This window comes from Magnolia sinica, chromosome 1, assembly GCF_029962835.1.
Source record: "Magnolia sinica isolate HGM2019 chromosome 1, MsV1, whole genome shotgun sequence".
Taxonomy (NCBI): domain Eukaryota; kingdom Viridiplantae; phylum Streptophyta; class Magnoliopsida; order Magnoliales; family Magnoliaceae; genus Magnolia; species Magnolia sinica.
This window is the reverse complement of record NC_080573.1, coordinates 19,670,466-19,742,554: the sequence shown is the minus strand read 5'-3', so window position 1 is coordinate 19,742,554 and position 72,089 is coordinate 19,670,466. Positions and strand designations below refer to the sequence as shown.

General features: G+C 39.5%; 1 protein-coding gene across 2 annotated transcripts; it reads left to right on the top strand.

Moving 5' to 3' along the window:
• The first annotated feature begins 53,399 nt into the window (after positions 1 to 53,399).
• LOC131242382 (disease resistance RPP13-like protein 4) lies at positions 53,400 to 60,537 on the top strand. Of its 2 annotated transcripts, none has more exons than XR_009169601.1 (3): positions 53,400 to 55,853; positions 59,669 to 59,734; positions 60,176 to 60,537. XR_009169601.1 is itself a non-coding variant. In XM_058240978.1 (3 exons), the coding sequence occupies exons 1-3, from the start codon at positions 53,433 to 53,435 to the stop codon at positions 60,205 to 60,207; spliced, it is 2,508 nt and encodes an 835-aa protein (XP_058096961.1). In that variant the 5' UTR covers positions 53,400 to 53,432; the 3' UTR covers positions 60,208 to 60,537. The 2 variants fall into 2 exon arrangements, 1 of the variants encoding a protein (XP_058096961.1); XM_058240978.1 differs by having other exon boundaries at positions 53,400 to 55,842.
• The last annotated feature ends 11,552 nt before the right edge of the window (positions 60,538 to 72,089 follow it).

The following is a 72,089-nucleotide window of genomic DNA, read 5'->3' as shown; positions in this document are numbered from 1 at the left end:
AAAACAATGCCAATTTTATTTATCAATAATTGATAGAGAAAAAAAATAAACCAGAGAAGATAAATACTTAAACCGCTTATGTGGATAAACAATCAAGGCAAATAGTCAGGAGGATGTGATAAGAGTACTGTTTAATCTTCTAAATACCGACTTAGTTGATTAGTATCTGATAACGTAGTGTTATGAATTTTTATATTATACTAAGCATACTACAGCGATGACACTGGCCAATAGAGATCAAAGCTAACCTAAACTTTAGACATTCTATAGCGTGGTTGGATAGAAGTAAAGAGACTAAAACTAAGTTAAGATAAAGAAAATATAAAAAATAAAAGCAGTGTTGCATTGTATAGACTTATTGGCGTGAGCCTACATGCTCCTTTTATAGCTTTGGGAAGCGTTGAAACCCTAATGTAAGGAGAAGCTACTTTAGCCAACCAACCCAGCTACGTCAAGTTGCCCACGCTAGATTTGAGATATTCCATCAAATCGATGGTCAAAAGTCATTTTTATTATCGTTTTCACTGTAAATAGTAAGTTTTAATTCGATCATAACTTTTGATCCTTTAAGTTTCAAGAGTCGTGCCCAACATGAAAAGGGCTTAGAAAAATTAGGAGAATAATGTGCTTAAGACAAATTGAATATTTATTATTTTTGGCCAAAAACTATGAAATCTAGTAGGAATCATGACAGTGTATAAATAATAAGTTTACTATTTATAGTAAGTCACGTTTTAAGGGAGTTCGATTCTAAAACTTCTAGGATTGAGTTCACTATTTAAAGGATTGTAATTTTTTTTGTTTAATCATTGATCAATTTATTTTAAATTATTAGAAATTATTTCTATTTTCTTTCCTCGTGGATTCGAGGAATATCTGCGAGGAGTCCAGAAAAGCTTCATAGATTCAGAGTAGTTATAACTGAGGAAGACGGTGATGGCGATTGACCTCATCACGTCCTTCCCAACATCAAAACCCGTGGCCTTTATATCCTGTTGTGACCATTTCAATCGGATGTGGATTGGGTGCTACCCCTGCTTATCCTGAGCTTGGCACAGGATAGGGCTCCGAGGGTCCCACTGTGATGTATGGGTTTATCCACACAGTTCATCCATTTGGCCATATCATTTTGAGGTATAAGCCAAAAAAAATGAGCAGAAGGTGGACCACACCATAGGAAGTAGTAGTGACAATGAAGCCCACTGTTCAAATCTATTTATAAAGTCACATAGGATTGAGCACCCATGTACCCAATCCGTGTCATTTCCAATCTCTGAGTATCGTATGACTCCATTAACTCCGATCCGCTTCTTTCAGAGGCTAATTGCAATCGGACCCTTCCAGATACACGTCTATTAGTCAATGCTATGTGGGCTCCACCATGATGACTGTTTTTAATCCACTTGTTCATCTATTTTTCCAGCTCAGGACATGAGCCTAAAAATGAGGCAGAACCAAATCTCAGGTAGACCACACTTCAGGAAAATAGTAGTGATTGAATACCCACCATTAAAAGCTTCTTAAGACCCAACATAATGTTTATTCGCTATCTAATATGAGCTTGATCCAAAACTTTTATGGCTCGCAAGTAGAGCTGGGCATTGGTCCGAGTCGGATCGGATTGGGTCCAACTCGATCTGATCCGAATTCTCAATGGTTTGACCCGAACTCGATCCGATCCAGGACCGAGTCTGGGTCACCTGACTCGGACCGATCCGAAATTTGCATTGCCTGATCCGATCCGAGTCCGACTTGGTCAGGAAAACCGAGTTGGATCGGATTGGGCACGATTCGGATCGGTATACCTTAAACACGCCTTTTGTGACATTCCATTCTAATATGCCATTTCCTCACATAAGTGTGGGCAACATGACTAGCGGGCAAGGCCCCACCTTTAGATAATGTAGGCTGCACGTCTGGCCGGCCCACTACGCATTGGCCATACAACAAAAGATCACCTTTAGGCTTGAAATAAAGAACACAAAAGGAAGGAATAAAAGAAAATGAAAGAAGAAAAACGTTTGGGGGTGAAATTTCACATGGGCTATTTCAATGACATAAGATATATTCATCATGCATGTGTCCTACTTAATGAGCAGATACAATAAAAGGCAAAACCTATTCATCAGAGGCCATGTTATTGGAATCACAGTCTGCCTTGGCACACAGGCTCGACCGTTGGGTTCAGATCGAGCGTTGAAGAAGAAGAAGAGAGGAAAAATTACCCGGTGGGTTCGGATCGAGCGTTGAAGACGAAGAGGAGAGGAAGAAGATCGGGCAGGCGCCAGGCAGCGGTCGTTCGTTCGGGCAGAACAGGGACGGATGGTCGGACGAGCGGGATACGGGCAAGAGGAGAGGAAGATGATCGGGATCTTCAGATCGAGCGTTGAAGAAGAAGAGGAGAGGAAGAAGATCGGGCAAGCAGCGGCATAGTGCTCGTTCATTCGGTAGGGTAAGAAAAGAGCTGAGGGGTAAACGATTTAGGGTAAAAAAAAAAAGTATTTATACTACCCGACTACCCGCTCCGGATCAGGTCGGGTCGGATCGGTCCGGATCCTTTCGGTTCGGGTTTTCGGATCGGATTGGTCCAGATAGACCATTATCCAAACCCGACCCGAAAAACAATCGGATCTGGATGGACGCACTCGATCCGCACCGATCCAGACCGTCGGTTCGGTTCGGAACGGGTCAGATCAGGCCTGATCGGGTTGAATCCACCGGTTCAGACCCGACATGCCCACCTCTACTCTCAAGAGTGGGCATTCAATCACTATTGTTTCTGTGGTGTAGTCAAGTTGAGATTTAGATCTGCCTCACTTTTGGGCCCATGCACTAAAATAGATGGACAACATGGATAAAACACATACATCATAGTGCGACCTACAACACTTAGGAGCAGCAACTGTAAGTACTACCCTCGCATGTCTTAACATAGGAGCGGACAAGGGCTTTAAGGGGTTATTATGAGATATGGATTTTATCCGAGCCATTCATCCTTTTTTCCATATCATTTTGGAGTTACAAGTCTAATAATGAGGCAATTCCAATGCTCAAGTGAACCACCCAATAGGGATTAAACCCTTACCATTGAAAACTTCTTAGGTCGTTTAGAAGTTTTGGGTCAAGCGCTGATATTTGTGTTTTCCCTTCATCAAGGTCTACTTGGCCTTATAATCAGGTTGGATGGAAATTTCCCACCACGATGAGCCTTAAGAAAGCTTTAATGGTGGGTGTCATTATCGTCATGCCTTCATGTGGAGTGGTCCCCTTGAGACTTAGATGTGCCTTAGTTTTGGAACTAAACCCTAAAATGATGAATCTGGATCCTCTGCTTATTGCATGAAGGAAAATCCTACTTGTTGTAATCTAATTGGACCACATCATTACACACTGCATTTAATGCAACAATACTGACAATGTCAGTGATGATATGGACCAATCATGATGCAGGAAAGAGGAATTTTTCTGCCCGTGGAAAGCAGAGGGTCAAGAATGGCATGTCAAAATGAATGGACAATGTGGATGTTCGTTCCTCCTAGGCAGGGACATGGGTTGTACACGATCCTCATTAAAAATGAGTCAGATCCAAGGCTTAAGTGGACCACATGGTGGAGATCAAACTCCTACCATTAGAAACATTTTGTCGGACATTGAAGTTTTGGATCAATTAATTGATATTTGTCTTTTCCCTTCATCCTGGTCTATGAGACCTTATGAACAGGTTGGATGAAAACTAACCATTATGATGGGCCCAAGGGTGGACGTCATTATCACCGCTGCTTCATGTGGTGTGGTCCACTTGAGCCTTGGATACGCCTTTTAATTTTTTTGGGCTAGTGTCCAGTAATGATATGGAAAAATGGATTGAAGGCGTGGATACATAAAACCAATATATTATCGTGGCTCGCAGAGACCGGTCCTAAACTTTATTGGGCACATCGTGAGTATGTGTCCAACTATCCACGCTATCCATCCATTTTACCAGCTCATTTTAAGGGAATTGAATTGGCTGGTGTACCAGGGACCGAATCGAATTGGCTGGTGCACCAGGGACCACCGACTTGGCTAATCCGAAGACGAGGGTTGACACTCCTTGAGCTTTGAGCGGCAAAAAGGTTCAAAGGAGATCAAAGTTACATGGGCCTAGGGCCCAACATGATGTATTTATTATATCCACACCATTCATCAATTTGGCGAGATTATTTTAGAGCATGAGCCAAAAATGAGTCATATCCAAAGCTCAAGTGGACCACACCCAGAAATAGTAGTGGGACAATGATGCTCACTGTTAAAACATTCGTAGGGCCCATAATAACGCTTATTTTCAATCCAATCTGATCATAAGGTTACAGAGACCTGGATGAAGAGGAAAAATGAATATCATATGATCAAAAACTTCTGTGATTCCTTAAAGGGTTTCAATGGTAGACATTCAATCCCCCACTGCTTTTTGTGGTGTGGTTCACCTGATCTTTAGATATATCTTATTTTTGGGCTCAAGCTTTGGACTTGCCATATGGATAAACAGTTTGGATATAACAAATACCTCATGATCGGACTCATAGAACTTGGTGATCTCAACACACCAGCCAGGTAGGTGGTGTGTTGTACACTAGCCAATCTGCTTCCATTTTAATGTATCAACCTAAAATTGAAGCATATCCCAAGCTCGAGTGGACCACCTAATAAGAAATAATGGGAATTGAACACCTATTTTGAAAACTTCTCAGGGCAGAAGACCTTTCAAACTTATATTTATGTTTTTAGTTTTATCCATACCTACAAGACCTTATGAAATTGGATTTATTATTATTATTATTTATCTTTTTTTCTTCTATTGCTAGTCTAGCTTCTGCTAAGCATTCAAGCTGGTATATATCCCATCCGCATCACTGTGGGCCCTATGAAGGTTTCAACGAAGAATGTCATTATCCTTATTGTTTCATATGGTGTGGGTCACTTGAGCTGGTAAATCAGATTTAAGACATGGATAACACAGACATGACGGTGGGCCTCCAGAGTTTCTCATTACGCTAGCTTAGTTACTCAATAGGCAATCTGTGTCCCAAAATTGCAACTAGCTGTATATGAAAAAACTGTACAACTAGCTGCTTGTGGGTGCATGCTTGATTTATTTAAAGAGATGCAACTAGCACGGAAGTGTTATCACACTGAAAATGGGATGCCTCTAAAATCAGCCGTTCCATTCATCAGTGGTTCACACACTACCCTCAAAGGAAACAATGGACAACCACCTATAAATCTCCAAATTCTCATGGTAATGATTTTTGGGCTTTCCCATTTTAACGCTGGGGAAAATCCGATGAACTGGTTAAATGCTGGCCCCACATTCAACTAGTTATGAGGTTTCTTCTTACGGCAACTAGCTGTAGGGGAGACATTCCCTGCAGATGCTATTAGTTGTATTTGTTGGGAAGCGTGGAAGCGTGAGCCCTCAAGATCTGACGGTCTACATGATATGGAACCCTCACGAAGCCGAAGATTAATGCTCCAAATCCAACGGCCCGCCTATGTACTACTGGAGCAGATGAGTCTATTCACCCCTCTAATTCAACGGTATAGATGGCCCCAGATCACGATCTATGGATTAGATCGTCCCGAGGACAAGCCAAATGGACAGATTGTTATGCACGCTATTTCTCTCTTTTTACTCTCGGTATTTCTCTGAATTGATGCTTTTTCACGAGAGAAGCTCATCCCTTTTATAGGAAAAGATGGAGATGGGATGAGACTAGATTATCCGGTCTTCTCTCTATCGCCCATCTAAAATCAAATTCAATTTTGAATTTGAAAAAACAACTACGAGAAAAAGAGGAGGCCGGACGAGGCCTAAAAACATGGGACCCACCCACTAGTGATTGCTCACCAGTGGGCCCCACTGGCCTACGTCCAACATCTCCCACTCAATCACATTGTGGGATAAGCACAAAAATTTGTCCATCTAACTCGCCTAATAACAACCAAAAACCAAACGTCGCGATCAAAAGAATTAGAGGCATGGGATCAGCTGGATCACCGTAATCTTCTCACAGGTGCTTAAGTACTAAGTGATCACCTAATTAGTACTCAATAACCCAAGCTTTGCAATGGTAGTCCTAGTCCACATGACCACACCAGATAGAGTTTACTCTCAATCTGGAGTACTCGGCCAATATATACACTTATCCAACTTATCGAGTTATTCCAAAAACTCGATTTTTCACAAACTTTGACTAAAATCAATTTAAAGCAATACTTATATATATACGCTTTTAAGAAAAAATATTGTTTGCAAAAGTTTAATAAAAAACAACTCGATACTGCCGACGGATAAGTCTTTAAGTGCGCATTTATAATTCTAGAAACTTGGTGTAGCTGTCACGAGATCTTCTTCACGTAGATTTGTAATTTGGAATCAATCAAGCCACTTTCCTAGCATAGTTGACTCTAGCCAATCAAGGACCTTTCGTCATTGTACACTAAAGTAGCGACACTCAATCTCATCCTCCTATACACAAGAGGAGGGTAACTAAGGACACAGAGTCACCTACGGGATTAGTTACTCGTACGTTGCAATGATTAGATGAAAAGGCTGGGGGGGGGGGGGGGGGTGAATAGGACTATGCCAAATTAAAAAATTAACAGCGGAATTTAAACAAATAAATAGAGATAACGCATAAACAATTCTATAATGCTAAAATGAATAACAACCTCAAATGTACAAGTATTGAGAGGTTGATACAGATGTTGTTCTAAGGATAACCTGATACAAAAAACCAAAGGTTTATGGTAGGACAACTTGATTCCTAGAACTGTCTGTGTATCAAAAACTCAAACTGATACAGAGGAATAAAAATAAAATAGCAAGGAAAGAAATTAAGCTATTACAACATTCCCACACATACATAAAAGGATTACAACATTCTCCATAAATGCGTATAGGGAAATTACAACATTCACACAAAGAAATAAATAAACAATCACCACAAGGCCAGAAGTTATAGTGGTTTGTTTGTGTGTACACCAACTGTTTAGAAAAACAGCCACACAACTACTCCACTCCTAATATCCTCACACAGTGGATATTAGCGTTCACTATGAAATAGGTTTTTCAAGGTTCACCTAAAACCCTCACAATTGTGTCTTTTAAGTGGGCTTACACAATTCAAAAACCCCACACTCTGAGTTTTCTGGATCACCTCAGACAAACCAAAAGAAAGAGATTTTTTCTGGCACAATCTCAATGAAACCAAAAGAAAAGAATTTACAAAAATGTAAAATACTTATCTGGATATTCTCCTTTTGATGCAGACTGGTAGAACCAAATCGGAGTAGAAGTTCAATGTCCACACTCACTTCTGAAATGGTTCTAGGTTCTAAATTGATTTTAAATTAAATCACCTTGGGCTAACTTGATTTAGTTTTGATTTCAAGAAATGAGAATACTTCAATTCCTCTTTCAAATAAAATTGGAATGCAGAATACAAAATCAAATGCAAAAAAAGCTAATTAAAGAGAATATAAAATGAACACTAAATAACTTGAGAATATTACTAACTTATCTCTCAGAGCGGCGTATTGATTTTGCTTGAATTGAATATCAAACTCTGAAATTCGTGCTCTATTTATAAGTGCAGAAATCGCACTCTCGACTGGTCCTGAGGTCGGCACGACTGGTCGTAGGGTCAACAAACTTTTGAAAATTTGGGTGCGATAAGATAAGGCCATTCCACGACTGGTCGAAGGACCTGCTCGACCGGTCGAGTGGCCTCCACGTCCGGTTGAGTCTTGTCCACGACTGGTCGTGTGGAACCCATTTTAGTTGCTGGACTTTGAGTCAAGCCTGCAGGACTGGTCGAGCACTGTTCCCATGACCGGTCGAGCAGTGTTCAGGACTGGTCGAGACTTTAACAAAAAATTTCAAAAATAAGTAACAAACTTAGGACTGGTCGAGGATTTCTTGGACTAGTCGAGCCAATGCTAGGACTAGTCGAACATAGTCCAAGACTAGTCGAGAAACAGTCAATGCATTTATAAAGTGACCCAATGTAAATAATGTATTCAAAATGACCTACCCTATGGTCAATCTAGGGTCATTCATACCTTATACATGATGTATGAACATTGAATCCTCTTTTACTTCGGTTGATTATTGTTCTTTGAAGTTCACGAAGCTTGAGATCTTGACATATGTAGAAGCTTGAACTCGAGACTTTTGAAGCTTGAATTTGTAATACATTGAAGCTTGAGCTTAAGGATCAAAGTATAGGAACTTTGTCTTAACTTGGACGAAGCTTTGAAAATGTGAACTATTGAAGCTTGAAAGATTGAATTCACACTTGGTGTTGTAATCTTGCATTTGAAGTTCTTAAAGTAAAGACCTTTGTTCTTGTACATGAGATGCACAGTCTTGAATATGCAGATGTGCTACACAAGACACAGATTCCAAGAGGTTTTGACACTACAAAATTTGACAATCATAGGAGCTAGAAACCATAGCACTTACAATCTCCCCATTTGTCAAATTTGTGACAAAACACACTTCATTAAAATAACATAAGCATTATACACACAATAAAGAATCATGCACCAGTTATAAACAGGTCAAAACAAATCGCATCAACTCCACCAACAATATACTCCCCCTTAAAAAAAAATGGAAGGCTAAGGCTACCTATCCACAATCCACAATCCATCCACAATCCACATGCCACATATCACAAGGATGATAAAATTCTCTCCCTTTTTGTCACAATATGACAAAGGAAGAAACCAATAAATGGAACAGGACGTAGATAAACAAGGAAGAATAAGAAGAGTAATGAGGAATAAATGATCAAGATAGTCAAGATATTAAATCCATAAGCAAGCATTATTCAAGCATGATCAACCATTTTAACCAAGTTCAACCCCATAAAACAAAAGAAAGTCAAGTATCATAAAAGTTATTACAAACCAAGATAAGCAAATACTAATCAGAACCCGATGAAGGAGCAGGTATGGTAGGATCAAGTTGATGAAGTCCCTTGTTAAGGTGCCTAAGATACTTGCGCATATATTTGAACTGCAAATCATGGGACATATTCATGTTTTCTACCTTCTCCTCAAGTGAGCGCAACCACGCATCAAAGTCAGATGGCTGAAAATCAGGATCATCTGTTGAATCGGATTCAATCTCATCAAAAATACCATCCATATTGATGTCATCTGGTGGCAAATCACATTCTTCTTCATTTGCGGCATCAGCTCCAGCAACACCCACATTGACTTGGCCTGCGGCCAACCTCAGATTCATTTTGTTTATATTGGAGTTGTTGAAGATTGGGTGTTGAATGAGAGCTTCTCCAACAGGCATAGCCACTAAAATATGGGTGGCCAAGATAAGCGAAGGGAATGTCACTATGTCCAGGATGGAGACGGAATTGAATGATGCAATGACAAATTAGAGAAGGAAGACATACATTGTTCCAGAAACAATGGAATGAAGAATCCGAACCATGAACGTTGTGAGTTCAGTTTTGTTACCAGAACGAGGATAGACATTCGAAATGAATATCCTATGAAGGACTCTATATTTGGGTAACAAATACTTTCAGGCAAGCGCATTTCCAGTAGTATTCCATTCCGCATCTATATTGCACAAAGCTCTAGTAAGCAAACGCTTCTCAGATTCAGATGGTTTTGCCACTAGAGTGCTAATGGGAATACTTTCATCATTGACAGGTATGTCCATTAGACCAGAGATCAGATGTCGGTCTACTTCAACTAGACATTCTCTAGTCGCAATAGTAAAAAGTCAGATTTTCAGTAGAAAAATCAGTAATACATGCATACATAGCTTGCGCAATGGACCGGTATGCCGGCCCACCCCAATGTAGAATGTTATCCCATCCTACAGACTGAAGGAGAGGAAGGATATCAAACGGAGCTAGATGATTAACATGAACAGGTCGTTCAACTATAACATTGCGCAACCTAATATCCCGTACATAAGAGGGATCATCTTCGAGTGACTGAAGGTGGCGCACTGTTATAGGAGTCGACCGAGAAGTAGAAGGACCACGAGATCCTTTCTTCTTAGCTCTACCATCCATTTGTACCAAAGATAGCAAGGAACAAAAGAGGTAGAAAGGGTTTTCCTCTAGATCAAATTTTTGAGAAGAAAACCCCGAAAACAACTATGAATCAAGAAATAAATCACACAAATGATTAAAAGGGTGTGCTAAGAACTTGAATCTACAAGAAAAATGAAAACAAAGCACTAACCTTGAAAAAATAGATGATGGGTTCGACCGGTCGACCTAGGAGCCGTTGGAGAAGACACTCAAAATGAAGAAAAAGTGATTTTTCCCCCAAATAAAGCACCAACCTGCGCTACACGGCTGGTCGAGTATATGCTTGACCGGTCGTGCCACGACTAGTTGAGTATGTACTCGACTGGTCGTGCACAGCCTAAAATGTGCAATTTCACACAAATTTTAAAAATTTAAAAATTTACCATAACAAATATATACAATATGATACAAAAATACATGAATCAACAATTCATATTACTCATACCAAGATCAAATTTTAATTTAGGAAACCTGCTTTTGTCGAGCGGTTTTGTGAATATGTCTGCAAGTTGAGTCTTGGTTGGTATGTATTCTAAAGAAATTATCTTTTCTTCCACTAATTCACGAATGTAGTGATATCTAATGTCAATGTGCTTGGTTCGTGAATGCTGGATTGGATTTTTAGATATATTAATTGCATTGGAATTATCACAATATAAAACCATAGAATCCTGTGCAATTCCGTAATCGCTTAGCATCCTTTTCATCCATACAAGCTGAGTACATGCATTACCTACCGCAATGTATTCAACCTCAGCAATTGAAAGCGATACGGAACTTTGTTTCTTACTTAACCAAGAAACTAAACAGTTCCCAATATAGAAACAACCACCACTGGTTGATTTCCTATCATCAATGTTACCAGCCTAATCAACATCTGTGTAACCAGCTAATTGCACACTAATATAATGTGGATACCAAAGACCCAAATTTGCTGTACTTGCGACATATCGCATAATCCGCTTAACAACAGTTAAATGTGACTCTTCAGGGTCAGATTGATATCTAGCGCAAATTCCTACGTTGAATGCAATATCAGGTCTACTTGTAGTCAAATAAAGCAAACTTCCAATCATACTGTGATATAGTTTAGGATCCACACTCGTAGAGTCCTTTGAGAGTTTTAACGTAGTACTCATAGGAGTATCAAAATGTTTCCCACTCTCAAATCCGAACTTTTTAACTAAGTTCAAAGCATATTTGGTTCGAGAGATAAAGAAATCATCAAGTTGCTATTTAACTTGCAACCCTAGGAAATAATTTAATTCTCCAACCATACTCATTTCGAACTTAGACTTCATAAGATCTGCAAACTCAGCAGTCATGTTAGCACAGGTAGATCCATAAATAATATCATCAACATAAAATTGCCCTATTAAAATGTTCTCATTATGTTTCTTAACAAACAAAGTTTTATCAATACTTCCCATTAGAAAATTATAACTTAGTAGAAATTTAGTCAACTTTTCGTACCATGCCCTAGGAGCCTATTTTAAACCGTAGAGAGTCTTTTTTAGGCAATAGACATGATCAGCATTCTTAGGGTCTTCAAAACCCGTTGGTTGTTCAACATACACTTCTTCATGCAAATCGCCATTCAAGAAGGCAGTCTTTACATCCATTTAATATATTTTGAATTTTCTAAAGCATACAATGGATATAAATAGTCTGATTGATTCAAGACGAGCTATTGGGGCAAAGGTCTCATCATAATCAATGCCTTCAATTTGAGTGTACCCTTGTACAACTAGCCTAGCCTTGTTTCTAATAATATTACCAAGTTCATCAGACTTATTTTTAAAAATCCATTTTGTTCCAATAATGTGTTTATCTTTACGTCTTGGAACTAAGTACCAAACATCATTTCTAACAAATTAATTGAGCTCTTCTTGCATCGCAACTATCCAGTTTTCGTCAGTAAGAGCTTTTACGTTAGCCGGTTCTATCTGAGATGTAAAGCACATGTAATTACACATATCTTCTAGTTGTTTATGAGTGCACACACCAGTGAGAGGGTTTCCAAGAATCTGATTAGTTGGATGATCTTTAACAGTCCTCAATTCAGAGTTATTTTGACTCCATGAAGTATCTGGTTTATCAATTAGTAGGACTTCATCATTTTTTGAACTTGAGACAGGTGTATTCAAGTGATCGTCAATAACCACAGTAATGGACTCTTGAATTACACCAGTTCTTCTAGTAAGAACCCGATACGCTTGACTATTCAGAGCATACCCTAAAAATATCCCTTCATCACTTTTGGTGTCAAACTTACCCAGATTTTCTCGGTCACGTAAAATGTAGTACTTGCTGTTAAAAATTCGAAAGTATTTGACAGTAGGCTTCTTATCAAACCACATTTCATAAGCCATTTTACTATTTGATTTTCTAGTATAAACGCGGTTAATTATATAACACAGTATTTACGGCTTTGGCCCAAAGATTTTTAGGGAGCTTCATACTATTTAACATTACATTTGTCATTTCTTGAAGCACTCTGTTTTTTCTTTCCACTATACCATTTTGTTGTGGTGTTTTGGGTGCAGAGAATTCATGTGATATTCCCTGATCACTGCAAAATTTCTCAAAACTGCTATTCGCAAATTCTAATCCATGATGACTACGAATCTTACAGACTTGAGAATCTTTTTCTGTTTGGATACGTTTAAGTACCCTTTTTTATTTCATCGAGAGTTTCTGATTTGTCTCTTAAGAAGACTACCCAAGTGAATCTGGTAAAGTCATCAACGATTACCAGTATGTACTTCTTAGTTCTTGCCTCGATTCTCCGTTCTGGTTGGTCCAATAAGATCCATGTGGAGAAGTTCGAGCGGTTTAGATGTGGCATTGGAGTCCACCTTTTTGTGAGTACTCCTAGTTTATTTGTCAATCTGGCATTCGCCACATATTTTATTTATTTTCTATATTTTGGGTAAGCCTCTTACTAACTATCTTTTGCTCAATCTATGCAAGTTACGATAGTGTACATGTCCAAGGCGTTTATGCCATAACTCGGCCTCATCGGTATGGACCATGTAACATGATAGATTAGATGAGCTAGAATCACTTGCAATATAGCAGTTTTCAGAAGTTCTACGACCAGTTAATATTACAGAACCATTTTTATTTAAAATTTCACATCCTTGGTTAGTAAATTTTACACTATGATTATTATCGCATATTTGAGAAATGTTTAATAAGTTGTGCTTTAACCCTTCTACATATAAAACATTCTCAAATAAATGGAGGTTAAAGAGTTGAACCGTACCTTGGCTAACAATCCTGCAGTTGCTATCATCACCGAATGTGACCGAACCATCAGTCATATCTTTAAGATTGGTGAACAGACCTTTGTCACCAGTCATGTGTCTGGAGCATCCACTGTCTAGGTACCACTTTGAATGACTTAAAGCTTTGAAAGCAATGTGGGCAACCAAGCACGTAACCTTAGGAACCCATTTCATTACTGTTTTGGGTTTAGGAGTATAGTTGGTCTTCTTATGTTTGTAGTTGTTATAAGAACGACCTACTGCGTTAGATTTTAAGAGATCCTTAAGTAAATTAACAATTTTCTCAGCTAAAGGATTACGATTTTGATTTTTATAGTTGATATGATTGCTTTTAGGTTTTAAGGTTTGAAAAGTCTTAGCATTTTTAGAATAGTTTTGATTTAGACTTTTCCCTTTTGAGTTTGAAGATTCCGCTTTCACAAATTTGGGTGGAGTATTCTTATGTTTAAGAGGAATACTTTTGTTGTAGCCCAATCCGGATCGATCGCCACATTTTCTAGATCCGGATAATAGTTTTTCTAACTTAGGATCACCTTGGGCATACTTTCATGTGTCCTTTAAACTCAAAAGTGAAGAGACTTCAAGTTTTAGCTTGTCGTTTTCAGATTTTAAGTTTTCAACTTGAGAGGTTTTGAAATCTAAGTTGCACTTAGTTTTTTCAAAACAATCTGAAATGTGAGATTTTTCTAAAACAAGAGAATCAAAGTTTTCTTTAAGTTTTGAAAACTTTTCTTTTTTGAAGTTTTAGTTTTATAACAATTTTACAACTTTCCTTGTATAGGGCATTAAAAGCATCTTGAAGATCTTCTTCATTTTCATGATCACCATTCAGATTTTTTTCACTAGCTGAATCATCATTATCTGAAAAAGTGAACTTGGCTAGAGTCATAAGGGCTTTAACTTCATTATTCGATTCGGTTTCAGAATCTTCTGATTCAGAAGAGGCTTCAGAGCCGGAAGATCCATCCCAAGTAGCTAACATTCTTTTCTTTTTAGGTTTGTCCTTTTTAGGACACTTGTTCGCTAAATGCCCATATTCATGGCAGTTGTAACACTGACAGTCTTTTAAAGATTTCTAAGTTTTAGATTTAAATTTTTTCTTTTCATTAGGTTTTTGCAAATCTACCCTCTTTTTACTTTTGAAAATCTTATAAAACTTTTTAGCTAAAAGGGCCATATCATCTTCAGAATTTTCTAAATCAGAATTATTACTATTTTCTTGAGAAATACATTTAGAAGATTTAAGGACGATAGATTTACTTTTAAGAGCTTTAAAAGTTAACTCATAAGTCTGTAATGAGCCAACTAATTCTTCTACCCTCATATTATCCGTACCACGAAGTTCCTGGATCGCAGTTACCTTTGAATTGAATCGTTCAGGGAGTGAGCGTAGTATCTTTGCACAGACTTTACTTTCTGGGATTCTATCACTGAGACCCCACATAGAGTTCACAATGTCATTCAATCTTGTATAGAAGTCCATGAAAGTTTCATTTTCTTCCATACGTATTTTCTTAAATTTGGTTGTGAGGATTTGAACTTTATATTTCTTGACAATTGTTGTTCCCTCGTGTTTCATTTCTAAAATATTCCAGGCTTGCTTTGCAGTAATTCTCTTGAATTCATCCGGTGATAGTGCGCAAGTGATTGTATGTAGAGCCTTTGCATTGGCACTACTCTCACTTTTCTGAAGAGTGGTCTAAGAAAAATAAGGTGTAACTTTCATAGTTTTGGATCCGTCGGTACCATTTACTTCAGTGGTAGGAGGGGTCCAATTAGTCACTGTGGCTTGCCACATGCTCTCATCCATGGATTTTAAGAAAATCCTCATTGTGGCTTTCCAATAGGCATAATTGGAGCCATCAAATGGTGGAGGCCTAGTAACTGAAAGGCTGTCAAAATTTGACATCTTAAATAGCTCAGATCGATTAGCTCAAGAAATAAATCCAAAAGAAATAATAATTAAAACAAGCTATTACGCTCTGATACCACTTGAAAAGGCCGAGCTAAGAGTCCTAGGGGGGGTGAATAGGACTATGCCAAATTAAAAACTTAGCAACGGAATTTAAACAAATAAATAGAGATAGCGCATAAACAATTCCACAATGCTGAAAAGAATAACAACCTCAATTGTACAAGTATTGAGAGGTTGATACAGATGTTGTTCTAAGGACAACCTTACACCAAAAACCAAAGGTTTATGGTAGGACAACCTGATTCCTAGAACGGTCTGTGTATCAAAAACTCAAACTGATATAGAGGAATAAAAATAAAATAGCAAGGAAAGAAACTAAGCTATTACAACATTCCCACACATACATATAAGGATTACAACATTCTCCACAAATGCGTAAAGGGAAATTACAACATCCACACAAAGAAACAAATAAACAATCACCACAAGGCCAGAAGTTATAGTGGTTCGTTTGTGTGTACACCAACTGTTTAGAAAAACAACCACACAACTACTCCACTCCTAATATCCTCACACAGTGAATATTAGCGTTCACTATGAAATAGGTTTTTCAAGGTTCACCTAAAACCCTCACAGTTGTCTTTCAAGTGGGCTTACACAATTTAAAAACCCCACACTCTGAGTTTTCTGGATCACCTCAGACAAACCAAAAGAAAGAGATTTTTTCTGGCACAATCTCAATGAAACCAAAAGAAAAGAATTTACAAAAATGTAAAATACTTATTTGGATATTCTCCTTTTGATGCAACCCGGTAGAACCAAATCGGAGTAGAAGTTAAACGTAGAAGTTTAATGTCCACACTCACTTATGAAATGGTTGTAGGTTCTAAATTGATTTTAGATTAAATCACCTTGGGCTAACTTGATTTGATTTTGATTCCAAGAAATGAGAATACTTTAATTCCTCTTTTAAAGAGAATATAAAATGAGCACTAAATAGCTTAAGAATATCACTAACTTATCTCTCAGAGCGGCATATTGATTTTGCTCGAATTCAATATCAAACTCTGAAATTCATGCTTTATTTATAAGTGCAGAAATCATACTCTTGACTGGTCCTAAGGTCGGCACGACTGGTTGTAAGACCAACAAACTTTTGAAAATTTGGGCATGATAAGATAAGGCCGTTCCACGACCGGTCGAAGGACCTGCTCGACCGGTCGAGTGACCCCCACGTCCGGTCGAGTCTTATCCACGACTGGTCGTGTGGAACCCATTTTAGTTGCTGGACTTTGAGTCAAGCCTGCAGGACTGGTCAAACATTGTTCACACGACCGGTCGAGCAGTCTCCAGGACTGGTCGAGGCTTTAACAAAAAATTCCGAAAGTAAGTAACAAACTTAAGAATGGTCGAAGATTTCTTAGATTGGTCGAGCCAGTGCTAGGACTAGTCGAACATAGTCCAAGACTAGTCGAGAAATAGTCAATGCACTTATAATGCGACCCAATTTAAATTATGTATTCAAAATGACCTACCCTATGGTCAATATAGGGTCATTCATACCTTATACATGATGTATGAACATTGAATCTTCTTTTGCTTCGGTTGATAATTGTTCTTTAAAGTTCACGAAGCTTTAGATCTTGACATATGTAGAAGCTTGAACTCGAGACTTTTGAAGCTTGAATTTGTAATACATTGAAGCTTGAGCTTGAGGATCAAAGTATAGGAACTTTGTCTTAACTTGGACGAAGCTTTGAAAATGTGAACTATTGAAGCTTGAAAGATTGAATTCACACTTGGTGTTGTAATCTTGCATTTGAAGTTCTTGAAGTAAACACCTTTGTTCTTGTACATGAGATGCACAGTCTTGAATATGCAGATGTGCTACACAAGACACAGATTCCAAGAGGTTTTGGCACTATAAAATTTGACAATCATAGGAGCTAGAAACCATAGCACTTACATTAGATTGAATCAAAACAATCTGTAGGTAAAAGGTCCCAGCACGTGGCTACAATCCACATCGTAAAGTAGACAATACTAGGTGTTTGTCGGGTCTACAATACGCAGGTCATTCTACATGAGGTACGACTCATCTCATAACCTGAATATAAATTCAGGCCATAACATTGATCGCATGAAAAGGAATGGTGCGATTATGTTATTCGACTTAATCAGTCTCATCTTCAATCTTAAAAGATTGTAGGCGGATACGAATCACTCATATCCTTATCCTTTATTATTCACAATAAAGAGAAGTCCAAACCTCAATGTATGAACATGGTCCCAAATGTCCCTCTCTTGTACATTCAAGGTTGGTCAACCCGTGCAAGTGGGTGACCGGCCTGCCGACAAAAATAGAAATCGTACATGATCTCAAGGTAAATGCTGATGATCTACTTACCTAGTTGATATTAGTGTTCAATAGTGAATAAATGGAATGTTTTATTCATTAATGAAAGATCAAATGCATTAAAAACAAGTATATCGCTCAAGTTTTCCTCAATCGCATCTGCCTGACGTGAACCTAAAATAGATATTTGGCTATAGGTTTTGTCACGCCCCGAAATTCGAGTACAGAGTGTGCATCCTCAGACCCGAGTTTCGGCCCATGACACGTACACTGAGTGTACTAGTTTCATTCAATTATACAATTATTCATTTACCTACTAGCTCTACCGTAGATTTACATTCCATTCATACTCAACAACATCTCAAAAATAAGAAACGATCATTTATTCCAATAATTAATCATAAACATAACCAAGGACCCTCTCAATTGGGATCTTATGAAATGAAATAAACATGTCCAACAACTTGAAAGAATTAATTTACAATCTAAGAAAATTAAATATAATTAAAGTAAAAATATCATGACTAGTTTAAGGCTGCAACTTCTTATTTTGTCAAGTAGGGCCACGTGTCCCTTAAGTCCTTTCTGGCTTGACCACATATTCCTATTTTTAAGTCACCGGCCCACCCTCATTCACATCTGTACGGTTTTTCCATCAATAAAAAATATAAGCTGGCCAGGCTTAGTGATATAACCCAGCATGGTTCATAATCATAACAATTAAAATAATGCAAAAATACATGTACAAAGATATGAATGTAAAATGAGGTATGAATGCATCAGATGGGGTGATCGTCCATCTGCTTGGGTTGGAAGTCGTCAACCCGCATCCACCCATTGGGTAGGCTTCCACCTTTCGGTAGGCTTGGGCATAGCCCGCATCTGGTAACGCTCTACCAGGATCGACATTTCTTCCAGGGAGGGCCCCTAGGATCGACCATGCATTATGCAATGTAATGAATGAGGGATGATATGTAAATGCATATTTTTCATATTTGGCATAGTTGTCTCGATTAAAATATTCACATATAAATTTATCGTACAATTATCATATCAAAATATTCAAACCAGTAAATCAATCAAACAATCACAATGATTTATTTTAATTTTAATGAATTATGAGTCAAGTTGGGTTACTCAGTCGAGTTTGGTAGTATTAACTTTGCAATGTAATTAGGTTGATTTGAATTCCGGGGTCCTATTAATTATATCAACGATATTATTATTCATATATTTTTATTACATGGTGGGGCCCACCTCTGATTAACATCCTAGGTGGCTAGATCCAAAATAATCAAATAATTAAAATTTATATTCTATTTTTTTCTCCTTTTTAAGATTATAAAATTGAATGATAATTACTTGATCGGGGTGGTCCATCGGATGGTCAGATCATTCAGATTCTTGAGGTATTATCATGTTTTGCCTCTACACATTAGATGGATGGTGTGGATCTAACCACACATACACCGATGGCCCATCTAGACCTTCTACGCCAAGTGATACCAACACTTGTGCAAAAATCTAAGATTCCTTTATTAAACACTTTTAGATCTGACTAATGTGGCCTATCTGATTGTTAGATTGATCTAAAAATTATGGCCCTTGTATATTTTGGCCTTAAGGATCATATGATCCGTACAGATCTATCTTAGTACAATCAGATTCTATCTATTTAATTTATTCATAAAATATTACTAATTAGACCAAAATCATAAAAACATCACTTTATTAAAATTGACTCTACACACCTATACAATGATGGTGTGGATGATCCACGCCATCCATTGTATAGATCAAGAAGAAATTAACAACATAATAAAAAGTTAAAAAGATCTAACGATTAGAACTTACCTGATCGAGCCTTCTTAGAATTTTCTCTTCCTTTTACTTTAGGCTTCCTATCTCCTTTTTTTTTTTAATGCAGAAACCTTCCGTATCCCTTTTTAAAGAAAATTCTCATAAGATAGGATGAGCACATCCTCCCTTATCCTGAATTTGAATTTTTTTTTGATATTTAATAAAAAATTTATTATTACCACTTCAAGAATCGATCCCTAAACCTCTTTCTTAACTAAGAATTTCGCTACCAACTCAACTATTGACTTATTTTTATTTTTTATTTAAAAATAAAATCTTTAATATTTAATTTAGTTTTTTTATATAATGTACCAAAATTTAGGGTTGTTACATTCTACCCTCCTAAAAAAAATCTCGTCCTCGAGATTTCGAAACTAACATTTCAATTTTTATTTTTATTTATTTTTATTCTTTTTGTTTTTAGTGGCATTGGTCACACTTATATTATGATGGTTTTATACACCGGATTGGTCTTTTAGTTTTTGTAATAGTGAATTTATAAATATGTAAAATTTTGTCAAAAACTATGGTTTATACAAGATTAAAAATTCAGACAGTGAGGGTTGTCTGGAAATAAACTTTTTTTTTTCCAGTTAAAAATAAAATTTAGTTTTAAAAAAAATTTTAAAATTTTATTTTCTTAATTATTTTCTTTTGAACTCAATTTATTAATCTACGATATAGCCTTTGAATCACCTTAATTGGACTCGTACTTAATTAGTTATGAGTTTCTCAAATCAGGTGATTTTCATTATTTAACAAAATATAAGGAGCAAATTTTATTATTATTATTATTTTTAATATTATGGGCTCTTAGGTTGGGTTTCTAAGTTTCAGATAGCATAACAATCAATGATCTTATATATTGCATCACTCAAATAACCAACGAAATATTTTAAATTTGGACTCACAGACATAATGTTATTTACAGAATTTTAACATTCGAATCAAAAGTCAAAATGACTTGAAATTTAAAAAAAAAATGTCATTAACTATATGATAAAAAAAAAGAAAAAAATTTATATTAAATTTATTACTTTTACTAGGGTTTTTATCGCTGTTAAGGGTGAAAAATCCTACTGTCCAACAGTCGTTTCTATTGTTTACAGCCTAGTGCTTAAATGTTTATAATTTCTTTACAATTCGAATTATCATAAAATTTTATGGAGTTGTCTAGGGGTATTTATATGAGTCAAAAAAAAATATTCAAGAATTATTTTGAACGATAATTTTATCTGGTTTGATCAGGGATACTAAATTGATCTAGATTTTCACTGTATATTGTTAAAATTTGTTAGAAAATTAGAAATAATTTAACCATACCTTAAAATTTAGGGAAGACATTGTCCTATACTTGAAAAAAATTCTAGTGAGTTTGATATTTATTTATTTATTTATTTTTTCCTTTTTTTTTTCCAACCAAATATGGACTTATGATCCTATATGAAGGAATTTTTAAAATTTAGTAGAGATTATGGTTTTTTTTTTTTTAATACTTAATATATTTTTTTTCTTTAAATGAAGTACTTCAAATAAAAAATATTTATTTAACCAAAAGTAATTATCAAAATGAAAAATTCTATTAATTCAAATTTATTGAAAGTCAGTATGGACAAATTGATTTTCGGTTTGATGACTGTTGTTTATATTACATTTTATTATACTATAAAATTTCAGATTAGGTTAAAAATTTATATGGAGATCTTATTATAAGTTTACTGTCTCTGTAAAATCTTAGCTAAAAATTCCAACTGTAAAAATTTTTAGAATTCCTGCAGTCAGTCCTGTCCAGAATTTGATAATTTATGACCAACCTGTACTAATTCACTGGATCAGTATATTTACTATAAGATTCAAAATTTATTATTATTTTTATCTTAATATAGACTTGTCTGTCTTCGATCAGGCTTTTGAATCGCCGCAATCGGAGTAGTAATTTTATAGCTATGAATTTTATAAGTTGGGTAATTCTCGCTGTCCATTGCTATCCAGTAGAATTTTGTGAATTAAAATATCTTTAAAATTCATTTTCATTATATTAATCCATCTTAATCTAAATTATATTCAAATAAAAGTATAGAGAATCTAAATTCTTATTTCTACATTCAGCAAAAATTAATAGGAACTTAGTTTTTTTTCTTTTTTTTGGCAGATTTAATTTCTTTTTAATGGATGTGGTCATAATCACTATTTAAATACTTAGGAACATCAAACTATAATCAAATTTTATTTTATTTTTAAATTAATTAATTATTTATTTATTTATTTATTTATTTTGGGATTCCATGACAAGTATACAGTCTTTTTATAAAATTTTAGCTTAGTCAGCAATTCACATTAATTTCTAAAATTCCCGCAGTATGACCTATCTAAAATTTGACGAATTTTTTTGACAAGTCTACACTAAGTCCCTAAATCAGTATAATGACCATCTGATTTCGATTTTCTAATTATTTTTATTTTAATTTAGACTTGTCTATCATCGATCAGGATTTTGAATTGCATCGATCGGAGTTATACTTTTATAGTTATAAATTTTACAAGTTGTGGATGATTCATATTGTCCAACGCAACTTGTCGACTAAATATCTTTAAAATTTATATTTGATTTAGAATAACTCATTTCAATGTAAAACACATTCAATTTGAGTGCAGGGAACCTAAATTTTTTTTTTTTTCTTATAATAAAATTTAATCCAAACTTTACAACCTACAATTAAGTTTTTTTTTTTTTTTTTTTTTTTAAATCACCACCATTAGAATTATTATTTTTTTATAGTTACGATTTTTACAATCAGAGTGACTACTGTTGTCCACTTCTGTATAGCAGGATTTTGAGAAATTTAATGTTTTTAATAAAATTTTACGGTTCAAATAATATTAAATTACAATATAGGAAAATATCCTAACATTGTCTTATACATTCATTAAAAAAAATAATAATAATATATCAATGAATATGGAACATTTATTTATTTATTATTATTATTTTTTTTTCTACGTTTTTTTTTTTTTCCTAATACACAATAGTTAAATAGGGAATCCTAAGTGTACAATTTCTAATTAAAGGGAATCTACCAATATGTATGTGTGTGGGATCATAACTTACAGGTCACACTAAATTTAGAACGAGCATCTCTCTGATACCATTCTGTCACGCCCCGAAATTCGAGTACAGAGTGTGCACCCTCAGACCCAAGTTTCGGCCCATGACACGTACACTGAGTGTACTAGTTTCATTCAATACAATTATTCATTTACCTACTAGCTCTACCGTAGATTTACATTCCATTCATACTCAACAACATCTCAAAAATAAGAAACGATCATTTATTCCAATAATTAATCATAAACATAACCAAGGACCCTCTCAATTGGGATCTTATGAAATGAAATAAACATGTCCAACAACTTGAAAGAATTAATTTACAATCTAAGAAAATTAAATATAATTAAAGTAAAAATATCATGGCTAGTTTAAGGCTGCAACTTCTTCTTTTGTTAAGTAGGGCCACGTGTCCCTTAAGTCCTTCCTGGCTTGACCACATATTCCTATTTTTGAGCCACCGTCCCACCCTCATTCACATCTGTACGGTTTTTCCATCAATAAAAAATATAAGCTGGCCAGGCTTAGTGATATAACCCGGCATGGTTCATAATCATAACAATTAAAATAATGCAAAAATACATGTATAAAGATATGAATGTAAAATGAGGTATGAATGCATCAGATGGGGTGATCGTCCATCTGCTTGGGTTGGAAGTCGTCAACCCGCATCCACCCATTGGGTAGGCTTCCACCTTTCGGTAGGCTTGGGCATAGCCCGCATCTGGTAACGCTCTACCAGGATCGACATTTCTTCCAGGGAGGGCCCCTAGGATCGACCATGCATTATGCAATGTAATGAATGAGGGATGATATGTAAATGCATATTTTTCATATTTGACATAGTTGTCTCGATTAAAATATTCACATATAAATTTATCGTACAATTATCATATCAAAATATTCAAACCAGTAAATCAATCAAACAATCACAATGATTTATTTTAATTTTAATGAATTATGAGACAAGTTGGGTTACTCACCTGAGTCTGGTAGTGTAGAATCCAGAGGGTAATTAGGTCGGTTTGAATTCAGAAATCCTATCAGTTATATCAACAACATTATTATTCATATATTTTTATTACATGGTGGGGCCCACCTCTGATTAACATCCTAGGTGGCCAGATCCAAAATAATCAAATAATTAAAATTTATATTCTATTTTTTTCTCCTTTTTAAGATTATAAAATTGAATGATAATTACTTGATCGGGGTGGTCCATCGGATGGTCAGATCATTCAGATTCTTGAGGTATTATCATGTTTTGCCTCTACACATTAGATGGATGGTGTGGATCTAACCACACATACACCGATAGCCCATCTAGACCTTCTACCCCAAGTGATACCAACACTTGTGCAAAAATCTAAGATTCCTTTATTAAACACTTTTAGATCTGACTGATGTGGCCTATCTGATTGTTAGATTGATCTAAAAATTATGGCCCTTGTATATTTTGGCCTTAAGGATCATATGATTCGTACAGATCTATCTTAGTACAATCAGATTCCATCTATTTAATTTATTCATAAAATATTACTAATTAGACCAAAATCATAAAAACATCACTTTATTAAAATTGACTCTACACACCTATACAATGATGGTGTGGATGATCCACGCCATCCATTGTATAGATCAAGAAGAAATTAACAACATAATAAAAAGTTAAAAAAATCTAACGATTAGAACTTACCTGATCGAGCCTTCTTAGAATTTTCTCTTCCTTTTACTTTAGGCTTCCTATCTCTTTTTTTTTTTTTTTAAATGCAGAAACCTTCCGTATCCAGAAAATTCTCATAAGATAGGATGAGCACATCCTCCCTTATCCTGAATTTGAATTTTTTTTTGACATTTAATAAAAAATTTATTATTACCACTTCAAGAATCGATCCCTAAACCTCTTTCTTAACTAAGAATTTCGCTACCAACTCAACTATTGACTTGTTTTTATTTTTTATTTAAAAATAAAATCTTTAATATTTAATTTAGTTTTTTTTATAATGTATCAAAATTTAGGGTTGTTACAGGTTTCATCGTGGGATCAGCCATCGTTTCCTTAGTAGGAATGTAGCTGAGGGCGACCTTCTTATCTTTCACTTGATCGTGGACGTAATGATACTTGATCTCAATGTGCTTAGACTTCTAGTGGTGTTTAGGGTCCTTTGCCAAATCAATGGTAGAAGTATTGTCTATCTTCAGCGATATAGGCTGACGAACACTCGGTACAACACTCAGACCCAATAAAAATTTGCGAACCCATGCACACTCCTGAACTGCAGCATAACATGCAATGTACTCGGCCTACATAGATGAAAGAGCTGTGGATGTCTGTTTTTTACTTGACCATGAGATAGCTCCTCCTCTGAGTAAGAATACATATCCTGAAGTAGACTTTCCCTCGTCGGCGTTATTATCCCAAGCAACATCAGAATATCTTTTGAGCTCGTGACTTGTGCGTTCATAACATAACATTAGGTCTTTTGTTCCTCTGAGATAGTGAAAAATACTTTTGACAGATTGCCAATGAGACTGTCCTGGGTTACTCTGATAACAGCTGACTATGCCAACTGCATAGCTAATATCTAGTCTGGTGCAAAGCATAACATACATTAAGCTCCCTACCACGCTTGCATAAGGTACTGAGGACATAGCCAATTTCTCGGATTCAGTCTGGGGACATGATTTCCTATCTAACTTGGTAGCTTTATCCATAAGGGTTTCAACAGCTTTTGAATTTTTCATCTTGAACCGCTCTAAAATCTTTTGTATAAAGGTGGCTTGAGACAAGCCTAAAAATTTCTTAGGGCGATCCCTGATGATTTTTACTCCAAGAATAATGTTGGTTTCACCGAGATCTTTCATCTTAAAGATCGAGAATAGCCAATCTTTAGTCAATATCAACAATTGCATGTCATTACCAGCTAGTAGCATATCGTCTACATATAGAGAGTATAAACAAAGATCTTCAAGACCGTTTCATGTATATACAATGATCTTCTTCACTCATCATGAATCCAAAAGTGGTGATGACTGAGTGGAACCTCATGTACCACTGTCTTGAAGATTGCTTTAGCCCATAGATAGATTTTAACGACTTGCAGACTTTCTTTAGATGCTTTTTGTCCACATAACCCATGGGCTATTGCATGTATATCTCTTCATTCAAGTCACCTTTTAAGAATGCGGTCTTTATATCCATCTGATATAACTTTAAGTTTAAACTCGCGGCAATAGACAAGATCATGCGGATTGAGGAGAACTTTACAACGGGTAAAAATGTTTCCTCATAATCAATGCCTTCTTTTTGTGTAAAACTTTTAGCAACTAATTGTGCTTTATACTTGTCCACTATACCATCTGCCTTTCTTTTGATCTTTAGTACCCATTTATTACCTATCGCTTTGCGATTGGAAGGCAAATCAACAAGTTCCCTGACTTTATTTTTTTCATGGAAGCGATCTCTTCGTCTATAGCATTCACCCAATCAGCCGAGTTAGAAGATAATAATGCATCCTGATATAAATCAAGTTCATTATCATCAACCGCAACGCAAGAGAATGTTTGCCTCTCAATATCAAAGTATTTTCGGGGAATCAATCCTCTTTCGCTTCGACGTAACTCAAGAGCCTGCTGAGATGTCTTCCCACTGTCCTAACAAACTATAGGAGCATCATCATTTTGAGAAGTAGAACTCCCACTCTCCTGAGATACATCGGGTATTTCAAAAAGTTCTATTGGAACCATTTGCTTCATTCGGCTGGGATATCTATCTTCGACGAAGGTAACATCTCAGAATTCTCTTTCAATCCATCATCTATGGTCCTCATAAACTAGAATATATCCCTTGGAATGTATGGGGTACCTAATGAACACACATTCAATGGTTTTACTATCAAGTTTACCTCTATACGGAGTAGGCATCAAAACATATCTCAAAGATCCCCAAGGGCGTAGGTTGACTAGAGAAGGAATCCTCCCAGACCACATCTCATATGGGGTCTTAGGAATGGATTTGGATGAGACTCTATTAATGATATAGACGGCTGTTAACAGTGCGTCTCCCCAGAATGTGGTAGAGAGATTGGCTTATGCCATCATCGATCTAACCATGTCTAATAGTGTCCTATTCCTTCTCTTTGTAAGACCATTTTGTTGTGGAGTGTAAGCTATTGTGTACTGCCGAACAATGTCAACGTTTTCACAATATGATTTAAACGTTTCAGATGTATACTTGCCACCTCTATTAGATCGAAGGATTTTAATCTTTTTCTCAAGCTAATTTTTCACCTCAGCTTTATATTTAAGAAAACAATCAAAAGCCTCAGATTTGTGTGAGATGAGATACACATACCCATAACACGAGTAGTCGTCAATAAAAGTGACAAAGTATTGACATTTATTTCTGGCATGTACATTAAAGGGTCCACAGATATCTAAATGGATTATCTCTAGTGTGCCCTTGGACCTAGCCACTTTAGGAAATGGTTTCGTCGAAGTTTTCCGAACACACAATGTTCACAAAATGGCAAATCAACTTTGGATAAGGAGTCTAACAGACCAGAACGTACTAGTCTTGTTATACGATTCTTTCCGATGTGACCTAACCTCGCGTGCCATTTTCGAGATTTAGATACTACAGTTTCATTCGACATAGCAGATAAAGTAAGAAGTGCATTATCATTATCTACGTCAAGAATAAATAAATCTGAAATTAAATTTTCCCATGCAAAGATGAGGTTATTTAGTTTCAAAGAAACTCTTGTCCCGGAAAATCGAATATCAAAACCATCAAATAATAATCTAGAAACAGAAATTAAATTCCGACGCATTCTCGGTGCATAAAAAGTATCACGAAGGATTATTGTTTTCCCTATGCGCGTATGGAGATGGGAAACCCCAATCCCTAGTACGTCTTCAACAACATTATTTTCCATATACACCTTGTAACTTCCCTTGGCTACAGGCCGGAATTCCTTGAGTCCTCGACGACTCCGTGTCACGTGCTTAGTTACGCCTGAATCCAAAATCCACTCGTTAGATATTGTATCAACAGAAAGGATTTCAGAACAAATGTTTACATACAAAGTGTTTAGTGACCGAGGAATTACCGCCTTTTTATGGGTACACTGCCGAGCATAATGGCCTAAATTTTCGTAGACAAAGCAGACTATATTTACTTTTTCTGCTTCTTCTTTTCATTCCCCTTCTTGAGATTTGGAGGAGGTGCTGTAGACTTCTGTTATTAGTTATTCTTTTTCGTCTTCTTGTAAGTTTTGAACCATTTCTTGTTAGCTTTCCACTTATAGGTCTCCGCTGCAAAGGCCTTGACCGAACCTGGTTGAATTGCATTCATTTCAACCTCACGTACCAAGTGGCCACAAAAGTCTCTGAACATAGTGATAGAATCAGTATGGTTCAAAATTCTTTTGATTGGGGCCCAAAATTCAGGCAAGGAACGGTGCATTGCTATTATCTTTTGATTTTCAGTCAATTTACACCTAATATTCCTAAGGGCACCTATCATTTGCTCCATCTTATGGATATGATCTTTGATGGGGTAGCCGACTGACATCCTATACTCCTGGAATGTTTATTCCATTGTCTGAACTTTCGCATATGACTTCTGCGCATAGGCATTTGTCAGTGCTTCCCAGATTTCCTTAGCGGTGTCATGCACTTCATACGTAGGTATGAGTTCTTTGTGCATAGTGCTAATAAGAACATTACGGGCTAAACAATTTTATTTATACTACTTATTGTAGCAGGTCATTGCAGTCCTATGTTTTCCTAAATTTTCATTTTCAGCCAATATAGGTTCCTCTTGATCCTCATCGAGTGTGTGCAATATGTCGTCCTTGTCCAGAAGGCTTCGCACCGCGCGGGACCAGTCTTCATAGTTGTTATCGTCGAATTGTTGTCCTTTTAACTGTTCAGCGATTAACGCTTTGGTGGCCATCTCTACATTACATCAAGTACCACTACTTAGCTATGATCTAAGGTATTGATACTAATCATCAGCGTTTCTACGTGTTATTCAAATTTTCAAAGTATAAAAGTAGTCAACATATCTTAATGAGATCTGAAAGTCCACATATCCAAATGGGTGGTGTAGAACAATCAAGTTCTTTTTTTAAGATGAAATTGATGCTTTTATATAAAAAAAATATATATTTGTATAACGTGCAACCTTCCATTACAGGTTACATGCATCATTTGGTGGAGGAGAATAAACTCTCACTCAGGTTATGCACAACCTTTATATATAGGGAGTATCTAAGCACTAAGTTTTCTATTTTCAAATGAAAAGGGGGTTATATCTAATCACATTAAGCCTAATAATGTCACACATATAAACATTATCATTAGATTTAAAAATGAAGTGCTTAGACATAAAGAGAGTTCAATCATCACCTGTGATCATGACCATTACTAATGGATCCGATCATTACCTTTAATGATCATTGCTGATGATGGATCCTATTATCAACATTGATTATCATGGTTGATGATCGTTTCGATCACTAATGATCTCTAGATCACTTGTGAATAGAGTGATATAAAAGAAACCACATTTATATGCATGTATATGTACATGTCATAATCAAGAAATGTCACGCCCTAAACTCGGAGACCGGGCTCACAAAATTCTCGATCGTCGAATCTAGTGCTGACAGCCTCCGTAGTACCCCATTCTTGGCTTCCAGCGCCCATACGCCAGATTCCGATTCTGAGATCCTACAAGGAGGATTTTCGATATAGATTTGTTTCACAATAAGCATAACCACAAGTTTACCTAAATCACAAAGGCAACATCATCATCACATATCCACTATAAAAAAAAAAAACTTGTGTACAATACATGAAGGGGAAATACAAGATAAATGTCAAAAGCTCCAGAAGCTCTGCCGCACGCTCCTGCCTCAGCTCGACTACGTCCTAATGTCACCTGCACGCATCTATCGTGCATAAGCTTATAGAAAGCTTAGAGGGTGGTGTACGTGTGTGCATAAGATAAGTGCCAAGCACATAAATATCAGCGTAAGCGGAATACTGGCAAGGCTATAAGTCATTCAATATCAGAGTATGCAATGCAGATTGGCTATGCAATGCGAAGTCATAATGAGCTAAATATCAGATACCGAGGATGAAATACAATATGCAATTCTGAAGAGCCACGAATACCATTAGCCTCATCTAGGCCATATAAATGCAGAAACATAGCAACCCAAATGTCATATGCCGCGGATATAATGCAATATGCAGATCCTAGCGAGTCCATAATACCATCAACCTCATTCAGGATATACAATATAGAAGCATAGTAAACCAAATGCTATGTGTTGAGGATGCAATGCAATATGCGGTGCGAAAGAAATGACCAAACTGGAGTGTGAAGTTGGGATGATAGTACGTAATATCGCAAGCTGGGGGGTCCATCACAAGGGACTTCTATCTAAACTAGTACCATACCTAAATTTGGATAGCGAGACTCAATGTGGTAAACTCTTGATCTTAGGTTGGTCGCGCGCCCAACCGAAATCTTGGCCATTGTGAAGGTACACATAATGATTTAGTTACGCACCACCAATCCGAGTGGATAGTGCATGAATGAATGAATGAGTCAAATGATAAATATGCAACTCCACATCTCAGTACAGTACGTCTTTGGGATCATCACCGGGGTCTAGTACACTCTACGCTAGCTTGCCACCCCATTAAGTGCACAACTGGGTAAGTGGAAGTGACCTCACCATTCGCCTGCCAATATCAGCTCGGCTCGTCGATAGTGGACCCATTCCTCAAGCTTGTCAGACTTAGCCTAACATTGGCTACTCCCTCAGGCGGGTAAGGCCACATCCCCTCCCAACCCGACCACGACACAGTGAGAGACGTGGCCTACTGGTATACGGCCCTCATGCGCTCATATATATTCACTCGGTCTAGACGTTGAAGTATCCCTTAGCCTCGGGGGTTTAGGGATTTTCACCCAGGGACATTTATCGAGCCCGTGTGCTACAATCGAACATTTTCAGTGTCCCATCTGGCCATTCATGACATGCCTGTGGAGGCCACGGCCTTGATGTCGCTAGGATGTATGGTGGTCATATCACGAAATGCGAGATGTATGAGTCATACCATCCAGTTATGTATCAAACCTGCGCGTACTGCTCGCTCATGTGGGGCAACTCCGTCTCTTAGGGAGTCTCATAAACAATTAGCCTAATGGCACATGCTATGCTCAATCACTCTTCATAACAAGCATGCAGATGATGTGTACGGACATGTATTATGAAGTATACCAAGCATGATTATAATCACATACATCATAGTGGGCAGGTATAAGACGGCCCATGGCCCGTATAGGTGAATGGGTGGTGTGTAATAATCATCTTCACATGGTGGGCCTCACACATACAATGGGCCTCACGCATATAATGGTCCTCATACATATGATGGGCCTCTTACATCACAATTTGGGTCTCATACAATCATAATGAGTTTTATACAATCACAACGGGCCTCGTACCATTACAATGGATCTCATATAATCACAATTAACCTTACAATGACCTTATACAATCATAATGCTATACTAACACATACTCAGTGCATATATTAAAATAGTCGTAATCAATAATCGGCCTATATGTGGCAGGGTCCATAGAAGGACAGCAGATCTAATCCATAACATGTAGGTCAATTCTCATCTGTGGATATACCAAATTTGATAGCACAGATCTTTCCGTCTACGGTGATGATGAACTCTCATCATATCAAGGTTAGGCCTAGGTGGCCCACCTATAATTCTAAGGATCCGGAACGGGCTTCCTTCACCATACTATCATATGACCCACTAGATGCCCGAGGGGGCCCAAGTAAGTCCTAGATGGACTCCAAGATTAAAAACAACCCTTCTAGCAACCAATGGGGGCCCAACATTTTGGGTTAGCCCAATAAGAATATATGGATCATGCAATTATCAATGGGGCCCAATGATTAGGGTCAACCTACTTAGAGAAGGATAAGAATGGGCCTAACAAAGGGCTAAGGGAAGGTCACAATGTGGACATTTAACCATCATTGCCCATTAATGTGAACATTTAACCTACATTACTCCCAAGGAGTGGCCCACATAGAGCCTAACATATAGTGGGCCCATGGCCTCACACAAGGGCCCCATACACAACATAATGGGCCTCACATAAAGGGCCTAATATACATCACGATGGGCCTCATTCCTGAGCCACATGCATCACATTGGGCCTTACTCATGGGCCACATATACATCATAATGGGTCTCACTCATGGGCCACATATACATCACATTGGGCCTCATCATATGGGCCACTCATGCATTACAATGGGCCGCACATATGGGCCACACAAATATCATATTGGGCCGCACATATGGGCCATACAAGCATTATATTGGGCTGCACATATGGGCTATACAAACATCATATTGGGCCTCACCACATGGACCATATGTACATCACAATGGGCCTCATTCATGGGCCACATATGCATCACATTGGGCCTCATCACATGGGCCATATATATATCACAATGGGCCTCACTCATGGGTCACATACACATCACATTGGGCCACGCACAAGGGGCAGCCCATGATTCAGTAAAAATGGATGGGCAGCATGTGCAACATACACATCAAGGTGGGACTGAACAGTTAGGTGGGCCTTGCGCCATCAAAATGGATAGACAACATGGATATGAAACACATTCATCGGGGTGAGTCCCACCATCCACGTTGGACGATGGAGATACAACACATACATCAATCAGGGCCCACCGCCCTATCTGGACGGTGTGGATAAAACAGATACATCACACGGTGGGCCGCTGCAGCTGCTGGACAGCAGTCCAGCAGCATTCCATGGACGTCGTGGATGAAATACATAAATCCTGGTGGGGTCCACGTCCCACGTGGACGATGTGGACGGCCACATATACATCGAGGTGGGGTCCACGTCCAGCTGGACTGTACAGCTTAGATAGAACACGTACATCATGTTGGGGCCCCACCGTTGGATGGTCTGGATGAAATGCAAATATCAAGGTGGGGTCCATAGGCAAACGGAGTGAATGAAACACTTACATCACAGTGCGCCCCATCGTCCAGCGGTCTGGACGGTGAGGATATAAAATACATATATCATGGTAGGCCCCACACGTGTGGCCTATATCACGGTGATAAAACACCTACATCACGGTGTGTCCCTCACAGATGGATGGTTTGGATATAACACTTGCCTCATGATCGCTGACGTCAGTACAACAGCTATATAGCTGGATGGGTTCCACCATCCACAGATGTACGGTTTATAAAACTCATATTAGGGTGGGTCCCATGTACACGTGGTGGGTCCCACTAGAAATTTAGATCTATCTCATTCTCTCCTAATGCCGTAAAACAATCTCTGCAAATGTTTGGACGGTATGGATAACACCTACCTCATGATCAGACCCACAGAACTACTAACGTCAATACATCAGCTATATATTTGGTGGGACCCACAGATAGACGGTTTGGATATAACACATACCTCAGTGGTGCCACGTGGATGGGCCACCAAGGTTAGGATGAAGCTGCTATTCGTATTTTCCCACCGTCCAGACCTGCTGGACGGTGAGGATGAGGCTCATAAATCATGGTGGAGTCCCATGTCCATCAGTTGGATGGTGTGGGTACTCCACATGTGCAGCATGTGGCGTCCATGTTAGTGTGTGTACCTATTTTGAAACAAGGTGATATTTGTGTTTTCCAGCTGCGTCCAGACCTGCTGGATGGTCTGGACAACAGCTGTCGTGGTTAGCCACGACACACCTGGCCTACGTTGGATCCCCCATCGAACGGATGACGCAGATACAATACATTCATCAGGGTGGGATTTCCACTGTTCAAATGATGGACGACGTGGATAATATCATGCATCAAGGTGGGCCACTAGATGGGAAAGAAAGAGATAAAGAGAGAGAGATAGAGAGGGATGACGATGGAGGGGAGGGACTCCGCCACTATGAGCCCTCCCTAGGTGGGCCATGTAAATACAATACATACATCAAAATCGGTCCCAAATCATATGGGCTCTAAATCATAAAAATCAACGGTGGAGATCCCTTCCCACCAAAAGATTCAAGGTCTAGATGACCTTTCCATAAATGAGAAAAATAAACATCATGATGGGGTTCATGGAGAATGGCCCCATCATGGGATGATCATATGAATCATGGTGGGCCCCACTTGGCTCATCATCAAAATACAAATCTAATCCTACAAAAACACCCACCGATTGCCTTCTTCTTTAGCTTCTTGAAATCCTTGACTTCTAAGCTCTCTCTTTGATGGAGGATGGTGAAGATTGAACGGTTGTATGGTGAGATTTGGGGATAGGAAAGTGGGCCTAATACTTAGCTTCTTTTCTCTCCTTAGAATTTTTTTCTCTCATGGTTGCTTGGGAAATGGAGGGAGATAAGATGGAATGGGTGAGAGATGGGAGAGGAATGGGTGTTGTAAGAAGAAATGATATGGAGGGTATGGGCTTGGTTGGTTGACTTTTGGGTGAGAGAGGGATGAGTGTTATGCCTTGTTAGTAAGAGAGGGATGGGCTAGGTATGAGTTGTACTTGACTTGTACTTGATTGATTGATGTGATGTTTGGGTAGAGATTCTCTCGCGATTCGCAATGCGCGACGTTTCTTCGAGATAAACGTGGGCCCACAACTCCTGGCCTGGGTATCGCATCAGTGCGCAAGACGCGACGTTGGAACCGCGGCAACGGTGCGGTCGCAATGGTACAAGTGTCGGGTTGAGTTGACTCAGATCTACGGGATGCGACTTAGGGTTGTGTGCAAATGCTGATTATAGGTCGTGGGTTGTTGAAATTTGACAAGAAGAATCGCGGGGGAATGGTATGGTCTATGATACGAGCCGTACAAGAAATATGTGAAATATACATTTTACTTACAAGAAGGCCGTTAGGGTTTTGGGTTTCTACAAGTGGGCAACTGGACCATAGTTCAGTGATCCAACAGTTAATATTATGGGCCCCACTTTGTATATCCCATATGTCAATAATCCAATTGTTGTTCTACTGATAGGATTATTCAATCTAGGAAATATTTATTTCAGGGGCGATTCATAGTGAGACTAACCATCTCAACGGTTTAGATCATTGAAAGATGGGCCCACTTGTTCAAAACTGAAAACCTCAGCAGTATGCCCATCCCAGGGTCCATATATAACACAAACATACATGCATCCACTGCACACAGGACTTCACTTGTCCGTACTTGCCAAGTTACATGAGCCCACGTGATATACATGAGAAATCAACTCAATTTCTCAAGTTGACAATAAGGGAGGAGCTAAAAGAGTTAGATCCAAAAAGCAATGGGCCATACTATAGATGTACTTTAGCCTAAATGTGCCATACTTGTTTTACGAGATCCTAACCATCGGATCAGAGATCTTTCGTGTACGCATGGTCCACCTTATGAGGTGACTACCCTGATTAGTTTGCATCTTGATAGACGGTCTGGATCTGGCCCACGAGAAGCCATTAAGTCATTCCCTCTCTCTTATCTCTGGAAGTATCAACGGCTGAGACTGGAGAGAAAGTATCAACGGCTGAGATTAGAGAGAGAGGTGGCACAACCCACGAAGCCATTCTGTCACGCCCTAAACTTAGAAGCCTAGCTCACAAAATTCCCGATCGCCGAATCCGGCGCCAACAGCCTCCGTAGTACCCCATTCTCGGCTCCTAGCACCCATATACCAGGTTCTGATCCTGGGATCCTATAAGGAGGATTTTGATCATAGTGAATTTTGTGATGGTGTTCTTGTTGTTATTGTTCGTGGGTTATGCTTCTCAAAGAAAAACCTGTCATGCCCCAAACTCAAAAATCTGGCTCACAAAATTCCCGATCGCCGAATCCGGCACCGACATCCTTCGTAGTACCCCATTCTTGGCTCCCAGCACTCATATACCAGGTTCCGATCCTGGGATCCTACATGAAGAATTTTGATCATAAACTTTTTCATTGAGAAGCATAACCACAGCATAACCCACAAACAATAACAACAAGAACACCATCACAAAATCCACTATGATAAAAAACTTTGAAATACAATGCGCATAAAGGGAAATACAATGGTGATAATAACCAAAAACTCCTGAAGCTCTGCGGCACGCTCCTGCTCCTGCTTAGCTACGGCTGCGTCCTCATGTCACCTGCACGCATCTATCATGCATAAACTTATAGAAAGCTTAAGGGGTGGTGTAAGCGTGTGCGCAATATAAGCGTGCTCGGAATGTAATGTCAGAGCGATGCGGAATATGTTGGCGAATCCATGACTACTGTTAGTTGTACCAAGGCTATGCGATGCAAGTCATGAATGTTATCGGCCATACTAAGGTTATGATGCGATGCAAGGCATGAATGCTATCGACCATACCAAGGCCATGTGATGCGAGATGCAACTCAAGCATACCAATCCTCATCGGAATCCACACAATCATACAGCTCATCTCTGGGATATCACCGGGGTCTAATACACTTACACCACATTGCCGCCCTATACTGGACGCGCAACCATGCAAGCGGAAGAGACCTCACTACCCGCTTGACTAACAGTCAACCAGTATCTACCCGACACGTCGGTAGCGGACCCATTTATGAGCCGGTCAGACTCAGCCTAGCATTGCCCCCTATCGTCGGGCAGGTAAGGCCACACCCCCTTCCAACCGACCGCGACACAGTGAGAAACGCAGACTCCTGGTATTCGGCCCTCATGCGCTCACACATCCACTCGGTCTAGGCGTTGGAATATCCTCCATGGTACAATAAGGGTTTGGGGACTTTCACCCTGGGACATCCTACGCGCCCCCATGCTTAAACAGTATTTGCGGTATCCTGCCATCCACGCTATATCTGCGGAGGCTACAACCCTGATGCCGCTAAGGCGTATAGTAATCATAGTCACACAATGCAAGATGCATGAGTCACACAGTCCAGTCATGCATCAATCCTGCGCATGCCGTGCGCTCATGTGGGACAATTTCGCTTATCAGGGAGTCCCATAACAACCTGCCCAATGTCATATGCAATGATAAACCACATCTCATATCAAGCATGTAGATGATGCATATGGACATGTATCATGATGCTGTGCTGTTACATACTCAGAATCGGCATCGATAATCAGCATTAATAATCGGCATCAATAATCGACATTGATAATCGGCCTAAATGCAAGGCAGGATCCATAGATGAACCGCTGATCTAAACCATAATATAAAGATCGGCCCTCGGCCATGGATATACCAAATCCGATAGCACGGATCCATCTGTCTACAGTGATGATGGACTATGCAACATCGATGGGGCCCAATGATTTGGGTTAACCTAGTAAGAGAATGATGAGAATGGGCCTAACAAGGCCTGAGGGAAGGTCACAATGTGGACATTTAACCATCATTGCCCATCAATGTGGACATTTAACCAACATTGCTCCCTAGGAATGACCCATATAGAGCCAAACATATAGTGGGCTTATGGCCTCACACAAGGGCCTCATACACAACATAATGGGCCTCACACAAGGGCTTAATATACATTATAATGGGCCTCCCTCAAGGGTCTAATATGCATCACATTGGGCTTCACTCATGGGCCCCATGTACATCATTTCGGGCCTCACACATGGGCTACATATATATCACATCGGCCCTCATTATATGGGCCTCATATACATCTCATTGGGCCTCACTCATGGGCCTCACACACATCAGATTGGGCCTCACATAAGTGCCACAAATGCATCCTTTTGGGCCTCACACAAGGGCCCATGGGCTAGGCACAAGGGATGAATAGAGAGCTTGCAATACATACATCAAGGTGGGCTTATTGCATCACAAGGTGGGCCTAATGGGGCATCCCATAACCTAGGAAAAACTGATGGGCAGTCTGAATCATACATCACGGCGGGCCGCACAAATGGTCGGCATAGATATATAAAACATACATCACGGCGGGCCGCACAAACGGACGACATAGATATACAATACATGCATCACGGTGGGCTGCACAAATGGACAACATGGGTATACAATACATGCATCATGGGGGGCCGCAAAATGGACAACGTAGTTATACAATACATGCCTCAAGGTGGGTCCCATCCCACACGTGCAGCACATGTGGGGTGGGCCCCACACGAGCTGAAATGGATGAACGGTGTGTATAAGCACATACATTACAGTGGGGTCCACACCACCATCCAGGACAGGTGGACGGAGTGGATATAGAACAAATACATCAAGGTGGGTCCCACCTGCCCACACGTGTGGGATGGGCCCCACGACCCAAAACAGATGGACGGATGGAGAAACACATACATCGTGGTGTGGCCCACGTCCTCAAACGGACGGACAGTGGGGATTAAACCCATACATCACAGTGGAGTCCCTCAGCACTGTCCAGACATCTCTGGACGGTGGGGATACAAAAGATGTCTGGACGGTGGGGATACAAAATACATGCATCAAGGTGGGCCCACCCCCACACGTGCTACACGTCTAGGAATGGATGGACAGTAAGGATAAGATACATATATCATGGTGGGCTACACCTACCACCGTCCAAGTACGGACGGTGAGGATATAAAATAAATACATTAAGGTGGGTCCCATCCCACATGTGCAACACGTGTGGGTGAGCCCCACGTCCAGCCAGGTGGACGGCTAGTATAAAACACATACATCATGGTAGCCACGGAGCTCTGACGTTAATCAGCAGTGGGGCCCACGTCCTGGGCAGATGGACGGTTGGGATATATTACATGTATCAAGGTGGGTCCCATCCCACACGTGCAGCACGTGCGGGGTGGGCCCCACACGTCCGCTGAAATGGATGACGGTTATGGATATAACCATACCTCATGGCGGGACTACAGAACTTGTTGCGTCAATACAGCAGCTCGCTGCTACGTGGGACCCTCCGTTCCTGCTAGACGGACGGTGAGCGTGCACTACACGCACATCATGGTGGGTCCACGCACATGTGGCCCACTAAAGTTTGGATCAAACTGATATTGGTGTTTTCCTTCATACAGTCCAGCAGTGTTGCTGCTGGACATTCCATGGTTGGACAGTCTGGATGTATTTCATCCACCAAGTGGAGCCCATGTACACGTGGCCCACTAGCCATATACATCATCATCACCATCAAAATATGAAGAAGAGAGAGAGAGAGAGAGAGAGAGAGAGAGAGAGAGAGAGAGAGAGAGAGAGAGAGAGAACGGCTAATGAAGGAGGGACTCCGCCATTATGAGTCCCTCACAAGATCTACACCATACAATCATATTCATGGCCCATCATCATATAAAAAAATCTGAGGTAGGGATACCATCCCCACCATGTAAATGAGGGGTCTAGATGACCCTTAGAAGGCATGGATTCAAAAAGAAAATATCATGATGGGGTCCATGGAGAATGGACCCATCATGAATCATGCATGCATCAAGGATGGACCATCGGCCACATCCAAAGGGTCAAATAGGATCTCCACCATTGATTGGTGGGTCCTACATGATCCTATGCAAGAAAATCAATGAAGGAATGAAGATCTACCTTAAATATGACACCCATCTTAAAATCTTCTTGTCCTTCTTCCACTAATGTCTTCCAATGCTCTAAGGGGTGAGATTGAATGGTTAGGATTGATTTTTTAGGGTTGGATTGGTGGGGAATAGGGGTGAAAGGGGCTGGATTTTTTTTTTTTGGAGCTCTCTTGCTAGCAATGGAGGAAAATGAAAATGAGGAAGAAAGGGAGGGAAAGAGAGATAAGAGAGAGAGAGTAGCTAGGTAGGCTCTCTCTCTCATAGGTAGGTATGATGACTTGTAAGAGCATGGGGAAGAAAAATAATCATGAGATGTAAGAGACATGGGGTTATGGAGTAGGGTAGTAGGGTGGCTAGGTGTAGGGGTGATGTCATCCTCATGATGACCTAGGGAAATGTGCAAATCTAGATAGGTGGGTCCTGCAACATGCGGTCCACGGCCATGATCATGCGCGGCCCACATCTTATGATCTAGACGTCGGATTGGCGCATGAGACGCGGCAACAACGCGGTCGCAATGACGCAGGTCTCGGGTTGAGTCGGCTCTGAATTACAGGATGTGACTCAGGGTTGCGCGTAAATGCAATTAAAAGGTCGCGGGTTGCCGAAATTCAACCGAGAGAACTGCGGAACCCTACGGAATGGAACGGACACTAGGACATGGGCCTGACACATTCCCTCTCTCTGACCTCTGAAAGTTGCTTAAAGATCTGGAAAAAAACGGATGGACGGCGTGGATTTAGAACATAGGCATCAAGGGGATCCTCATTGGTAGACGTTCAATCCCTACTGCATTTTACATTGTGGTCCACTTAATAATTATATCTGTCTTATTTTTCTTCTCAAGCCTAAATCTGAGCTCATCAGATGGATGGACGGTTTGGATATTAACACATACCTCGTGATCAGACCCACAGGACTTGCTGATGTCAATACAACAGCCATATAGCTGATGTGATGTACATCGCATAGAGGATTCTGACAAGTGGGTCCCTCCATTCGGTAATCCAGACCATTGGTGATAGATCTGGACCGACCATTAGGTCTATTTTACAATCAATGAATTTCATGCAAAAAGTACACTGATCCAATGATCCAATTCATCCAAACTTGGCATTATACTCTCATAACCATCCGATTTCCACAACATAGATAAAATAGAGGTTGCATCGATGGGAAATACTCCTATGCTCTCAAAAGACTTAATATTATAATGCTTCTAGTTGCATTGGGTCATATGGACACACATCAGTTGGTATTGCCAAAAATCACTCCCTGATTTTGACAAAATCAGTTGGTATTGCCAAAATCTGCCTTCAATGGAAAACTCCAATACCGCTTCCATTCTCTGAGTCTTAACCGGGTGGAAATGCACTTGCACAGCCACCGGCTTTAACTACGGCAGTTCGGCATTCCCCCTCACGGCCTTGAATGTAGGCCCAACGTGATGTATGTGATTTTCATCCATGCCGTTCATCTGTATACCAGATCATGATTGTAGCCAATAGGCCACTGTAATCATCCAGGCCGTTTAGTCATGATTTGCCAGGATTTCATACACGTGCCACGTTGGAATTGTAAAAGCGAAGCACGCACGCACCACCTGAAAAAAGAAGGGGGGTATTTACCTTTTTAAATGAAAATAATCGGAGATCCGTTGAATTCTCTGATACCAAGGTTGGAGGCTTACGGCACAACTAGTTGCTTTCGTACACATGGAGCGATCAGATCATCCTACCACTTGAAACCTGGGAGTATAATTTGTAATAACAGTCCATTTTACAATTTATATACTTAGTGGCTTGCATTGTCTGACCGAAGTGTTTTTTTAAAAGCATAAATAATCTAAGTAGCTTCTTTTAGTACATGCGTCAAGGGACCTATTTTTCTCTAGTTGTTTTCCACCCTCCAATCTTCCGTGCTGTTGATAGGATGGTTCAATCGTTTAATTCTTGCCTATTTAGCTGATGTCGTTTGATATTTCTACCATCCAATAGTCATTAGTTCCATTAGATTTAGGCTAATTTTTCTTTCATCACTCGACAAAAACTACAGCAATCAGGTGGTCCTAAACATCTATTACTCAACTCATCTTTAACGGACAATCTTGTCCATCAATCTCTACACTGAATGGACTGTTTAAATTAAGCCATCCAATCTGTTCATAAAGTCACACAGACCTGGATAAAGGGAAAAGACAAATATTATAGCTTCATCGAAAACTCTTTATGATTCCCAAATAATTTTCAATGGTAGGTGTTTAATCTCTACTGCTTTTTGTGGTATAGTCCAATTGATATCTGCTTCAATTTTCTGCTCGTGCCCTAAAACGACTTAATCTATATGATTGTTTTTTGTTTTTAAAGTAGAAAGTTCTTTATATGCTGCCTTGGCCATCTCCAATCTCTCTAAAACTCTCCGATTGATTACAGAATCCATCTTCCACATCTTCCTCTTTTGAGAAGCTCTCCCTTCTTTCCGGTATACTTCTTTCTACTGTTTTATATATTATGACTTATAAGGGACTGATAATTGAGTGGCTAGGATCGTCTGACCAAAGCGCTTCTTTCTCCTGTTGATTGCACAAGCCATCTTCCTTCTTTCTCTTTTTACTAGTTCTCCATTCATTCCGGTATGCTTCTTTCTACTGCTTTATCATGACTTATAGGGGAAGGGATCCTAACCCTTTGAATGCCGGAATTTTTAATTTTTTTTTTTATTTTAAATTTTAAAAACTATTCATTTTACAATTTATAGATTGAGTGGCTAGCATCATCTAACCAAAGTGATTTTTTAAAAACATAAACAACCCTAGGCAGCTCCCCATTAGTAAATGCATGGAGTCTTTTCTCTGCTTAATCTTGACCTTCCAATCTTCCATGCTATTGATCAGAAGGTTCACTCATCTGATTAATGACATTCTTGCATCTTTAGCTTATTTTGTTTCATGTATGGACCGTCCAACATGTCCAAATTCGTTAAATATTCCATTACATCTAGTCTAATACTCTTTCTTTACTGTACGAAAACTACAACAACAAGCAGGTGGTCCTAAACATCCTTTACCCGACTCATCTTTAATGAACAATCTTGTCCGTCAATGATGTAGAGCGGGTCGCAGATATTTTCATGGCCAAGATGGATCAGAAAAGGCCCGATCGTAAGTTAGCGGAGGTGATCCGGACCATCAAAACTTAAAACGGACGTATCTCGCAAACCAGAATGAGCCATCGGATGTACCATTTATGATTTTGGGGTAGGATGAGCTACTTTAGCCACCTAACACTGCTATGCCGGGTTGCGCATGCCGAATTTGCGAAATACCACCAGATTGATGGAATCCCTATTTTAATTTCGTTTTTAGTACTATTTATAGTAAGTTTTAGTTTGAGTATGACTCTTCATCCATTGGGCTTTAGGAGTTGCGCCCAACATAAAAAGTGCTTAGAATAATTAGGAGAACGTCATGGTGCGGCCAAATAGGACACTTACTATTTTTGGCCGAAAACCATGCGCCCTAGCAGACATCATGACTGTCTATAAATAGTAAGTCGTAATTTCTAGGAGTTTAATTTGTAGTTTGATTCCGAAACTTACTTCCATGGCCTAGTATCCCTATTTAAAGGGGTGTAAACTCATTTATTCATATATCAATCAAATTATGAATTTCTTTAGAATTTATTTCTATTTTTTTCATTTTTCATCGTGGATTCGAGAAGTCTCTGTGAGGAGTCCAGAGAAGCTTCGTGGATTCAAAGTAGTTATCCTTCAGGAAGACGGTGATCAACCTCATCATGTTCATCCACGCGTCAATTGGTATCAGAATGAGGATTTCTCTCGGGCCAATGGCAAACGACGAAGGTATGAATCAAAATCTTGTTGACGGTGATTCAGGGATTCATTATCCTTCGGAAAGAATGAAAGCTTTCCATTGGGAGAGTCAATTGACCATGAAAGGGCTGCAGGCAACTCTCAACCGTCTTGCGGATGCGTTACTTCTGCCTCAAGCCCTAGGCGATGATCCACTGCCTGTGGTTGTTGTACGACACTACTCTGATTTCCGTAGAGCACTACCAATGGTAAATTGTAGGGATACACCAGATGATTCGAGCTCTAGCAGCGAGGACCTTAATGAAGGGTTTGCCTGGCGACCAATCCATGGAGGCGATCATCTATATCATGCTGAAAGAGATTATTGAGGTAAGGCCAAACTTCCTAGTTTTAACAATTCATTACGCATAAAAGATTTCCTCGACTGACTAGCCGAAGCAGAAATATATTTTCATTATATGGACGTGCTAGAGCATAAAAATGTGAAATTAATAGCGTTTAAATTAAAATTTAGTGCTGCTGCATGGTGGGAGCAATTACAACTCTCACGTGCCCGACAGAACAAGACGCCCATATCATAATGGCCACGGATGAGACGCCTTCTTCGATCACGATTCTTCCCTAGTGATTACAAGTATGTATTATTATTCCAGCAATACCAAAATTACAGACAAGAAAATCGAACCGTCACAGATTATACCGAAGAATTCCAGCGATGGGCAAAACGAAACGATCTGTCATAATCTGAATTGCAGAAGGAATCACAATTTATAGGTGGGTTGCGATCGACAATTCAGGATCGAATTCAGATGCACCCAGTCAGGACCGTGGATGAAGCAGTCCAGTTGGCAGGAAGGGCCGAAACGCAACTTGTAAGAGTCTTTATCGGTCGTATCCTTCAACTCGACCCCCCATGATGAGTCCCACACAGGATCCGGTGCTGGCACGAAGAAAAGAACCAGTAGGAGAACGTTTTCAACCTCCTGCAATTGCAAACCGTGATACAAGGAGTGACTCATCTAGGCTTCAACGTGTGGCACCCACAACAGCGAGCTCGAGTAGGATTCCAAATCATTACGTTCGTCTAAGGTCGAACAATTGTTACTATTGTGGCCAACTGGGCCACTTATCAAACACCTGTCCTCAACGCCTTGCAACTCACTTGACCGTAAACGAATGGGGCATTGAAGGTAATGCTGCAAAAGAAGACCCTGGCTTTGATGAACATGAACAAGCCACTGAGGAAGGAGCAGGTGGCGATGAATGGACGGGCGAGGATCGTGGCGAATCTCTAGTTATAAGGAGATTACTGTACATCCCACGGAAGAAATTACATCTACAACAACACGATATATTCCGTACGGGGTGCATTGTTAACTGCAAAGTCTGTGATGTAATCATAGACAGTGACAGTAGCGAGAACATCGTCTTTAGAATGATGGTGGATAAGTTACAGCTACCAACGACAAAACACCCTTCCTCGTACTCAATTGGCTGGATAAAAAAAGTGAACGAGACCAAGGTAACTGAACAATGCATTGTCTCATTTTCAATTGACAAAACTTATAAGGATCAAATACTTTATGATGTGGTTGATATGGAAGCATGCCATATGTCACTCGGTTGACCATGGCAGTCGAATCGTGATGCGACCCACCAAGGACGAGACAATGTCTACGTCTTCGTCAAGAATAGTCGAAAAATAATCCTTGCCCCTATGTCACCAAAGAACCACCCTGAAGCTTCTAAAGTGGAGGGGAGTTACCTCCTGACCATTCGGGATTTCATGGAAGAATTCAAGGAAACCGGAGAGGTATATGCCGTATTGGTGAAGGGCGAGGAATCGGAGCCATCAAACATTCCTCTAAGTTTAAGATTATTGTTAAACGAATTCAAATAAGTCTAGCCTAAAGATTTATCTAATGGATTACTCCCCCCCATGAGGGATATCCAACGTCACATAGACCTCATCCCTAGGGCTAGCCTACCCAACCGCCCTCATTATTGGATGAGTTCGAAGGAGTATGAGATCATTCAGGGGCAGGTGGAGGAATTGATTTGTAAGGGTCTTTTGAGAGAGAGCATGAGCTCATGTTCCGTACTAGTGTTATTAATGCCAAAAAAAAGATGGGAGATGGCACATGTGTGTTGATAGTCAGACAATCAACAAAATTACCATCAAATATCGGTTCCCAATACTGCGATTGGACTACATGCTTGATATGCTAAAAAGCGCCAAGGTGTTCTCTAAGCAGGATCTAAGGGGCGGGTACCATCAAATTTATATCCGATCCGGTGATGTGTGGAAAATGACATTCAAGACCAAAGAAGGATTGTGTGAGTAACTAGTCATGCCCTTTGGTCTATCGAACGCACCAAGCACTTTTATGTGTTTGATGAATCAAGTGCTAAAACTGTTCACTGGCCGATTTGTGCTAGTATATTTAATGATATCCTGATATATAGCCAGGATGAGATTGAGCACATGGAACATCTCAGGCAGGTGTTGCAGGTCCTATAAGTTAACAAGTTGTACCTCAACTTGAAGAAGTGTAGCTTTTTAATGGACAACCTATTGTTCATAGGATTTATTGTAATGTCCATGGGCATCTGTGTGGACGATGAAAAGGTACGAGCCATTAGGCAATGACCGATCCGGAGAAACATTCATGAAGTGAGGAGTTTCCACTGGATGGCGACCTTTTATCGTCTATTCGTGCGAAATTTTAGCATGATAGTCGAACCTATCACAGATTACATGAAAAAGGATTGTTTCAGTGGACCGATGAGGTTGACGAGAGCTTTCATGAGATCAAGCATTAGTTGTCCACACATTGGTCTTGGTTCTTCCTAATTTCGACAAGCTATTTGAGGTTGAGTGGGATACTTCATATGTCGGAATTGGAGTATTATCACAGGAAGGCAGGCTAGTAGCCTTCTATAATGAGAAGCTCGGCGAAGCCCGAAAGAAGTGGTTGACGTATGAGCTTGAGTTGTACGCAATTGTTCAGGCGTTGCGACATTGGTGGCATTATCTGATTCAAAGAGAGTTTGTTCTGTACACTAATCATCAAGCATTAAAATTTATTAATAATCAGGCTAACGTGAATTGTGTGCATGCTAGATAGGTTATGTTTTTATAGGAATTCAGGTTCGTTCCGAAGCACAAGTCAGGGTAGCAAAACAAGGTAGCTGATGCAATTAGCCGTCGCATCACTACTTGTTACAATGAGCAATGAGATAGTCGGCTTCAACTGTATCAAGGTGCTATATGCCAAAGACGATGACTTCAAAGATTCTTAGATGAAGTGCCGAGAAGGTAAACCCAATGACCTACATATACTAGACAATTTCCTCTTCAAAGGGAATCAATTGTGCATCCCCCAAAGTTTTATGAGGGAGGAGATTATTCAAGAGCTACATGGAGGTGGCCTTGGTGGACACCTTGAGTGAGATAAGACACGAGCTCTTGTGGAGGAGCGATATTACTGGCTGCAATTGGTATGTGATGTGGGAAATGTAGTGTAATGTTGTCATGTTTGTCAGACTTTCAAGGGGCAATCACATAATATGAGCCTCTACACCCCGTTACATGTGCCTGATGACCCTTGAAAAGATTTATCTATGGACTTCGTGCTTGGCCTCCCACGGATACAACGCTGCATGGATTCAGTGTTCTTGGCGGTTGTTCATTTCTCCAAGATGACGTACTTTATCCCATGCAAGAAGACCCTCGATGAAACACACGTGGCGAATCTATTCTTTAGAGAGGTAGTGCGGCTACACGAGGTTCCCAAGACCATTAGTTCTGACTGCGACACAAAGTTTATTAATTACTTTTGACGGTCTTTGTGGACTCGATTTGGTACACGACTTTAGTTCATCAGCGCCTACCACCCACAAACTGATGGTCCCTCTGCCCAAGCTCCCAGGCATGAGCATTGCAGCAAAATATATGGCAGATATATATGATCATGGGCATTCATGCCGAAGTGCAAACCAAGGTACATGCCTCGAACGAGAAGTACAAGAAGCAAGTGGACAAGCATCGACAACAAAAAGTGTTTGAGGTGGGCGACCACATTATGATCCATCTACGCAAAGAGATATTTCTGACCGGGACGTACAATAAACTAAAGAATAAGAAGATTAGACCGGTATCAATAATCTGAAAGATCAATGACAACACTTACGTTGTTAATCTTCCAGATGACATGGCGATCTCACGGACTTTCAATGTCGCGGACCTGACTGAGTATCATGAACCAAAGCAGGACGAGTTCTTTTGAAGTGGAGGGGACTGATGTAGAGTGGGTTGCGAATAGTTTCATGGCTAAGATGGATCAGAAAAGGCCCGATTGGAAGTGAAGGTGATCCGGACCGCTAGAACTTAAAACGAACGTATCTCGTAAACCGGAATGAGCTATCGGATGTACCGTATATGATTTTGGGTTAGGATGACCTACTTTATCCACCCAACCCCGTTATGCCGGGTTGCGCCTGACGAATTTACGAAATACCACCAAATCGACGGTCGAATCCCTATTTTAATTTCGTTTTTACTATTTATAATAAGTTTTAGTTTGAGTATAACTCTTCATCCGTTGGGCTTTAGGAGTTGCACCCCACATGAAAAGTGCTTAGAATAATTAGGAGAACGCCATGGTGCAGCCAAATAGGACACTTAGTATTTTTGGCTGAAAATCATGCCCACTAGTAGACATCACGACCGTCTATAAATAGTAAAATTATTATTTATAGTAAGTCGCGATTTCTAGGATTTTTAGTTGTAGTTTGATTCCGAAACTTCTTCCATGGCTTAGTATCCCCATTTAAAAGGGTGTAAAATCATTTATTCAGATATCAATCAAATTTCTTTAGAATTTATTTCTAATTTTCTTGATTTTCCTCTGAGTAGTCTAGAGAAGCTTTGTGGATTCGAATTAGTTATCCTTGAGGAAGACGATGATCAACCTCATCCCGTACATCCCTGTGTCAGTCAATCTCTTCAAGACACTGAATGGACGGTTTAAATCATCTGATCCACATAATATTTTTTAAGGTTGTCTATGAAGAGCGGGTTGTACCTAATGGATGGTCCGGATTGTTGATGTGGATGTCAACGATTCCAAGTACAATTATGTCCACGGCAAGGTTTCCATTCATACAACCCACCTTATCATTTCTCCATAGGTATTTAAATAATGAAAGGTGCTGTGATAGAATGTGTGGTTCTACGACCTTCACCTAGCCCACTTCCGACTCATCACAACATTGGATTTAAATGCTCAATGGTTTCGGAATTGGGTTGGTTTAGACACATAATTTGACTAGGTAGGCTTGTTGGGCAGGCGGCATATTCAGAATTTTGATTCAGCCTGGCCCAAAATATTTTCTACCTTACCTAAATAGAAGTAGGGGTGCAAATGTATCAAATCGACAAGGGTCATTGGACCTGAGTGGGTCTATGTCCAAATATTTGGACCATGGTGCAGCTCTAGGCCTAAAAGTTCCTAATTAATAAGTCAAGTCTAGGTCCTCTCAAAATCAACTTCTCTAACCCAGTTTGGACCCTGGTTTTAAATGGGCCTGATTTTAATTTTGGTTTATAATAAAATGGAACCAAGCTAAATCCAGTCCAGATTCAAGAAAAAAAAAAAAAAAACAGTAATTGAGCATATTGGTCATTGAACGCTCATCGTTAAAAACTTCCTTATGATCCACCATAATGTTTATTCACCATTCAACCAGTTGATAAGGTCACATAAACCTAGATGAGAAGAAAATAATAATAATATTATTGATAATAATAACAAATATCACCTTGATCTAAAACTTTTGTCACCCACAAAAGATTTTTACTTGTCAATAACTAACGTTTCCTGCGATGTGGTCCATTTGAAATTTGTATATGTTTCATTTTTTGGACCATGCCCTATAATAAGCTGGAAAAGCATATGGATGGTGTGTATATACAATGTACAACATACATAGTTGGTTCTAGGGTTGCAGCCAACTCGCGCTCAAGACAAGGGAGTGGACTAGGTGTGGTCCGGGCTCAACCGTACCGTCCTTATCATTGGGCCCACCTTGATTTATGTATTCTATATCCAATTTGTCCATCCATTTTTCCATATCATTTAAGCACATGAGCCTAAAAATGAAGAAGATCCGATTCTTAGGTAGACCATACTATAGGAAATAGTGGCGATTGACTATTAGTGTGCCACAAAAGTTTTGGATCAAACCATATTTGCCTTTTTCCCTTCATCTAGGCTTGTGTCACCTTTAAGGGTGTACACGAACTGAGGCTCACTCGACTTGACTCAAAAAAGCTCGATTCGACTCGGTTCGAAGATGAGTTCGAGCCGAGTCAAGCTGATTTTTTTAGGTTGAAAATGAGTTCGAGCCAGTGTTCAAAATATCGATACTATCGGCCGATATATCGGCCGGTATTATCATTATCACACCCATGCAAGACGTTACACCCTCGATAACCCCCAGAAGATACCAAAAAATCCCAAATTCAGATGTCGGCCGATATATCGTCGATATCGCACGATATTTCGACGATATCGTGCGATTTCCTCAAAAAAATTGAAAAAAAAAACAAGAAACTGGATTTCAGTACCTGTACAAGAGATCGTCATCATCAAAAGCTTCCATTTGGTGGGCCATTCCAATTGAAGCTTCTTTTGTAGGTTAGTGCAAGCAAAATCTTCGATTTGGGAGAGAAATCCGTCAAAATCTGAAGAAATCCGGGTATTTGGGCGACATCGGGGGAAATCCTTGTCGAAATCCGAAGAATCTTCACCGGAATCTGAAGATTTGGGAGATATTTGGGGCCGGAACCCTCTCTGTTGAGAAAAAAAGGGCGTCCGGCCCTTTTTTTGGAATAAGTGGTGTACCGCACACCACCGACTGGTGTGTTGATGTCGTCACTGGGTTCTGTGGGTCCCATCATGAGGTATGCGTTATATCCAAACCATTCGTCCATTTGGCGAGCTTGTCGTAAGGCTTGAGCCAAAAAATAAGACGGATCCAAAGATCAAGTGGACCACACTGAAAATAGCAGTGGAAGATTAAAGGTCTACCATTGAAACCCTTTTGGGGTCACAAAAGTTTTGGATCGATATGATATTTCTTTTTCCTCATCCAGATTTGTGTGACCTAATGAATGAATTGGATGAAAAATAAACGTTATGGTGGGCATTATGGTGGGCCCTACAAATGTTTTAACGGTGAGAATCAGTCCCCACTGCTATTTGTGGTGTGGTCCACTTGAGCTTTGGATATTACTCATTTGATCTAAAATGATCTCTCCAGATGCATGAACGGTATAGATATAATAAATACATTACTGTGGGGCCCATTTAACTTTGAACCGTTCCGACAACTTGACGGAGGAGCGTCTTCGATGGACGCGGATTTCCTGCGAAAGACTTTTGCATTAAGTTCCTGCGCTGGGAACTCAGGCGGGGCCCATTGTGATTTTTATGAGAAATCCTATCCGTTCATCTGTTTTGTGAGTTTATTTTAGGACACGATGCCAAAAATGAACCGTTTCCAAAGCTCAAGTGGGCCGAAAACGTGATAATTGAATATCCATAGTTAAAATATTCATAGGCCATGAAAGTTTTGAATCATGCTAATATTTGTGATTTCAGTTCATCCCTGTAGGAATGAAGTTATTAACAGTATGGATGGCATGTAAACATCCCTGTCGAACCTAGGTAGGTTTCAATGGTAGGAACTTCCCTAACCACATTTTCCTTTAGCACGGCCCACTCGAGCTTTATATACGGTTCATTTTTGGCATATTGTCCTGAAATGAACTCACAAAACTGATGGAAGGGGAGGATTTCTCACAAACATCACAGTGGACCCCATTTGGGTTCCCAGCGCAGGAGCTTCCTGCGAAAGGCTTTCGTTAGAAATCCGCGTCCATCTGGGGTGGGAACCACGTAGTGAGTAAACTCTGTGGGGCCACTATAATTCATGTATTTTATCTGCTCCGTCCATCCATTATACCATATAATTTTATGATTTTAGCCCAAAAAGTGAAGCATATCCATAGTTCAAGTGGCCCACTAATGGTCAATCACCATTTTTTCCTACGATATGGTCTACCTTATTATTGGATCTGCTTGATTTTTTGCATAATGTCCTAAAATGATATAAAAAAAAAGATAGACGGGGTGGATACTAGATATAGTTGTCTTAGTTCAATCGGACAACCCAGAGCTTAGGACCCTCTACAAAGGAAACCTATTATGTGCCTTTCTTTTTTGAGATTTTATGATTTAAAAGTGTGTATAGAGGTCTTTTTTAACAATCTCCAAAGTTTCATTAAAAAATTCAACCATTTTCCCAATATTTTCCCATGTTTCCCAAAAAGTGCGATAAACTATGCGATACAAATGATATATCTCGTGCGATAACCGATACGTATATGTATCCCAAGGGTGCTATACATTGTGCGATACCGATATTTCGAACACTGGTTCAAGCCGAGTTCGAGCAGGCCCCAGTTCGACTTGACTCGGCTCGAATCCAGCTCGAATCGAACTCGGATTGAACCAGTTCGGTGACTCGATTACTTTGTCTTTGATGTTGCTCACCAAGTGTTTGATAAAATGACTCAACGAAGTGTTGCCGGTGGCAAGGAAGGTATCTTCTTTTTCTATTTTTGGTTTGTCTTTTTTATCTCCAATGTCACTTCCCTGTGTCCTTTGCTTTCTCTAGGTTTCTAGGCTTATCCTTCTTAAATTCGGAAGTAAAAAAATCATCTATTGTCTCTGAAATCTCTATATATTCCTGCTGTAAACTCATTTTTTGCAGTGAAATGTTAGTGGAGAAGTTGAGTATTGTTGTTTTTTGTTGTGTTCAAGAGCTCTGCTGTAGCAACTTTGTTTTTTGCATTGTTTAGAAGGTGCAGTCCAGGTATTTTGAAGGTGCAGTCTAGGTGTTTGTGGAAATGCCTCAATGGCGAACTCGGCTCGATCTTGGCTCAAACTCGGCTCAAGTTGCTGACCGAACCGATCCGAGCTAGCCAGTTAGGCTCCAGGACTGAGCCGAGCTGAGTTCGAGCTGAGGTCAGCCAGTGGCCGAGCCGAGTCGAGCTGAGGCTAGCTCGACTCGGTTCGACTCGATGTACACCCCTAGTCACCTTATCAATAGGTTGGATGGCAAACAAACATTATGGAAACATTACAGTGGGCCCTAGGAAGGTTTTAATGGTAGGGGGTTCAATCAACCACCATTTCTTATAGTATAGTCCACCTGAGCATTGGATGTTCTTCGTTTTCCAGCTCATGCCCTACAATGATCTAGCAAAATGAATGGAAAGCATGGATATTAATTAAATACATCAAGGTGGGCCCCACAATGTCCTTATTGGATGAGGCGGGAGCCACACCGCATCTACTCCCTCAGCACATAAGAAACAGTAGTAATAGACCATTCTGTGGGCCCCTTAGAGACCATCATAAGAAATGATAGTAATAGATAATAAAAAAGTTCGTGTAGGCTACAAAAGTTTTGGACCAAATTGATATTTGTTTTTCTCCCTTCATCTAGGTCCGTGTGACCTTATCGATAAGTTGAATGGCAAATAAACATTATCATAAATCCTATGAAGTTTTTAATGGTGGGTGTTCAATGATCATTGTTTCATATAGTGTAATTTACCTGAGATTTGGATATGATTCAATTTTGCAACCATGTTCTAAAATGAGTTGGCAAAACAAATGGATGGCATAGATATACGACACATACATCGAGGTGGTCCCAACGGTTGGGACTGACTGAAACATGACTAAACTCATGCCCTTCGTATGCTGTTGTGAACATTTCCAATGGGATGCAGATTGGGTACAACTCCTCCTTGTCCAGAGCTTAACACGGTCTGGGGGCCACTGTGATGTCTGGGTTTATCCACACGGTTCATCCATTTGGCCATTTCATTTAGAGTTATAAGCCCAAAAAATGAGCAGATCCAAGGCTCATAAAGAGATGCAATTACTTTCTTGTAGCCAATTTAATTGCAATATTTTCTTCTTAGTCTTTAGTTTTTCCTCGTTTTGAATTCCATTTTCATAAAGATATGATTCTATTTCACAGGAAAATGGCAGATGCCGTTGTCAGTGTTCTTCTGGATAATTTGTTGTCAATACTCATAAGTGAAGGTCGTCAGCTACTTGAGTTTGATGATCAGTTTGAGGAAACAAAGGAGGAGCTTCAGTACATGCAGAGCTATCTCAAGGTAGCTGATCAGGTGAAGAGAAGAGATAGGAATGATATTCTCGAGACGGTGATGAGCAATTTAAGAGAGTTGGTATACGACGCTGAAGATGTAATAGCAGATTGTCAACTTCTATTCCAGAAAAAACATGAAGGGTGTGCACCAAATTTTACAAGTTATTGCTTTCCTACTCATTTGAAATCCCGTCATCAGTTGGGAAAGCGGCTGAGGAATATAAATCAAGGGGTAAGGAAGGTGAAGAAGAATATGAAGTCCTACTTGCAAACAGCTCCTCGCCAACCTGGCAAAGATGAAGATGGTGGGAATATGGGAATAACCTACCCAATCCTGATGCACGAAGCTGAAATGGTGGGATTAGAAGATGACTCAATGAAGATTATAAATTGGATCTTAGAAGCGGATGGACCCTCAATGGTGATTGGAATAGCTGGAATGGGGGGAATCGGTAAAACCACACTTGCTCAAAAGATATGTCACAGTGAGAGTGTGAAAAACTCTTTTAATCACTTGGTCTTTGTTACTGTTTCTCAAAGTTTCAAATTGAATGAATTGCTGAAGAAGATGCTAAAAAAGCTAGATGTAGAAGAGGAATCTCTGGGGGGAAATGATGTTGTGGAGCTATTGGAAAGTCTTAACAGGAAATTAGATGCGAAATACTTGGTAGTTTTGGACGATGTTTGGGAAACGAACGAAGGGATGTGGTGGGATAGCTTGAAGTCTGGTTTGCCCCGAGTGGAGGGCAGTTGTGTTATTGTTACAACTAGGAATGAGGAGGTTGCTAAATCAATGGGAGCACGCATACACTATCCCCAAACTCTTTCAAATGAAGATAGTTGGTCCTTCTTTAGCAAAGTAGCTTTTGCAAGAACTGGAGGTAAGTGCACAAATCCAGACTTGGAGGGCTTGGGAAAGGAGATTGTTGCAAGGTGTGGGGGACTGCCATTAGCAATCAAGGTTGTGGGTGGAATGATGTTGGGGAAGAGTGATTCTATCCATGAATGGAGGCGAATATCAGAGCACTTAAAAGACGAATTGAAAATCAGTGGGAAAGATGAGCCGGTAATTTCAAGTTTAGAGTTAAGCTACGAAGAGCTCCCAACACACTTAAAACCTTGCCTTTTGTGCTTTGCCATGTTTCCTGAAGATTTTGAAATTTATGTTCCTGACATGGTTAACTGGTGGATTGGTGAGGGTTTTGTTTGGGGAAGAAAAGGGAAAACGGCATTTGAAATAGGAGAAGAATGTCTTTCAGAATTATTTAATCGATTTTTGATACTAGGAGCGAATGAAAATTTGTTCGAAAGAAGCTTTTATCGTTGCAAAATGCATGATATGGTTCGAGATATGGTAATAAGAATTGCAAGAGAAGAAAGCTTTTTTGTGAGGTTGGACTGTGGAGGTAGTCCCGCATTCAGTGAGCAGTCTCGTCGTTTGGGAATTGTGGGGAATACAGCTGTAGAGAGCATTGGAAACAGTTCCACCAAGCTGCGGACGTTGGTTGGGAAGGACATTCATAGCAAAGAGATGATTGCAAGTCTAAAAGCAAAACTATGCGAAGTAAGGTGGTTGAGGGTGTTATCTCTTTCACTGTCAGACAGGAATCTCGATGGAGATGTGGTGTGCAGCGATTGGTTGAGTGGGATGGGGTCATTACATCACCTCGTTTATCTTAACATACAGTGTAGTTCTGCCTTAATATCACTGCCCGATTCAATCGGAAATCTTCGTAATCTTCGGATTCTACGTTTATCCAACTGCCCCAATTTGAAAAGGCTTCCTGTGTCAATCACAACATTAGATAAGCTGACAGCTATCCAAATTTGGTCGGGGTCATTAGAATGCATGCCAGAAGGGCTTGGGAAGCTTTCAAATCTCGAACGGTTAGGATGGTTTAGTCCTGTGAATAAAAATGGATCCGGTATTTCGGAGTTGAAGAGCTTGACAAAACTTAGAGAACTTTGGATGAAGATAAAGTCAGTTGAAGAAATAGAAGAATGGGAATGGAATGTGTTATCAATGCTCCAGCATTTGCAAAGTCTAATGTTAGATTTTGAGGGAATTTCTGTTGAAAGAGATGGAGTTGTAAATAAGATTGAAGGTGAGCTTTCTCCTCCTCCTCTTAAATCCCTGAGAGAGTTGTATCTTTGGAAGTGGCCAGGAGAAAGGACACCTGCGTGGCTCAGTCCTACTTCCCTTCCCAATCTTCAGTTTCTTTGGATTAATGGGGGAAGGATTAGGGAGATGGGTCAAAGATTTTGGGACAGCGAGAGTGGGGTATGGAAAGTGGAGGTCTTGGTGCTAGCATCGTTAAAAGAGATGGATGAAGAGTGGCACAGGATGCGAAGGGCAATGCCGTCTTTAAGAGTCCTCAAGGTTTACAATTGTCCGAAGCTCAAGTCATTCCCATTCGATGTTACATCTCGTCGGAAGTGGAATATATGGAGGAGAAAAGAAGATTCAGGTAATTAAAGGGTAACCCAAACTTTATTACATTTATATCCAAAACCATTTGTGAACCCTGCGTTAGATGCATTGAAGAGGTGATTCGCGACCACTGCACTATGCCACGCCATACCTTTTTTTATTACTCTCGTACGTGTGCCGTGCTGGCAAGTGTGCCGCAAATTACCCATTCAATCTACGGAAGCGGATTGCATCCACACCGTTCAACCTTCGGAGTAAACTCTGCGGGACCCAGTATATATGTATGTATTCTATGAGTCCGGATTCGTATTCTATTCACACTGTTCAATTGTTTTTCCAGCTAACTTTAGGGCAGGAGCCAAAATTGAATCATATCTGAAGTCCAAAAGTTGAGCTTGGGCTGCAAAAAAAAGAAAGTGGACCACAGTGGGGATAATGACATCCATAGTTGAAAACTTCACAGGGCCCACAAAGGATGTTTATTTCGGACACGGATTAGATACAGGTTGAGTAGCAAGACTTGAAGTGATGTCACCAACTTCTGTGGGCCCCACCATAGGAAACAATGGGATAGTGACGTTTATCTACTGTTGAAACCTTCACAGGGCTCACAATGATGTTTATTTCTCATCCGACCTGTTAACGAGGTCACAAAGACAGATCAAGGGAAAACACAAATATCAGCTTGATCTAAAATTCTGTAGCCCCCACAAAATTTTCAATGGTAGACATTCAATTCCCACTGTTTCCTGTGGTGTGGTTCGCTTGAGCTGTAGATAGGGTTCAGTTATAGGCTTATACCCTAAAATGAGCTGGTAATTAAACGGACGGATGGTGTGGATAAGACACTAACATCGCAGTGGGCCCCACGGAGTTATTTAGATTTTCTCTAAATCAGAGAAAATCACTCTTTCAGGCCACGCAATACAAAGTAAATTGTTGGTTTTTTTTTTTTTTTAAATTCTTCTAACCATTCATTTGTATTTATATATTGTACATATAACCCATCCAAGTTGGGAAAGCTGGCCTGACTTTTGTGTGAGGCCATCTAGATCAAAACACAATATCACACCTGTGATACACGCCTACACGTGTAAATTAGCAAACCTCCATGGTCAGAGTATCACTTTCCACATACCTGACATATGACTGATATGCTACTAGTCAGGTTATTTAATACTCTAGCTATATGGGACACTTGATACACAGACATTTAGAAATGGAAATATGGCATCAACTCAAATTAAACCAATTAACTTATGGAATCACTGTCTCTATGTCATAGCCCAGAAGTTAGATTGGTCCAAGAATCCTAAACTCTTATTGGGGACAACTTTTTGTTGAAATAAAAACATTATTGAATATTTTTTAGTTTTAATCATCCAATAAATGTCCACCAATCCAATAGACAAATAATTAAATAAGTTAAGCGCTTGATTATCATTGATGACATTTAAAGAGTTCTATTTTTTTATTTTTTTTTAAAATTATTGTCCTTTGAAATTAAAATTTAATTCTAGAGCTAATTTTCACTTTTGACAATTTAGAATTTGGCCAAAGTTTAATTTCTAATTTTAAGCCATTTACAATTCTTCGTAAAAAGCTACTTTTCATATTCTTAGAGATTATTTAAATTTCAAGGTGTTAAACACAACTTGACACATTGAAATTCTCAAGAACCCAATTACTATAGATGTAGATTTTTCAAATTTCAAGTGTCAAAACCACCTATAAATTCCTTTGAAGACATTTCTAACCTCACTTCCATCTTTTTCTACCTTTTTTCTTCCTTTTTAGGCTTGCTTCTTAAAGGTGCTGCAGAAGACGGAAAAAAAGAAGAAGAAGCAGAAGCAGGTATGTATGTACATGCTTTTCCCATGAAATTCTTGGCTCAAATACCTTTAGGCAATCTTAGCTGCCCAACAAACATCACAAATGCCATGTATGTTGTGTATGGACCCAGTACTGATTGGATAAATATCCCCATCAGTTGTGCTTTTAGTCATATAATAATTCTAATAGAAAGAAGAAATTATGGCAAAGCTGGTGGAACCGGTGTAGGATTACAGAGATCTTTCCATAGTACACATGACAGGGGTGACGTGCCAATTCAGTATGTTCATTTAATTGCCTCTGTTGTTGATGAAACATGATTAAAAATACATAAATTGGATGATCCTAGCCATCTGGTTGGCAGATTCCAAGCCAACAGTCCGAAGAAATTTAGGCTATGTTTACATAACCAAAAAATAAATAAATGAAGGGAACATGATTTAAGATGGGTCCTACTAGATGGACGTTCTCAATTGACACATGACCATAACCCATGTGCAGTAAAGGGATGGCTCTACCTTATAAACTTTCTTGTTTTGTTACCATTTTCTTTTGTAGTAGTGTGCCCACAAGGACCTCCCCTGTTACGGATGATCAATCCATCTTATGCTTCTAAGCATACGTGATCATAACAAAAACAGGTAGGGCAACTCATCAAGTGGGCCACACATTTATAAAAATAAAAATAAATAAATGATTTAGAAATTTATAGCAATGGCTCACATGATCTACTTGTCGGCAGTTTATTCTAATTAATCACTATCTTTGGAGTGTTCAAATTTGAGAAACGATATATTTAGCCAAGTGTATAGAAACCAAGACATGTTTGGCATCAATGTATAGCATCGATATATATAGTGATATTTTTTTGTCACCCAACCTGTTGATTAAGTGACATTGACATATATGAAGGGAAAACACAAATATCAGCTTGATAAAAAACTTTTGTGCCCCTAAGAAGTTTTCAGGGGTAAGCATTCAATCCCTACTATTTCCTATGACGTGGTCCACTTAAGCTTTAGATTTTCTTCATTTTTGAGCTTGTGCTCTAAAAGTAGCTGAAATTTTGATTGGATGGTGTGGATAAAATACATGCATCACGCTGTACCCATTGAGCGTTAACACCAACCCAACCACCTGGCTTGTGTTGGGATCACCAGCCAACTATTGATACGTTGCACATCTGAGTAGTGGAAACTGACCTGACTTTTATGCGAGGCGATCTAGATCCAAACACAGTATCACATCTAATGGAAAGCTCAGATGCCACATGCGTATCATGTTGTGATATATGCCCACATGTGTAAATTAACAAACCTCCACTTCTGACCGACGGACTGATATGTTACTGGCCAAGCTATTTGATGCTCTAGCTATGTTTGACACTTGATACACAGGTATTTAGAAATGGTACACATGGCATCAACTCAAGTTAGAACCACTGTCTATGAGTTATAGCCCAAAAGTTAGATTGGTCCAATAATCCTAAACGCCAATTCTAAGACACTTGTTTGTTGAAATAGAAATATTAGATTTTTTTGTAAGTGACTGATTATCATCGATGACACTCTGCTAGAGTATCTATGTTTTTTTTTTGTCCCAAATCATTGTCTTTTGGAATTAGAATTTAATTCTAGAGTGAGTCCGGATTCTCTGTTGCTGGGAAACAGGGATTGCTTACTTCCCAATGAAAATGCAGTAAGTAGGAAATCCCTGTTTCCCAACAGCAGAGGATCCAGATTCTTTTAGAGCTAATTTTCACTTTTCGCAACTTGGAATTTGGCCAGAATTCAATTTCTGATTTTAAGCGATTTACAATTCTTTCTAGAAGCAACTTTTCAAATTCTCAGACATTTGGATTCAAATTTTGAGTCATCAAACACAACTTGATACGCTGAAATTCTTAAGAATCCAATTGCTAGATGTGGGTTCTTCAAAATTCTAGTTGCCAAGCCACACCTAAATTCCTTTGAAGACATCTCCAACCTCTGTTCCATCTCCCTCTAACTCTCTATGCTCACTCTTTGAAGCTACGGTTGCTGTTGAAGAAGAAGACGAAGGAGACAAGTTTTATTCTTTTCCCAGAGAAGAAGAAGGTGATAAGATTTTTTTCCATTTCCTTTATCAATCATCTGTCACATGCTATTCTCACAACATCATAGATCCCATGTTTCATATGTCACACATGTAGGGAATAACCATTTTTCTATGCACTCACTGAATTTATAATCCCCCCATTCGTTCTGCTTTTGGTTATATAAGAATTCTAATAGAAGGGAGACATGATGGGTGTATTTTTATGGGGGTGGCAATAGCCAAGGTACTTTCTTAGATTGATTTGAACTGTTTATGTTCTTACCACTACCATATAGACATGGCTCATATGCATAGCAATCACTATCTTTGGAGTGTTCAGATTTGAGAAATGATTTGGTTGGCTAAGAATACAGAAACCACCTTCACATGCATGCAGATGCATTTCACATCCAAGTCAGGATCTGGCAAGTTGGTATTCACTTTATGCTTTCTTTGCAAAGGTACATCGATACAGGAGATTTCTTCCGAGTAGCTTGAGGAAAGGAGATTTATATCTAGAGGCAACTGCAAATTTCTGGCGCTTATCATCCAATGTTCATCATCAGCTTTCTCACTTTCAACTTCCCATCTCCATTGATAAATCTGTGAACTCTTGTTCCTCCTCTAAGATGGGCAGAAGTTTTAAACTTCTTTTTTGTATTATATTTGTCAATAAATTTTTGGAATTGATAGTTTCTGATACCTGGGGATGTACTTGGTTTCGCTATTAGATACATTTCATTGATATTAGTAGATTTACATGGTGTTTTTCCATGGTATGCACTTGTGTTTTTTCAAAGACTTAAATTGAATATTGAGAATATCTTCGAGTGTGTATAATCAAAAGTATTCAAGTCACTGGTGGTGGTGAATACAGGAAATTGAAAACCTTTCTTGAAATATGTGGTAATACTCACGGTTTCTCTTGTACAGTCTCCATGATTCTCTATGGTGTCTGATGGCCACATCCCACCAATTATGCCATTCAATGTTGTAATTTTTCTCATTAACCATCTACTTTTTCCAAACACACAGAAACTCTTTTTATTTCTCTTTTTTATTATCAATTTCTTGGGGTTTTGGCTATGAATGTTTTAATTAGGCTACAGCTATGTATTGACTGATCCTCCTCGCATGTGATACTAATGTACATATAGACTATCCAAATTGTGGATGAAGCATATCTCTAAAATCACAATAATCACCAATTAATGGCCATCAAATGGATGGCTATCAGTACGGAGTGGTCCAAATTTGAAGGGAAAAGTCAAATGGTTAATATTATCTTACCGGTGCAAAATTTTCATTTATGCTCGCATTGACAGTTGGGTCAGTGATTTGGATAGTCTAGACTGCTATACAATTATGCAATGAGTGCATTTAAAGAATCACCACCATTTGTTAAATGTAAGGAACACACATTTGATCGGACTGTATGGATAGAGATCACCTGACCAATGAGATTTGGGGTCGGCCATCCCTACGAACCAACATGATCCCCATGCAAGAGTTGGCAAGCATATGATAGGGATTATTGCTCAGTAGAAACACCCTCATGAAGGAAATACATGAGGAAGAGTTCTCAAATGAAATAAAAACAGGGAATTGACATTGGCTCCCTCTGTATTCAAAGCATACATTCCTCTACTTTTGGTCAAGGTTTTTGGTTCCAATATACACCAGTCTATATCGGTTTGGGACTGGATTGGCTTATTCAGCTGGGCCACCTAGAGCAAGTTCTCAAAAGTCTGATGGTTGGAAAGTTAAGGCTGACTACTAGATGAGATTTTCAATGACTATAGATGGACAACAGACGTCGAACTTGGAATGGGCCACCAGTTTAAATGATTGAAGAATCTTCCAACTGGGGTTAGTAATCTCTCCTATGCATTACTGAAATTGGAACAAGTGTATAACAGAAATTGGAACAAGCTGTTCTAGTCAACAATTTCATCCCACACCACATTGCCTACCTTTGTGGACCCTTCCTGATTTTGGCAGTTTATTTTAAATAGATTAGTGATTTTCACTTATATATTTTTTCTTCTCTTTATAGGGCTTTACCATGAATAAGGGGGACGCTGATTGGGTACTACCTCTGGCCGTCCCTAGCTAGGAATGGACAGGGACTGTTTTGATTTTGCTTCGCCCCTATCTAGGTGACGGTTGGCATTCTGATTCTTCTGACCACCGTAATTATTTGGCCTAGCAGGTCAGTCTGTGACCCTTGGATGTCGAAGGCATTTTTGGGGTAATCTCATAGTTCCTATGGAGCTGTTGCGCGCTATCACCTTTCACGTAATAATCATTTTGAAGCTGAAAAACACTTATTAAGTCAAAAAAAGGCCGCTTATTTATTGAGGGCCCATTAAAAAAGTAATGGTTTTTTTGAATAAGCCAATTCATTTGGCACCTTGTAGATCCATTCTTTTTCTTATTAAAAAATCGGCCCTTTGTCATTGTGTTTTCACGTTGGAACAACAATCACAAGGTCTGTTGTGGGTTGAACAAGATTAGCTTTGGTGTTTATGCTTTGACCTTGCTCATATATCAAGACTGAGTCTTAACTCCTTATGTCTAGGAAAGATGGATGTGCTTTCTGATATACTGGACTAAGGTTACCTGTGAAAAACATGTTTGTAAGACACAGTTGATGAGGAGGCCAGCTAGGTATGATTCTTTCAATTCTTCATCCGAGAAAGGCATGATGCATCTAGCTACCTTACTACACCAAATCACTCGATGATTGATTAATTGAACTCGTTCCCAAATCTGAATCGAGATTATGCTCCCCATTCTCATGTAGCGCAAGAAAGGAAGGGGAAGCCTTTAAGAGAGAGGTGCATGCTAGCATGCCTAGTAGTTTTTCAGCTGGCTGCATGCTTGCTTATATGTGCCCTGTAGTTTAATTCGCTTCATCCTAAATGCTTCCATTCATCCATCAATTTGCCTGACAACATAGGGCCTTTGCGGAAGAGTGTTACCAAAAAGTGGCAACGGCAGTGACAACAACAACTGCCACAGCGAGGGTGGATGGAGGAGAGCTCTGGTCCTTCTACTAAACACGTGACCCAACTACTTACCATGGAGGATTTTGATATAGAGCGGGTCACGGACACTTTCATGTTCAAGGTGTACCAGAGAAGGCCCGATCGAATGTGGAAGTAATCAGGACTGTCAGAACACTAAAACAGGTATATCTCGCAAACCGGAATAAGTTGTCCAACGTACCCCATATATGCTTCAATTAAAAACTTCAAAAATTGTGATGAGGATAAATAAAGTGTGGCTTCCAAGACAAAAAATTCATGTGAAAGGCATAAGGTTCCAATCCTCTTTGCATTAAGAGATGAGATGGGTCAGACAGCTTGCTAGCCCCATGAGCCTGGCCCAGCTATGGACATGGTTTGGACCAATTAGCTCGGCCCATGGGCCTGCCTCAGGCTTAGAAGGCATGGTCCAATTAATTTTCAAGCCAGGAATGGGCAAGAGGCATTTTAGCTCGACCGGGCTCGGACAAGCCCTACCCAACCCCACTTCAGATGTACCTGTCTTACATATGTATCTTATCTTGCATGTAGATCGTTGACTTCATTCTTCTTAGTGTCTGCTTTTTTGTGCATGTGTGGCCCACTTTGTCAATAGATAAATAGATAGATTAGGAATATCAGCGGAGGAAATTTAGGACAGGTGAAGCTCAGGCCTTATCAATTTTTCAGGCTCAGGGTTGGGCTGCTGTGCTTGTCTTATGATAGGCATGGTTGGACTTAAGTAAGGAGACTGAGCCGAACTTAGCCTGGCCAGGTTTCAGTGCCAACCTTAGAATAAATAAATAAATAATAAAAACAAAAAATCTAATGGCAAGTTGTCCACCTCCCTTGGTGCAGAGACTAATGAGCTTTTATAAGCCACACGTGTGCACAAGGCAGGTCATGTACATGCCATGTATGCACATGGTTACTCTATATGTAGATGCACTTTTCCTAAGAATCAGGTCCATCCATGTCATTATGTGTGCCACAGTTTTATAAAATAAATTATTTAGTTATAGAAAAACTCTGGCTGAAGGTTTTTAAACTGTTGTGTTGTTTATGACATCATGGTCCACCTGCTTAATCGACCAGATCTATTTTTCGATGAGAACATGTACAAGGTCAGGTCTACTTCATAGACAGTTTTTGTGTTGGAATCCCTATGTCTATATAATATATTCTCTCACACGAGGCCATTTACGTCCCTAATATTCCTAGTATGGTATCAGAATATTGATTTGAATTATTTTTATATAAACAATATTGACCACCCACACTAAAGGCCATGGATCGAATGGCTAATATTTGTTAAATTAGTGTCACCAGTTCATGGTAGCCTATGAAATGTGTTTGGAATTTATTACTCTTTCATGAAAGATTGACATATTCCTTGCTTTTCAGCGCAGATGTGTACATTCCTTGCGTGCACCTGAGATGGATAGATTCTCATCAAAGCATCTCACTCCCTCTTTATATGCTCTTCTTCTTCAAAGTAAAAAGTGCTTTATATGCTACCTTGTCTATTACCAATCTCTTTAAGCCTTTGACTGATTGCAGAAGCCATCTTCCATCTTCCTCTTTTTTACAAGCTCTCCAATTCATTCTTTCAGGTATGTTTCTTTCTAGTGCTATCATAACTTATAAAGGATTGACGATTGAGTGTGTAGCATCGTCTGACTAAAGTGTCTCCTTCTAATTCGATTGATTGCAGAAGCCGTCTTCCTTCTTTCTCTTTTTACAAGATATCCATTCATTCTGGTACGCTTCCTTCTATCATTTTATCATGAATTGTAAGAGAAGTGGCGTTATATAATGTTAAAGTTTCGCCTGCAACTAACTGTATATGAGAAAACCATACAACTATATAGCTGTCTGTATTCAAGAAAATCCACCTGCATAGAAGAAAAAGAGATGCCTCTAAAATCTGCCAGTCCATTCATCAGGTGGTTCGCACTCTACATTAATTATTTTTTTTTTAAAAAAAGGACAAACACCCATAAACCTCTGTATACACGTGGTACGTGGCCCGCCTGATGGTGGGATGAGGATGATTTTTAGGCATATACATACCACTCTACGGAAAGGGATTAGGTGTAACCCTGGGAACAGAGATGTCTCTCTGCCTGGGACTCTGTGGGTCCACAGAGGTGTTCTTGACAATAGGGCTGAAGCATAAAAATCAGGAAGATCCAAAATTCAGGTGGGCCATACCATATGAAACAGCGGGGATTGAACGTCTGACAGTGACAAAAGTTTTGTAATAGGATGATATCTGAATGGTAATAACCCTATGATCGGTTTGGATGACATATAAACATCATGGTCAGCTCCAGGAAGGTTTCAGTTTAAGTTCCCACTGTTTCATGTGATATGGCACACCTGACCTTTTAATCTTCTTGATTTTTACTAATTTTTAGGATCCTGTCCTATTGTGATCTTTTAAAAGAGATGAATGGACTGGATTTTTCAAGAACATCTATGTGATGCGTTTATAAACAATTTGGATGGCTAAATATACATTCCAGGAACATTACAGCGAGATCTAGTATGTTTTCAATGGTGGAGCATTTTAACCGCTACTATTTCTTGCAGTATGGCCCACCTAAAATTTGGATATGCTTTATTTTTGGGATCATGCCCAAAAATAAGTTCACGAAACAGATGACGGAATGGAAATATAATACATACATTAAGTAGCCCCATTGTCAGGGCTTTACTTTGTTGGGTGAGACCAAGAAGCGGATTGGCTGGTGTACCATATACCACCGACATTGCTGGTGTGGGTACGTGTCTTGGGAAGACGAGCGCTGAGAGCTCCAAGCTACATGTAATGGCCCAAAGGAGATCAAAGTTACATGGATGCAAAATGAGCAAAATTATGTATTTATTATATTCATACCGTTCATCCATTTGGCTAGATCAGTTCACAGCATGAGCTAAAAAAATGAAACATATACAAAGCTCAAGTAGAGCACACCACAAATAGAAGGGGAACAGTAATTCTCACGTTGAAACATTCTTAAGGCCCATCGTAACATTTGTAAGGCCCATCGTAACATTTGTTTTCCATCCAATCTGTTCATGAGGTTGCAAAGACCTAGATGAAGAGTAAAAACAAATATCATAATGATCCAAAACTTCTGTGACCCCAAAAGGGTTTCAGTGGTGGTAGATGTTCAATCACCCACTACTTTTTGCAATGTGGTCTTTTTGGATCTGTCTTATTTTTTTGGCTCAAGCTTTACCACGAGCTTTCCAAATAAATCAACGGTTTGGAGCTAACACATACCTAACACTGATGGAATCCATCCTACTCAGTTTTATTTTCTATATTCATCCGTTTTCCAAGGCACGAATGGGCTTCTCCAATGTGATTCTTTAGAAACACAGGCAATCCATAGTGGACCTTAACAAGTAGATTGATTGGAGAATTATTTTTGTGTAAACAATATTGGCCTGTCCACATTAAAGGCCATGGATCAAATGGATAATAATTGCCAAATTAGTGTTATTAACAAGGTAGCTCACGAAATATCCATTGGACCTGATGAATAGTTTGGATTTATATATATATATATATATATATATATATATATATATATATATATATTGATAGATTGCCTGCGTCTACACTGCCGATGGGTAGATTACCCGCGTGCTGGTCGGATGGATAGATCCCCAGCCAGCTGAGCATCTTGCTTTCTTTTAAAAAAGGACTTTAAGAACCTGTCTGGATACTACCCAATAAGTTACTTTTTTTTTTTTCACTTTAGTTACTTTGTTAAACATTGTTATAAAGGTAACTTATTAGTTAAAAGCTACTTAATAAGTTATTTTTTTAAGCTTTTCCATTCATGACTAAAGAAGCTCTCTCACACCTTTCATGTCTACTTTTCTCATCGGCTATACAATTGTCCTCATCACAATTGTTCTACTTTTCTCTGTCTCACCTTTCATGTCTAAAGAGGCTCTCTCACAGGCCATATAAAAGGAGGCCCCACATAATGAACTGTCTACATTAGAAGTGGGGCTCACATGGTGGATGGTCCACATAAAAGGTGGGCCCCACATGATGGACAGCTATGCTGTGCTAAGGATAGAGAGAGATCCTTTAAGGTTGAGTGCACATTGGCCAACTGCTACACGTGTGATCATTCATCGTGTAGGACCTTCCACGTCAACTGCCGCTATTAAAATTCTAAGTTTGGCCAAGCCGAGATTGATGTCTCCACCTGTGTCACACTTGAACATGTGTTAGATGGGCCCGATGTGATGAACTAGCCCCAAAATAGAAATGTTTATTAGTTAGATGGGACACAAACGTATGTAAAAGAGGACACATGCTGGACTCAGGGCATGGACAGCCACCCGATTCTGGGTCAGGCCATTTACATGTAATCACTTGTGCCTACACTTGCGAGGCCCATGTCTGTCCGCACGGTTGGTTACTCTTCCAGGTTGATACTCACACAGGAACTGTACATGCCTTGGGCATTAATTCAAATTAGACCGTTCATTTTGTGGGGCCCACTACAAATTGGCCATCATCTAAAAATTCAGGTTCACTAAAAAAAAATCTCATAGCTTTTAATTATTAGATGCGACCATTGGATATTTTTTTAACTTTTTATTTTTTTATTTTTACACATGCGTGATGGATGGTCCACATGAAAGTTGGGCTCCACATGATGGACAATTAATAATGGTGAGCATGGGATGATGGGTGATCCAAATCAATGTGGGCCTCATATGATGGATGGTCCACATCAAAGGTCGGCACTAATTATGAGTGGCCCATATCCAAGGTGGGCTAGCTCTGCATGATGGACGATCCACATCAGAGGCCCATATGATGGTCAGTACACATCAAAGGTGGGCTCCATATGATGGTTGGTGGATATTGAAGACAGGCCCCATATGATAGACAATAACAATGATTGTGGGCCCCACATGATGGATGACCAACATCAAGGATGAGCCCTACGTAATGAACAGTGCACATAAAAGATTGGTCCCTAATGATGGACAACCCACATCCAAGGTGGGCCCTGCATGATGGACAACCCACATCAAAGGTGGGGCCCACACAATGAATGGTCCACATCGAAGGTTACCCTAAATGATGGATGGTGGATGTAATGGGGAGTAAACAAACTTGAGGGATAATTACTTATAATGTTATGAACATGTTGTTTACCAAACATACTTTATCTACTTAATAAGCAGAAATGAAGATAAGCTACTAAAGTTACTTGGGATCCAAACACCCCCTAAATAATTTAAAAAGCATTCGAATTTAATCTTGACAATGTTACCTTTAAAAAATGCATTTTTTTTTTTTTTTTAAAGATCTTGTGTAATTAGTGCTTTATATGCTGCCTTGTCCGTTTCTAATCTCGAGTGGCTAACTGATCATTGCATAAGCCATCTTCCTTCTTCCTTGTTTTACGAGCTCTCAGTTTTTTCTAGTATTCTCCGACCACTTTATCATGACTTATTAGGGATGAGATGTATTCCTTTGAATGCTTTTTTTTGTTTTTTTTTTTTTTTTTTTAAATTATAATTACCATCCATTTTACAATTCATAGATTGAGCGACCAGCATTGTCTGACCAAAGTAGGTTTTTACAAACAAACAATCCTAGGCAGATTCCCTTTAATAGATGCATCGAGTTTATGATCGGACATGTTTTCTTTGATTGATCTTGACCTTCCAATATTGTATGCTATTGATCACAAGGTTCAATCATGTGATTGATGTGGTTCTTGCTTCTTTAGCTGATGTTGTTTGATGTTTCAACTATCCGACAAGCCCAAAGTCATTAATGTATTAAGTAGTGGTGATTTTGAGCCACAAAAGTTTTGAATTAAGGTAACATTTGTGTTTTCCCTTCATCCAAGCATATTTGACCTTACCAACTAGTCGGATGGCTAATAAACCATATGGTGGGCACTAAGAAGTTTTTAATAATAGGTGTTCAATAACCATTTTTTCCTATGGTGTGGGCCACCTGAGATTTGGATCTACTTCTTGGGCTGGACATCCTAAAATAAGCTAAAAACTGAATGGCGTGGATGTATGTGGCTTAGCTAGGCCGTCCATCCATTTTTCCAACTCATTTTAGGGCATTATCCCATATTCATCTTCTATTCAGATGGCTTTAGGTGAGTCTGATGCTAAGAAGTGAAAGGTGACTATAGGTGATGTGATGGATTCGTTGTACCAGACCGACATATGGGAGCGGGTGGAGCTTCCAGTGGGCCGGAGAGCGGTTGGATGAAGGTGGATCTTCAGGAGGATACAACATAGATACAGGGCGAGGTTGGTAGTGAAGGGTTATGCTCAGAGAGAAGGGATCAGCTTCTCAAAGATATTCGCGCCGACGGTATAACAAGTGTTTATTAGATCTGTGATTGGCGTTGGTTGGCCAATGTGATCTTGAGCTAGAATGATGGATGTAGAGTTTGCACTTTTGTAAGAGAAAGTGAAGAGCAGATCTACATGAAGCAGCCAAAGCGGTTCGAAGTTAAAAGGGTTGAGAAAAGACTTTGCAGGAGGTCATGATTTGACCTGTCACCTAGGCAGTGGTTTGATTCCTTCATGGTGAGTCAGGAATTGATGACATGTAGATCGCCAATTATGACATGTCTGAAATCAATGTACTGAAGACTCGGTTAAGTGGGACATTCAGGATGAAGGATCCGGGGGGGAGGGGGAGGGGGGGAGGGGGGTGGGGGCTACAAAGATGGTTCTCGGCATTGAGACGGAAGGAGGAGTACGCTTTGGTAATCACAGGAGGGACCTTGTATGTAGGTATTGATCAAGGATGTGATGGGCTAGGAAAAGTCGGAGAGCGTTCCCTATACGTCTCTCCTTAAGTTTTTCTCAGGACATGTCCTAAAACAGATGAGGAAAAATAGGATATCTCATGAGCCTTATTCGAATGCGGTTGGCAGTGTATGTCATGGTCTAGATTAGACCGGTTATTTCACAGGCTATCAGTGTTGTGAGCAAGTACCCCGATAAACAATATTGGGTAGCGGTGAGATGGTAAGAAGACTACGTCTTTTCTTTTGGGAAGATAGGAGCAAAGGTGGTTAGGCATGTGGATTTAGATCTGACAGACATGATCAACAAGAATGTTTCTACAGAGAAGTTCAAGTTCTGTGCAACTTCTCTGGACTTGGCGATGGCGGAAAAGAAGGAGGGAGTGTGCACGAGAAGAGTTGATTGAAGCTATGATGCAATGAAGGGATAAGGGAAGGGTTCAAGGAGCTACACGGTTCAAGATTGAAGACTTGGTGGAAATTGTTGTCAAAAGTCTTAAATCTGACTTTGGGTTGCTCGACCGGTCGTGGGTCAGCCACGACCGGTCGTGGGAGCTGCTCGACTCAAAGTCCAGCGACTTGGAATTTTTGGTGTCCGGGCTAGTCGACCGGTCGTGGGGATGTCTCGACCGGTCATAGGGGTCCTATGACTAGTCGTACTCAGCTCGACTAGTCGTAGCTACGCAGATTCGTTTCCAAATCTGATGCGGACTGCGGAAATTTGAGTCAGTCTTTTGCAAGGTGCGAAAGGAAGTTGCTTAAACTATAAATAGGGGTCCCTAGGGTTTTTCTAAGGGAAAGAGAATGGGAAAACATTCTAAGGCTTCCAAAAGGTATTTTAAAGGGTGTAGCAAGGGTGAGATTTGAGGTTGTTCGAATCGGGTAAGTCCTCTCTCTTTGTAATTTCTATTTCATTGTAGAGATCTGTCGCTTTGTGCCGTGGTTTTTTCCCAAAAGGGTTTTCCACGTTAAATCTGTGTATTCTCTTGTATGTGTTTAGTGCCATTGAATTGTTATCCTAGATCTAAATCTGTGTGATTCCACAGCCCAAATCTCCAACAATGCCCACCACCATAGCCTCCTTACGGTCCACTAAAATGGTGCCCATAACTAGGACCCACTGTAATGTATTTGCTATCTGAGCTAATTAAGTAGGTCCCATCAGCAGAAAACAATGAGGATAAAATCTCTACTGTTGAAACACTCCCAAGATTTAGTGAATGGACCCACAACATAAAATCAATGAGGATTTAAATCCACACCATTAAAACCCTCCCAGGCCATGTTGTTATATGTGTTGTATGACCAAGCTCGCTATCCAATTTTATTTCTTTTGATTTTCTTTCCAGTTCACTTTATAGTACGACCCAAAATTGTAATGATTCCAATCTCAAGTGAACCCACAGAATGAGCAGTCCATATCAAAGGTTAGTCTAACCTCAAGGACAGTGGATGTAAGGAGTACCAAGCATACTTGAGGGATAAATACTTGTGTTATTGGAAACCAAACATATCTTTCTACTTTTTGAAAACATACTCATCCATGTAATAAGTAGAAACTAAGATAAGTAGCTTATCTAATAAGTAACTAACAATCCAAACAGGCCCTAATCAAGATAAGTAACTAATCTTAACTTATCTTAAGAGATAGATGTCTATGACCACACCACATAAAGCAGTGAGTACAATAATTCCCGCAGTTGAAACCATCGTAGGGCTCACAATGATGTTTATTTGCCATCCAACTTGTTTGTAAGGTCATACAAACCTGGACAATGCAAGATCATTTTAGTACATAAGCCGAAATAAGGTAGATCCAAATATCAAATGGACCTCACCACATAAAGCGGTGAGGACAATAATTTCGACAGTTGAAACCATCATAGGGCCCACAATGATGTTTATTTGTCATCCAACCTGTTTATAAGGTCACACAAACATAGACGATGTAAGATCATTTTAGTACATAAGCCGAAATAAGGTAGATCCAAAGCTCAAATGGGCCACACCACATAAGGCAGTGATGACAATAATTCCCACAGTTGAAACCATCGTAGGGCTTATAATGATGTTGATTTTCCATCTACACGATGCAAGATCAGTTTAGTACATAAACCGAAATAAGGTAGAAAATAAGGTAGATCCAAAGCTTAAATTGACCACACCACATAAAGCAGTGATGACAATAATTCCTATAGTTGAAACCATCGTTGGGTCCATAATGATGTTTATTTGCCATCCAGACAATGCAAGATCATTTTAGTACATAAGTCGAAATGAGGTAGATCAAAGGCTCAAATGGACCACACCACATAAAGCTGTGAGTACAATAATTCCCACAGTTGAAACCATCGTAGGGCTCACAATGATGTTTATTTGCCATCCAACTTGTTTGTAAGGTCACACAAACCTGGATGATGCAAGATCATTTTAGTACATAAGCTGAAATAAGGTAGATCCAAATATCAAATGGACCTCACCACATAAAGCGGTGAGGACAATAATTCCGACAGTTG

Excerpts from the sequence above, each read along its gene's own strand:
- LOC131242382 (XM_058240978.1), top strand. The coding sequence starts at position 53,433 with ATGAGCAATTTAAGAGAGTTGGTATACGACGCTGAAGATGTAATAGCA. Across the intron at positions 55,843-59,668 it reads GAGGAGAAAAGAAGATTCAG|CTACGGTTGCTGTTGAAGAA; the intron begins GTAATTAAAGGG and ends CACTCTTTGAAG. Across the intron at positions 59,735-60,175 it reads TTTTCCCAGAGAAGAAGAAG|GTACATCGATACAGGAGATT; the intron begins GTGATAAGATTT and ends TTCTTTGCAAAG.